Source organism: Anopheles marshallii, chromosome 3, assembly GCF_943734725.1.
Source record: "Anopheles marshallii chromosome 3, idAnoMarsDA_429_01, whole genome shotgun sequence".
NCBI lineage: Eukaryota > Metazoa > Arthropoda > Insecta > Diptera > Culicidae > Anopheles > Anopheles marshallii.
In genome coordinates, this window is record NC_071327.1 from 42,814,014 (window position 1) to 42,886,102 (window position 72,089).

At 39.4% G+C, this 72,089-nt stretch overlaps 3 protein-coding genes across 3 annotated transcripts; 2 read left to right on the top strand and 1 right to left on the bottom strand.

Annotated features, from left to right (window-relative positions):
• Positions 1-1,121: 1,121 nt before the first annotated feature.
• Positions 1,122-12,802, bottom strand: LOC128711931 (filaggrin). The gene is made up of 4 exons (XM_053806822.1): positions 12,713-12,802; positions 12,327-12,641; positions 4,801-12,258; positions 1,122-1,661 (listed from the first exon to the last, which is right to left on the bottom strand). Exons 1-4 carry the CDS (start codon positions 12,800-12,802, stop codon positions 1,122-1,124), a joined length of 8,403 nt encoding a protein of 2,800 aa, XP_053662797.1.
• A 16,613-nt stretch (positions 12,803-29,415) lies between these two features.
• LOC128714599 (charged multivesicular body protein 7) lies at positions 29,416-30,842 on the top strand. The gene is made up of 2 exons (XM_053809472.1): positions 29,416-29,904; positions 29,961-30,842. Exons 1-2 carry the CDS (start codon positions 29,416-29,418, stop codon positions 30,840-30,842), a joined length of 1,371 nt encoding a protein of 456 aa, XP_053665447.1.
• Positions 30,843-44,424: 13,582 nt separating this feature from the next.
• LOC128714197 (barH-like 2 homeobox protein) lies at positions 44,425-57,627 on the top strand. Its single transcript, XM_053809073.1, has 4 exons — positions 44,425-44,491; positions 52,528-52,837; positions 57,094-57,189; positions 57,315-57,627. Exons 1-4 carry the CDS (start codon positions 44,425-44,427, stop codon positions 57,625-57,627), a joined length of 786 nt encoding a protein of 261 aa, XP_053665048.1.
• Positions 57,628-72,089: the final 14,462 nt, after the last annotated feature.

A 72,089-nucleotide genomic window follows, 5' to 3' on the forward strand; every position in this document is an offset into this window, starting at 1 on the left:
ACCTCCTATATACCATATGCAACATACGATATTTGTGTATTTTTTATGTTGTGCATTTGTTATTACTCAATAGCTAATTACTATAAGTAACACTAAGCTGAGCTACTTCTATTCCTTAAGATGTCGCACTGTGATTTATTTTAAAGTTAAGAATAATTTCCTACGCCGCAGTAGCATACCAATATGGAAAACATAATCGACCAGTGGTGGTATATTTAACAGTGCTCGAAGATTTCACTCAAATACATCACTCCATCTATGGTTCACTTGCACTACCATATTTTTGTGCAGAGTTGTTAAATGCTGATTCAAAACAATTGAGTTATTTTGTGTTTCAATATTTCCAATTGTAAGCTGTCGATATTAACGACGTTTATCAAAAAGTGCTTTATATTTAAACTATACGTGTATTTGTTTTAAATTTGGCAATAAAATATTACGTTGCTGGGTCATCGGCGTGCGGCACTACTGCGGATACTATTTAATTCTGGAAATACAACATTTTTCAAAGCATTATCGACAATTCTAAATTAGAGATAACTATTCTAGTTAGTTCTTTGATACCACATTTGCAATTCTCGTTCAATGTCATATTCTGGATCCAAATTGCGTTACATCATAATCTTATAGTTACATAATCCCTTGCCAGTTCAAAATTGTTAACGAATGTTTCTTGTATGTTTAGGATTTTCCCAATTATTTACCATCAACCATGAAATTATGTTGCAACTCACTATTGCTAGTGTACCAATCAGCTGCACGACCCTATATATCAGTTTCCGTCAATGGTGATGTTATTTAGCGCATAGACTTAAGTAGTGAAAATCTAAATTAGGTATTTCCTAAAATTAAAACGTGTTTCAGATCTTCCTTTTGAGGAGTATAATATAAATAAAAAGTTTATGATTTGACAATCCTTTTAAAAACTATTATGCTAGTTTATTCGCGACTAATAACCCGTTTATTGGAAAAAATATTACAACCGAATCTGTTAGGTAAAATTTCAATCTGTGACCGATTATCTACAACTCTTCAATTTTTCAACAATCAACTGTTGTATAATTTTTGCATCTATAAAAAAGCTGAATAACATATTTTATCTAACTTATGCTTGTTATTTATCAACGATTTCCACCGTAAAAATGTTTGTTAGAATTATTTACACCTTGTGCAACGTTTGATGACCCTTCTACACTACCTATTTGGTGGCTTGCATTATTTCCGAAGTTCTGCTGACCATACCCGATAGAACGGTTACTCCTTTGCTGATGATGATGTATACCTACGCTTTGCGTATACCTTTGTATACCTTGTGCGTAACTTGTAGGTCTTTGAATTGGAGATGGATATCGCGTACCAGAAACTCCTGAAGCTTGAGCCCGTATCGAGTTAGTGCCTATGTTTCCGTTTCCTCCACTACTAACAACAACGAGACTTCCATTTCCAGTAGTGCTGCTCGTACATCCAACTAACTGATTGTTTCCTTGGTTTAAAGGTAACATATTGCGACTGTGATTTGATAAGTGTTGGTTTGTTTGCGAATTTTGGTGACCCCCGGCTGGCCCTCCTGTGGACAATAACGGTAGCTGTTGAGGCGGAGCAGACTGATGTAGGTTTGAAATAACGGGTTGATGTTGCATTAGTTGATTTTGGAGTTCCCACTAAATATGAATTAAAAAATTAAAGAAATATGTCAGGCGAAAGATCAGATTGATTGATTGACCTAACTTAAATCAGTCACATAGATAACCTAAATCAGATAACAACTGCGCGAGAGAGATAAATTCAAAGACGGGGACGTGAATGACAGACACAGCCATTATGTATTATATAATCTACAATAAACAAGAATTGACTGTCTTATCAATCCAAAGAAAATAACACAGACGGATCAAACCCCTAAACAAACAATAATCCTTGAATAAAAAAGGGAAACTTTGAGCGAAACGTAAGTAAATAGTAAATAGTAAACAAAGTACATAGCATAGTAAACTGAGGCCGAAAATAAAGATAAAAGTGTTGATGCGAACATTCATAGACATACGATGTAGCGTACAAAAATGACGGAAATTAAAAACATACATTGAATAGCATCAATGGCTATCCCTTCACTTTATTTACCCGTAGTTGGATAGTCAGTCCTGCGTACCGGTTTTGACAAGGTTCTGCCGTGTTAAGACCGGCACCGCTACGAATATACCTCCATCACTTGATATTACTTTTTGACGGCGCGCATTAAGCAATTAATACCACCGACAAAAAATAATTAAAGACAAAATTTAGCGGCATGAACTACAATTTATTTTTAAAGTAAACTCCTGAAAATTCAAGCCAGTTCTTAACTAAATAATCACATCATAACATTATTACTTAGAAAATTCGTCTAAAACTTTACTAACCAATCGGGATTAAGAATGCCGAATATATAGTAAAAAGAAGCAAACTGGATATAAAACATTAAAATAGCACACAAGATTGATACAAAGGACATTGATGCATCGATGGCTTCGGAATTCATGTTCCGTAAAAGAATCGGTTATCCGCTTTGCCCGCAAGTCTCGGGCAACAAAAAATCGTTCTTAACTGGGAGAAGCACAGCACGAGCTAACGATACTTGTGTATGGACGTGCAATGCACCGTGAAGAAGTAGAGAGCGATAATTGATTTTTCGTATTGGTTAAAAGCAATGTACACCTTTACTTGATTTACGTTAAACTTATAGGACTATGTCATGATTTTGATTATCTAGTTATTGATTTTTCAACATTGAAATAAGTTCAATTAAATTAAAATTAAATAAATAAATAGTACAATTTAGTACAATAGTACAATCGTAGAAACGATTACTAATATTTAGCACAACGGTCAACATGTAAACTAAATGGTGCTAGGTATAATTTGAAGCTTCAAAATTTGAAATGAACCGTACGAATTAGAAAATAGATTTTAGCTGACATAAATAACACTGTAATATCTCGGATATAATTTCATATAATATTCATATAATTTCAAAAAGTACAAAGCTCAGCAAATAAAACAATCTATTCCGGAATCAAAACAACCTTCTCAAAGTTGATTTTTATGCAACAAAATGAATCCAACTACAAATACTGCAATATACTTGATAGATTCTTTCAAGTCATCTTGGTTGGTTGCTGTTTTTTTGTCTCTACCCGATTTTATATTGCTGATTTCATCAATCCTGAAATGAGTGCTGACATTTTTTTTAAAATTGTATGCTACATGCCAAGAAATGGAAAACTTTACATTATATTTTCAATTACGCTAACTCAAGAAACTATCGTAAACAACGTTCAGTTTTATCGCATTGATTACTTTAGAAGTGAAGGACCAAAAGGAAAACAAATTTCTCAAATGTTTCTTACCGTTGATTTTTTAACAAACCATCATTGAATTAACAAAACTTAGATAATTTAAACTTTAACTAAGTTTTCAATTTGTCCATGCCTAATTTTGTCCGGTTGGATTCAAAACGCAGTTGCGTTTACATCCCAGTACAGAAACGTACATCCCAGAATAAAGTATTGACTTACAAAACTACTTAATTGGTACTCAGGCTAATATTTCATACTCAAAAAGAAAGATTTGAAAATCTTGAAAATGAAACAAAAATATAGATTCAATTTGTAATATTCTATTCATCCTATCAAAAGTAATGTTAATAATTAATCTAGGTTACCATTCCCTGCAATTGAATACAATTATGCTTTCTTCTCTTTATCGGCACAACAACCAAGAAGTCTAGGCCTGCCATTTCTGGTTTTCTGTGACTTTATTTACCCGTAGCTGGATAGTCAATTCTGCATACGGGACAATTATACTTTACTGACCATTATAATACCAATCAGAAAGATAGAATGCCGCAAATGTCGATCAAGTATTCGAAAAAGCGGATTTAAATTATTTTCCGTAGTAAGAATTGCTAATCCAAACAAATTTAAGCTGCTTAGCTAACTGCTCTATAATTCGTTTGCAAAACGAATACTTTTGAATTTCTTTTATCTTAATTTGTTTTACTGTCCTGAGTGTTCTTTAACCTATGAAATGAAATTTTAAAACAATTGCTGAGGATGAAAAAACAAAATGTATTGTAATGATGGTGATAGTGAAATCATGATGATTTAAAAAGCAAATAATCGTTTTGGTGAAATTCCCAGCTTACATTATCGCTGACAACCTTTTAAGCTAATCACTATGAAGTTCTTATGTTCCAAATTCTTTAGAGGTAAAACAATTGATCTCAAATTATATTCAATTATTGTTTTACTCTATTACTTTAAACGGAAATAAATCAGGATATCTTGTCATCTCAAATAACTCATGAAACGATTGATCTATTTAGTTTTGTTTCGGGAATATTGTATAGACCATTTTCTAATAGTAAAGAAGTGCATTTTACACACAGTTTATTGACGTACTCCTATACCATTTTTGAAGTTTTTTTTTAATCAAGAGCAAAAGGTAAAATAAACATACAAGCCTTAGACATATTAATTATGTTATAACTTTACCGTTTGACGTTGCGGGAGTCAAAACGAATATGTAGAATGTTACCAAAATTAACTATACCCCGAATAAACGTAAAAACAGGGACTGGGATGATAGATAATGCACAAAGACAACTAGAGAGAAGCAATTATAATAAGCTTCATCATCCGTCAACTAATGCTCAGGTTTTTCTTACTACCCTATTCTGTATACATGACCGTAACTGTATGTATAACGTTTTAATGCAGGCATAGCTACAGCCTACTTGTGATAGAATGAATAATAACTCACAGTATCTTGTTGTTGTTGCTGTTGTTGTTGCTGCTGCATATGGGATGATTGTGGCGATTGGTTCGATTTAATGTAAGCAGCAGCATTGGCCCCAGAGTGTTGCGAGCTATTATTCGGTGCTCCTCGATACTGCTGTTGGCTCATTGCTGGATTAGTTGCAGCCAAAAGTGGTGAATTTAAGAACTGCGAAGAATAGTTGGGCATCTGCTGCTGTGGTGGCGGAGGCTGGGGAGTGTTGGAAGGATTCTGCCCACCATGACTACCAAACATATTGGACGCTGCAACTGCAGCTGCTGGTATACCGTATGCATTTTGCGCGGCAGCGCCTGTGGCTCCAGCAGTGCCAAAAAATGCCGTTTGATTACCCCCAGAGTTCGAATAGTAATTCGTTGCCGAATTTTGCAGTGGAGGAGCTGGCGGGAACATATTTAGATATTGTTGACCGTAAGGTGGCTGGCTAACCGATCCACTACCGTTTGGTTTGGGTTGCCCGATAGCACCAATCTGTTGTGTGGAAGATTTTACCGACGAAGACATCAGCGAACTATTGTTTGATGATATTAGCATTGTGTTTGGATTGCCCATTTGAGTTGTTTGGTTGTACGGCGATTGAACCGAGCCCATGCGAAATTGCGACGATAAACTTTGATACATCTCTGGCGTAGGTCCTGCTTGCATGTTAGTCGGTGTGGTCATATACGCATTATATGGACCAGCGGTACCGGAAGTGCCATAGTGTCCCGGGAATTGTGAAAATTGTGAACGACCGCTTGGTTCAATTTGGAATGCATTGTATAATCCACCTTGTGAATTCATGGCAGCAGCTGCAGCGACGGCAGGTGAATTATATAGCACCGCTGGTGGTGACGGTATAGCAGACACACCATATTGAGCCGGAAAAAAAGGTTGTGGAGCAGAAGGTATGGATCCGCTTTGCATTTGTGGAGGAGGCGACAGGCCTATACTGCTTGATTGATGCATGCCTCCACCATTATTTTGTTGGGTGGGTTTTACCTTACAAACATTTACATTGTTTGCGGCAACTGCCGCTGCCAGCACATCTGCTACTGGGTGTTTGTTTAGACTCATAGACACGGCCACTGCTGCTTGGTGCTGCTGTACACCAACAGAACTAACATGTTGTTGCGATTGTTGTTGTGTCTGTTGTTGGTGTTGCAATGTTAGTGATTGTTGATGATGCGTTTGCTGCAATTGCTGTGGATGTTGTTGAACTGGATGTTGCTGCAACTGTTGTTGAAGTTGCGACTGCTTATGAGACGGATGTTGCTGCTGATGCTGATGCGGATGTTGTTGAGACTGAGAGAGTTGTTGGGGCAATTGTTGCGATAATTGTTGTGTTTGCTGTAGCGACTGCTGCTGCTGCTGCTGTGTCTTCATTTGTGGCTGGGTTTGCGTCTGCGATTGCGATTGGGTAGTTTGTGTTTGTGATTGTGATGAAGCTTGCGTTTGCGACTGTGAAAGAGATTGTGATTGTTGTGGTTGGTTTTGTGACTGCGTTTGCGGTTTATGTGACGGCTGCGATTGCTGATGTAGCTGCTGCAATTGCTGAAGATGTTGAGGCTGATCCTTATGATGTTGCTGCTGACGTTGCAGTTGCTGTGTATGTTGTTGTAGTACGTGCTGAGGTTGATGTTGCTGCAATTGTTTTTGCGACTGCTGAGCATGCTGTTGCGAAGACTGCTGGGATGATGACTCCTGGATGTTGTGTGGTTGTCGTTGATGCTGTAATTCTTGTTGATGATGTTGCTGCTGCAGTTGTTGCTGTTGTTGGTGTGTCTGTTGATGAGGCTTTGCTGATTGCTGTTGATGATGACTCAGACTATATCCTCCATTAGAACTGTCACTGCATTCATTGTTAAGAGTAATCGTGGAGTTAATGTCGCATCCACTGTTAGATCCTGCGGAGCCGGATACATTACACACACTGTTGGAATTATTGAAATGGTCCACTAAAGAATCTGATTCTGACCCAAAAGTAGCTCCATAAGACGAATGCGTTCCATGCGTCTGGTGAGTGTGGTGATTGGTACCACCAGAATGAGGATGTTGATACTGTGGCTGATGGGTTGGGTGATGTGGACCCCTTACGAAGCTAGATTTCAAATGAACATTGCTTCCACTGGCAACGTTTCCGACACCGCTAACTGAATGTTCATTTCCAACATTGACACGATTAGCACTACTTCCACTTCCGGTGTTCACCACCGTTCCGGTTTGTTCTGGTACAGTTGGCATTTCCCAAACCTTTTTTACACTTGCTATTTTCATGTTTAAATCGGCAGTTGAAGGAGAAATCATATTTTTCACAGACACTGCTACCCCACCATGGTTACTACTACCCCCTTCTGCTTCCATTGATTTTGATAAGCATAAACCGGCTGATACTGATGATTGTTTTTTAATGCCTTTGTCACCGTCAATTAAATGGCTAATATCAGTCTCAAAAGCATATGATTTAATATCCTTATAATCGTTTTCACTTTTTTGAAATGGAATTCCTTGAAGCGAACTTGGTATCATGTTGCATGGCTGTTGTTTTGGAACACCAGTAGAAAGTACAGTTCTTTGAGAACTACCCACGATGTTATGTTGCACTCCACCTTCGTTTGCTGTTGTAGCAGTTGTCGTAGTTATCTGACGATGAACTGTGGAGCTGGATGTAATCGATTGCTGTGAATTTATTAGTGCCCCTACAACACCTGCTGCTCCAGTAGCCATTTTGTCGTTAATAAAACCTGTGTTTACTTTTGATCCAAAATTTGTGCCACTATTGCCACTATGCTGACGTCTCAAATTAGCTGTAGTCATATCTCCGCTAACTCCTCCACAATCACCAACTACTGGGCTTGAAGAATTTCCACTCAACACAGCAACGGATACGCCAGATTTATAGTTAGTGTTTTCAAATATTATCGTATTCACTGGAGGAGTATTGCCATCTAGATTATGCTTATCATTATCAGTCTTGGCATTATTTACTGGTGAAAGCGTGGACAGCTTATCTGTTGCCGATTGCTGTTGCTGCAGAAGACACGATCTTTCTCCTTCGGCGGATACTACTGTTGAAGAACGTGTAACTAACGTTGCTGCAGTTTTATTTCCACTATTGGTTGCATTCATTACAGTTGGGACCATTTGATTAGTATTTGAACCTGAACCAGATGATATATCAGTTATAGTATCAGTGTTAGATGCCTTTGCTCCTTGACCTCGCGTTACAGACTGCTGCTTGCGCGTTACCAGATGGTTAATGGAACCTCCTCTAGTATTTCCAATATTAGTTACCGTAACATTGCATTGTAAAACAAAATTACCGTCTAATGAACTATTATTCCCACCATAAATAGTTCCTGGTAAGCTGGTTACGTTTTTAGACTGTTGTTGCGATGCGATAGAACCACTTTTGGTGGTGATCGGTGTTATGATGCTTTTCGTTTTTGTCTTCGTATCGTCTACGATTGTTCCAGATTTAATTGTGTCGCACTTATCACTAGCTTCCATGCGATTATCCGTAACACAGGACCTGGTACCCGTTTTTTGAGATATAAGATTATCCTCTCTTGAATGAGATTCATCGTTACGAACTTCTATTGCACCAGGGTTTCCTTCTCCCACTATCGCACATTTTTTTTCTTGATCGATAGATGAAATATCCTCCGTTGCCTTGCTACCATCAGTGAATGGAATCGATCTCGTACTTTTTTGAGCAGCACGATCTTCCCTTGTTGGGGATCCAGCGCAAGTACTACTATTCAAGCTATCGCCGACACGATGTTTTGTATTTCTATCATCACTATTACCTGTACTCGCACCGAATGGACTTTTTGAATTTGGAGGACCATACCCTTCAATTTTTTTACTTATACTGGCAGTGCCCTCCATTGATGATACGCAACCAGAGTAGGGCGCTTGCAGTGGTTTCTGACGATTATTCGTATTCGAAGAACTTGCTACGGTTACATTCGAACCAACATTTCCACCACCTCGACCACGTCGTGATGGTTCCCCACGCGGTACAAAACCTTCCTTTGAAGCCGCACCAGCCGCATCTGAGCTTACCAAACTCTGTACCCCGGTACTTCCAATCATTGAATGGTTGTAAATCTTTTGGTGCAAATGTTGCTTTGTTTGATCATCAAAACCTTCCTCAGAAAATTCAGACTCGCTCCAGTAATCTTGATTGTAGATACGATTTCCTCCACCGACTCTACTTCCACCACGAGATCTGTTCCAATTGCTTGTACCGCCTCTAAGAGAAGAACTGCCTGATGTACCATCTGTGCGATGGAATCCTCCGGTATAACTACCACCACGAGCTCCACCACGCGTATCATGTCTTCGATTATCTCGAGAGTGCTGTTGGTGCATCAATGGCAAGGCTTTCTTTTTACCACCTTGTTGCTGAGATGACGCACCTACCATAGCTGTGGACGCAATTTGTTTCTTATCATCTGTACCTGGCAATGGCCTTGACTGATGCGAATCCAAATGTGATGCATCTTTCGAGCTTTCATTAACACATGACTCCAAATTCTCGTTCATACTTGTTTCTACAACCCCGAACGTGGATGATTCTTCTGAGTGTAATACTTTGCTAGATTTTTCTGCAGCTATATCAACCTTATTACCGTCAGGATCCATTGTCACAATCGAACTATTTGCATTACAATCATGTGATGTTGTAGCACTCTCATTTGCTGCATGTTCATTGCTTTCAATCCCTTCATTCTTTATATTTGATTCACAATCGGCAATCTTCATTATCCGTTTACTGGATATTTTATCTTCTTTCATTACGTCAGATATTTGAGAAGCCACTTCGTTTACTCGAAGCAATATCTGTTTCGGTGGTTCGCAATCAGAACGTAACGGGCGCTCGCTACCGCTGAACGATGCAGGTGATGACGCTGACGAACCTTTCTCGACTTCCGTATCCCATGACGTTTCTCGACCATAATTTCTAGACATTGTAACAATGCTACCAGAATTGTACGTAGATGATGGATGATGAGAGTGATGAACAACATTGTGGTGATTTTCATCACTTGATACACTCATTTTACGATTAGATGATTCTGATAAGCTGCGAACCAGCTGTGGTGTTGTTACACGTCCACCAGAATTCTGCTTGGCTTGATTGTTAACAGAAGATTCTGGACTTCCTCCAAATACAACATTGAAACGATTGTTATCTTCTGCAAAATCCAGTTTTTCTTTTGTAGCAGCTTCTCGCGGATTATGTTCACGCATCTCATACTGCTGTCGTTGACGTTCATCACGATCTCTAACAGGAGCGCTTACTGTTGTCGTACCACTTCGACGTGAACTTGACATCGCGTTTGCGGCAACGCCGCGTCCGTATGTTTGTTGATTATGGATGAATCGTGGATCATATTGTTGTGCAAACGGTATAGTACTTTTAGTTTCAATGCCGGAATTCGTTACTGAAGGACCAGCGCTTCCAGACGAGTAACTGTTAGTATTTCGCGATAGAGTTTGATTACTAGTCGTATTATTATTCGTCGTTGATAAATTTGTACCGGATGTATTTCGCTCAAGTTTACGTTTCTGGAACCTCGGTGGCAAATTTGATTGAAAGGTTTTGGAAAATCCTGGCATGTCCCAATTAGCACCAGTACTTCCACTGAGGTTTCCTGCTTCGCGATCATGTCGTGCTCCTCCAAATGTTCCAAATTCGTGCCGTATTTCTTTCCCATTTGCACGTTCACCACTTTTTCCACGAATTTTTATAGATATTATACGTTCGCTAGAGTGTTCAACTGCACTTTCCATGGTCTTCTCTTCTTCCATTCTGTTACCCAGTAAAGCGCTGACGACATTGCCAGTAGAAGATATAGATGCGTTCATGCCGCCACAGTTATTTTTATCGGCATTACCGGTCCTTCCATCCAATGATTCGTCGTTCTTTTTCCGACTAAGTTTCTCTTCCAGTTCTTGCAGTTTTCTTGCAGCTGCCTGCTTACGTTCAATTTCACGTTTTTGATCTTCTTCTCGTCGCTGCTTTATGCGCTCTTTTGCTTCTGCTGCATCTAAGCCTCCTGCGACAATGTTCACATTGATAACACCTCCTTCTGCACCAATTCCGCGCATAACATTATTGCCGTTTGCTTGTATTGAGTTACCTTCTTGAACCTGGCTTCGGTCTCGATCTCTGTGAGCTTCACCAACATTATCTTGAGTACGATCAAGTTTATCCGTAGTATCAATTATTTTCTCATCGACTCCCGTAGTATGTTTTTCTAAAGCCCCCATGGTGGTATCCTTTTCTTTTACAGCAATCAACTCCGATTCGTCATCAGAAAATTCTAATTTCTGATTATAATCAAATTCGTAGTCCTTCGCCCATCCTTCATCCTTAGCGATTGCTTCTAATCTTTGTAATTCTTCATCGCGTATAATTGGTCGCACCACTACCTCTTGCTCAGCAAGAACACCTGAACCGTATGGTGAATGTAAATTACGATTATCATCGTGGAATCCACTAGGAGTACCAGCATCACCAGACACCACATTTCCAGTTCCGCTACTTCGCACATAACCAGCTGAACTGTTGTAACTACCAACATTTCCACCTGTCGTGCTACGATTAGCATATCGAGGCTGTTGATTTATACCTCCACGACGGTTTGCATGCTGATAATTATCATTATAAACGGCTCTTTCAGCGCTTTCTTCTCTAACAGTATTGCTGCTTGCACTGCTCACTCCACGAGCAACTCGTCCTCCTTTAGCTGGAGGCATTGAAGAAAAATAGTTTCCACTACCAATACGAGCATTTTGCTGAGAATGAACCGTCAAGCCTGATGGCTGCTTTAACGGAAATTGATTTGAAATTTTTGTTACAGTCGTCGTTACGTTCACGGCACCCAAGTTACTACTGCTGTTACCAGTACCCTCATTGTTACTATTTTTTTTGCTGCTGCCACCGTTACCATTGTTTTTACTCATCTTACTGTTGTCCAAGATGTTGATGTTGTTTGCGCCGAGTACAATATTAATGTTTTTGGAATCATTGATCATTCCTGATGTTGAAACTGATGACAAAGCGGCCAGTGAAGCAATTCCTCCTTCGCTTTCGTTTCCTGTCAAACCACTGTCGCTTCCTCGTTGCATAAACGGTGGTAAAAGAGCCCTGAACTGAGGGGGCAATGATGGTGATTGCGAAGTCGCTGTCGTGCCTTGACAATTGTTCGATCCGCCTAGGTTGTTCCCACCACCGCCATCGATGTCTTCTGTTGCGATATTGGAAATAGGTGCTCGACCACTGGTACCTTTTTGTTGAGTACGACAAACTGTGTCGTTTTGGTGCCGTAAACCCGACTGAGAACTTCCTGGGTACTGATCTTGGAATAGTTGAGATTTGCTGTTGATATTGCCACCATACGGACCAGTGCCGTCCAGGGAAGGGAACTCGTTCTGTATGATATAAAGTATGAATAAATGTATATCCATTTAAATATGACACTATATAACTTTTACTGTACCGTATTCCATGATGATTCAGAAGCTTTCAACTTATTTAGCGACGATGTTTGATGCTGAGTGTTGCTGTTAGAATTTGATGGGTTTGGAGAAACGGTGTTCTTTTCTGTTAAATCGTTGGAGCTCTTAATGTGATTTTGTCCTTCGGTATAATCGCTAGTCCAACTACCAGATTGTTCACCAGGATTACCAACTTCAGCCTTCAAAGATGGAAGATTTGCCGGTGGACGACGAGCCGTGGGCACCTTTCCCAAGCTTTGCATGCCATGCTTTCGTGGCGCAGCGCTTTTCTGGGATGATGGTTCTAAAGATTCACCCTAAAAACGAAATTATAGTATCAGTTTCAGCTAATATGAAAACCGTATTTTGATAAATAATGCAATCTTACTCGGCTGGTTATGTAGAGCTTATTGATATCTAAAGCTGCAAATTTGGGCTTGGCATTACGCTCCCCCCTAGTTCCTCCCAATGTGCTCATACTGCCAGAAAATCTTCATTAGCAAAAACAAACAGTGTTGTCACTATGTATAGTTGTTTGCTAATGTGTCTTCGATTTGTTTTATCTCTTTGAGTATTGCGGTTCGATCTTTGACAATACCTGAAAGAATAAATATAAGAAACAAACTTAAACTTAATAAAGGTTCAAAAGTCTCCTAAACATAATCTAAACCGTCACCCTAATATATATATTCGAATGGTTTTCTAACAGAAATTGTGCATTTCTTGGCAACCAAATTGGTAGAAAATTGTGATTTTTGTTATTTTGGCAACAGTGAACGGACCGCACCAGGTGTGGATGCAAAACCTCTCGTGAAGCATTAATAGTTTTCATTTATTTTTTTTTGCGGAAATATATTATGTCCGCAAGTTAATAGCTGCCGTTTTTTGATAAAACTAAAAACTGGGTCACTCTACATATTTACCATTATTCTATATTACTTTCTTCCACCTTTTGGGAAATCGCGCATTCCTTTTCGGACAAATACTACGTCCTTTGAGAACTGCTGGTCATCCAACCCATGTGACATGGATCGGAATTAATTAAAATCCGCGCCGTACTGAGCGATTAATGAGTACGACGGGTGCGGTAGAACATCCAATTTGCGGATATTGAAGTAATTTTTACGGTCTGCGCAACATTTGGCCGAGCGTTGTCATGCGGCCAAATTACTTTGTTGTGCCATGATGAGATTGTGGCCATTTTTCACACAGTGCTGGGCTAAACACATCAATTGTATTCGGCAGCGTTAACCGGTGATTGTTTCTCCCTGTTTGACTGTGATTTTTCTACAGTAAAGCTGTAAATTGCTAGTCGGCGAACGTGGGCCTTCCTTCACGTTGAACGTCCTCCACGAAGAAATCACTACTTCGAAAGCGTCGAAACCACTTCCGACTTGTATCGCTTATAGCAACAACTCCGTAAACATTAACAAGTTCGCGATGCGCTCTGGCTGCCGTTTTCTACGATTGAAACAGAAACAGCAACAATTCTCGCATGTGACACTTGCTTGGCTCAAAATCAGACATTTTCAAGAAATAAGAACTTTTACTCGCACGAAATAATCACTCATCTGTTTACATAGTTTTATTATGTTATTCCTAAATTTGATTTATGACGTTTTGAAAACGCAAGCCACCTCCACACGGGCCGTGGCCTTTGCGGTACTGCGGAAACGCGTATAACTTGTGTTGTTAATACTGAACTTCGGCTCGGCTCAGCTCGGTTTGGGACGGCTTTCATTTTCCACGCCTGCTGTTCCGCAGAGTTGTTCGTCTTGAACAAAACTGCGTCTCCGCGGGAACGCCTTCCGCGGAGCACCTGTTTGACAGCGCGGTGATTTGACAACCAAGCCCGTCGAGGTGGCATACAAGTTATACGCGTTTTTCGCAGGACCGCGGCGGTCGCGGGCCGTGTGGAGTGGACCTAAGGTCGCCTCCACACGGTCTTATAACTTTCATTGTCAATCCAGAATTTATATACCAGTTCCATACCAGTTCGCCGCCTGTTTGACAGTTAGGCGCGGATATTTGACAACCTGCCGCGGAAGATTTGAAAGCCGACCCAAACCGAGCTGAGCCGTGCCGAAGTTCAAAATTAACAACCAAAGTTATACGCGGCGGCCGCGGTCCGTGTGGAGGCAATCTAACATATAAACGATATGTCTAAGGCAATGGTCTAAAGCCAGCCGTAGACGTAACATATTTATCTGCCGAGATGTTTGACGTCTACAGTCTTCCATTGTTCTCTCGTCGTCGGCTCGTAACCCAAATATGTGGGATATCTGCTGGGATGTTGATGTCAGATCGGCAATCGCAAAAGTTATACCTGTAGTGTTAAGGAGTTGATGCATGTTCAATGAGAAGATATTTCGCGGATTTGAATTTTCGCCGTTATTATTCCGAAACTGATAATGATTTATTTTTTTACTATCATTTATAACTTATAACTTACTCTGAATATGAAAGCCAGGGATTCATATGAATCGCCTGTAGCCAAAAACCGAAGCGCGATAGCGATCCGTTGCTTAGGGGATATTGCTTTGCGCATTGTTATATCCTCTTTGACAATTTTCGGCTCGACCAATGATAAAACATAATTCGGTCCTTCTCCATCAATAGCCTGGAACAGCCGGTTCCACACAAGATCCCTTTCCAGAAAAAGGTCCGTCATCCAGCAGCGCCGTTCTGCATTCTGCTACTCTTCCTCCTCCTCCTCCTCTTCTATTAATAATTGCACTAATCTTGCAGCTTCTGCCGCTGCAGCAGTAACAGTTGCATTGAATGCCATTTTAATTTAATATTTTTTACGTAAACAGAACGGCATAACAAACACAAGCCACAACTTGAAGAATTGATCACAATCATAAACACAACAAACCCTCATTTGACAATCATAAACACAACAAACCCTCTCACCCCCAAACGAGAGCTATTTATCCAAGGTTATTACTGGTCGCCATTGCGGAAAGAACAAAAGAAATCTGTAAACGTCAAACATCTCGGCAGATAAATATGTCACGTCTACGGGTAGCATAACTTGGTTGCGGGCAACATGTTGCTGGTGAAATGTATGGGGTTTGACAGCTTCTGCAACATATGTTGCCGAAGAAATTCAATTCAATTTGTTTTTTTTTTCGTGTCATACCATCTGCAACATTTTTCTGTTCATGTTGGTATGACGTATGACGTTTGTCAGTGTTGAAATTGTATTGCATTTTTAAGGAGCATCCAGACTGTAGACCATAACATTTATACATAACATTTTGTTATGTTATACTTGTTATGCGCAACAAAAACAGAGTAGCGAAATGTTGAATTCGTACCATAACATATGCTCGAATTTGGCACATTCGAGTTGTTTTGCAATAGAAGCAAGTTTTAAACATTGGCGATTCAAATAAGCACTAAATTAAACTTCATGGTCTGGGTGTGGAAAAGATATATTTTAGCAATAAAATAGAAACTTGTTATGCTATGAGAGAGGTTTTGCGTCCACACTTGTTGCGGTCCGTTCATTGTTGCCAAATCATCATAAAACGCAATTTGCTGTCAATTTGGTTGCCAGAAACGCCGAATTTCTGCTCGAAGACTATTCGAGCTTATGTTATGTTCGAGCTTATCGGCCTCATGCTGAGAGCTCGAGCGAGGCGAGAGATCTCTCAGCCCCGCAATTTGACAGTTACACGCTTCAAACGCCAAATAAAATGCTTAAGCAAAATGGCGGGTAGCTGTTTCTTTATGTTTTGAATACAGTAGATTTCAGTAATCATCTTCAAAGTCACTTTGCATTGCAGTGCACCTGTTAGGGGTTTGTAACGCACAAGCAAATATATCAAAATTACAGACAAAGAAGGTAAATGATCATCCTTTGCTCCAAGAAATTTGTTAATGCGCCGCTTCCAACGATTAACATATAGAAGGTAACTCTGTCCGCCGAATCGTTACGGAGTCCATCAAATGAAACAAGTATGCAGAGTAGATCTTATTCAAACACAGTACGTGGAGCATCGGTAGCAGCACCTATCTCGATAGATACAACTGCCAATTGCCAGCATGAGCCAACTAGCAGGATACAGCTGTAGGCAGGTGCTCTTAATCGAACCGGATCGCATTCCCTACCATCTCATTGTTGGTAACATCACGACAAGTTCTTTATTTTTAATCGTGTGGGGAGATATGTACACACATCACCAGAACTCGGGTGATGTGTCGCTGAACGTGTTGAACAACGCTGAAGCAAAAAAAATCATCCTCCTTTGATTAACGAACAAACAATCAGCTGTTTATGGCAGTTCAAGCGTTGAACATATAGTTGTCAAATCTCTCGGCTCGCTCGAACTCTCAGCGTGAGGCCGAGCCATTATGGTTACAGTCTGAACGCTCCTGGAAGTATAATAGTGCCGTGAAAAATAGATTTAGCCACTAAATTTAAACAATTGTACGGAGTTCCTGCAAATTTTGGTTAAACAAGAGTTAAACAAGAGAAACATCATGCCAAACCACAAATTGAGAGGTGAGCGTGAGACCACCGGATTTGACCCCCAATCTCAAAAGTTGCCAGCAACTTTCATAGACCACCCCGCCGATTCGGCTGCCCCGAGATACGCGGTCCCACTTATATACGTATTCGGAGATACGCGGTTTTTGGATATTTGACAGCTGAGATAGTTTATAGAACGAAATCTAAGCAAAAAGGTGTAAAATTGATCTAAAATAGCTTTGTCATATGAAACATTTGATTTTAGTTTATTTTAACGTATTATTTCAAAAAGTATTCTGGTTCCGCGTACAGGCTGTCCCCGAGATACGCTATTATAGCGGACCACTATACCCACGAGAAAATCCGCGTATCTCGAATTTCCGCTTAAGTCGAATCCGGAAGTAAAATCGTTTTCAAAGTTAGATAGTTGACTTCCTTCTCTGCACTTAATTTTTTCAGCAAACCAGGTTATTTTTTGAAAGAATACATTTAAATAAATAAAAACAAACGTTTAATACGACAAAGGAAGGTATTTTCGATCATTTTTTTTACCTTTTTGCATACATTATGTGCTATAAACTAACTCAGCTGTCTAAACCGCGCACGGTCGAACGCCTTCGTCTGCCTATCCATTAACCCGGCCTTTCTGGCAGACGCTTCAACGACATCACTCCATCTCAGTTTGGGCCTACCACGCCTCCTTTGCCCATATGGACGACCTAAAAGATTCTACGGGCTGGGTCGTCCGGTGTCATTCTCATGACATGACCAGCCCACCGGCGCCTGGCGTATCTAATTCGCTGTAAGACAGTAAGTTCACCGTACAGCTCATAGAGCTCGTCATTGTTGCGGTCCTCCATTGTCTTTCCACATATACGTGGCCAAAAATTCTTCTGAGCATCTTCCTCTAGAACAGGGTTCTCCAAACTTCGGCCCTCGAGAGTCTTCAGTTGCTACTGTTACCATTTTAATGAAAATGTCTAATTTAGGAAAGTTGTAATGTTTTTAACTGTTAAAATATCAAATACTGTAATAGTTGATATCATTTAATACTATAAAATGTGAAAAAAAAATCATCTCGAGCGCAACATCTGTGTCATTTTTCTGTGTGTAGAGATTTAGGCCTGCCATTTCTGGTTTCTGTGACTTTTTTTATCCGTAGCTGGATAGTCAGTCCTACGGGTACGGGAAAATTTACAATTTTAGTGCTTCGAGGGCACAATTTAGTGAATGTCAAATCCGGCCAGGCTGTTTACGTACCTGGCGGATTCAAGAGTTGAGATATAATTTACACAATCAATGTACGAAATTTTAAACGAAGGTTGTCCATAATATCGATTTAACATTATGTTCAATGGTGATAAATAATTGTGATAAATTTGCTAATTAATTTTGTAGTTCAACGCTTGTATCCGCTGGTACACAAACAGTCTGGCCGGATTCACTAAATTGTGCACGCGATTCCATATCTAGTGTTAGCGATTCAGTAAACTATGTTACTTGTTTTATTTGTTACTTGTGTTAGTGTAAACTTGTTTTAGAATATCAATATTGGTGTCTATCTTATTTGTTTGTGCGAGTTGGATCCGTCATGTCCTATCTAATGTAAAACCCTGTAATGTGTAAGTGGCCCCACGCTATCATAGTTTCAACCAATGCGACCCGCGGGCTGAAAAGTTTGGAGACCCCTGCTCTAGAACGCTGCTAAGAGGATTGCGTCAGTTTTGGACAAAGTCCATGTCTCAGAGGCATATGTGAGTTCGGGAACTATATAGGTTTTATGTACTCCTTCTTCTTCTTATTATTATTAGGTGGATGGGTTGAATCCTCCCATGACGTTTGCTGTCATAATCAGAGACGTACCACCCTGTTTGTGAAAGAGTGTGTACATTTCTCTGTTTAGTTTTGATGTTATTGTTCCAGGTGAGTTTCTGTGAGTTTGTTGTTAGCTTCAGTCCCCGGTTTTATGTTAGTGTATATGTAATCTTCGTATTTCGTTCCATTTCCGTTGGATTTTGTTGTTGTTTTGTTTCTTTTGGGTAGGTTTCTATTCTGTTCCGCCGTTCGTCTCTTCTCTTTTTGTTTGTTGAGTGAGTTGTCGTGTCCATATTTATCTTCCATCACCGAGTTTGTGTTACAGTCTTTGGTTCTTTTTCAGCCAAAGTTTCTTCTATTTCATTTTCACTTCATTTTTTCGATTAATATGATTTTAGTCGAAGCGTCACGTATTGTCTTGTCATTTCAAGATAAGAATATCTTATTATACTGAAGGTATTAGGAGATTCTTTTTACTCTGCTTGTAGTAGGGTTAGGAATCTCCTTTATGTTCTATTGTTTAGTTATGGTTATTCTGATTTTAGGGTGTTATGTACTCCCAGCTTCGTTCATCGCGACAGGTTTTTTGAGTGGAGAAGTTTCGTTCAAACTGTAGTATTACCAGTTGGCATCCAGTACCCTAGTGCATATTTCAGCATCAATTGTTATTGTCGGTGCTACCTTTGACCCAAGATAGGTGAAATTTTGGACGGCTTCGAAAGAGCGCTCACCTATTTGTACTTCACCCCTGCGTAAATTAGGATGTGTTAGCAGAGCCGCTGGAGTTAAAAGTTAAAGTTTAAAGAGTAAAATACTTCCAACCTTGAACTAATATTGATCCCTACAAGAGCTGCAGATCCCTTGTACGACCAGGAAGTAACCTTATTCTTTCGGGAGGAGTAAGGGCTCGCGACTTCCGAGTAGTAATTTTAGAAGATAATCAAGACGAATCAGACGTTAAAAAGTTTGGTCAACTTTTAAATCTTAATTTCCAATCATTTAAGACAATCGTGCACAACACAGAGATCGTTCCCTGAGATTCGATCGACGATCACCAAAAAAATTAACTCTGTGAAATTTGAATATACGTCTATACTTCATGACCCAAGGATTGATACTCAATGTCAAGTATGTTTTGCTTTCAAATGTATCTGAGCTTATCTTTTTTACCTCGTTGTTCAAGGTTTCACATATTTGTCTGTTAAATACTCGTTTAAGCGGCGTTTTAAAAGGCGTTTTAGCTATTTGAAAATTAAGTTTATGCAGAAGTGGTTTTTTTCCCTAAAATTTTTTTCGATGTGGGTACCATCTTATAGAATTGATTTGTGTAGTTTCCCCCCTCAGTGATGGAGCATTTTCTCACGCGGCAGGGGCGGTAACTATATGAAGTAATTATTTACTATTGTTAATGAGCAGATTAGTATGTTTAAGGTAATTTTTAAATTTACTCGAAAATTGAACCAACAATAATTCGACGCGAATCCGCAACTAAATATGTTAGAGATTTACTCCAATACAAACGGGAACGCACGTAGCCGTCACATAACTCATTTTATTCAAAAATAACTCAGATTTTAAACTACCGTTTGAATGAGCTCCCCACGTGACAAAAACCGATGATTTTATATTGACCTCTCGTTTTTTCATCGTTTCCTCTCGCTCTTATTGAGTGATTTTGGCCGCTCGGGTGCCACGAAGAGTACTTTTGTTGATATGGTGGTGTAAAATTAGCGGTCCAAACGCTCTGAGCACAATTTCCGATCATCCACCGCAACGAGCCCAAAAAATGCAAGAATCGAATAAAGAACACACACATGCACACAGTCCTCGTTCAGTCGACAAACTTTGTTTGGAGATAGTGCAAGATTGACGAGTCGGATTTTGGAGTGAAATATTGTGAAAAACCAGTGGATATCGTTTCGACGGGTAAGTGAAAGCATTCAATAATGTTCAACACATATTTTTCGCTGGCAATTTAGATCTCATGTTTCGGTTTCATGTGTATCAGATGAAGATTAAAGAATCACACGCACTGTGACAGGAATACAATGGCATCATCAGCGGCATGGAACAGTGCGGCACGGACAGTAGCGTACAGTTATAATAAAGGTAATATAAATGTGTTTTATCGATCTTTTGTAAAAAAGGGGTTATTTTAGTGGATATGTATGAAATAACATGTATAAAGTGGCAAAAAACGTGTAAAACAAGGATGAAATGAAAAAAATTACGCGTAAAGAGTTGAGTGTACGTCACTGTAGAGTAAAATTGAAAGAAACTATGAAAGAAATCCAAATCAAAAATAATTAAAGTATAGTGTAAGCGCACGATCGGATTGCTTCGGTTCAGTGCGGAAGTTTCGCTCTACACACGACACCTGTAAGATCGATTGCAGCCCAAGTGACAAAAACCGATGATTTTATATTGACCTCTCGTTTTTTCATCGTTTCCTCTCGCTCTAATTGAGTGATTTTGGCCGCTCGGGTGCCGTGAAGAGTACTTTTGTTGATGTGTTGGTGTAAAATTAGCGATCCGAACGATCCGAACTCAATTTCCGATCATCCACCGCAACGAGCCCAAAAAATGCAAGAATCGAATGATGAACACACACATGCACACAGTCCTCGTTTAGTCGGCAAACTTTGTTTGGAGACAGTGCAAAATGGACGCGTTCAACGTAGTAGTGAAATATAGGTGCGGTGCATTTCGAAAGGTAAGTAAAATCATTGTAAAATGTTCATGGCATATTATTCGTAGCTAATTTAAGTCTTGTGTTACGATTTTCTGTGTTTCAGATGACGAGACACGGAACAATCACACGACCGGCGAAAGGATTAAGACAGCGTCACCAGCGGCATTGAACAGTGCGGGACGGATTGTCGCGTTCCGGCAGAAAAGTGGTAATTTAAGTGCGTTTTCCAGTTAACGTGAAATTTGTGAAACTGTGTTACACAAGTGAATAGAGTGCAATTTAGTGTGGAAAAATATAATTTGTAATAAAATTCTATATTAATTATTAATAAAATAAAAAAAAGTTGAAGCGTAGCTAGTGTAGTGTACGTCACTGTAGGATAAGATTGAAACGATGAAAGGCTGAGCACTCACGGGACATCCACGTCCTGCCCACGTCCACATCGAACTTCGTGCAAATCCGAACATAAACGCCTTTACCATACGCGCAAGCGAGACACAATAGTCGTCCGATCAGCCCGTATGTTCCGTACGCGTCATTCTAATAGGAACATACGTAAAATTCAGAGAGGATCTAGGATCTTACCCCCTAGTTCCTTTCATAAACATTTTCTTTGCGTTTTGAACTAAACTAATACGTTTATATGCTGACTTTAGACAAAAAAGAGTTGTAGAAATGGATAAACATTTTTATGTGAAACTAATGGTTGTTTTGGAAATGGATTATGATAATACGAAAATTTAAACCTTCTATTTCTGCCGGTAAATGTAAAAAAACAGTACTACCGAGCATTTTCGTGTGCTTATTTCGTCTAGTCTAAAATTTGTTCATGTAATTATATTTTTCATGTAGGTTTCAGATAAACCATTGCAAATAAAAAGTTAATAAAAAAAATAATATTGTTCCAAAATATCGGGAACCGCTTCGCAATATGTTGTGGTGTTTAAACATTTCATCACAAAAAAAAACCAATGCTTTTCTTCCTAGTTCTCACAACGGTTCGATCACAACCCATCTTTTTGCAATCCATCCTTTTTACTCTACAACAGCAAGGCTGCGTAAGCGGGTAAGAACAAGTCCACTGATCTGCTCTCGAGAGAATTATTTCCGAATCCTCTTTCACTTCGTGCTTTGTGGACGTCTTGTGGACGCGTCCACGGCAGGACCCAATTTTTTTGAATTTTTGTATGACTTCGTGGATTTTGGACGTCCAGTGGACGTACGTGTGTGCCCAGCCTAAAAACTTCGCCCTCAAGATCGATTGCAGATCGATTTCAGAGTGAAATTTGAGTTACTTTTGTCAGGTGGGAGATCGATTTCAGAGTGAAATTTGAGTTACTTTTGAGTGAATTTTGCCAGGTGGGTCTATTCAAGGGGAAGTGAGTGAAAATAGAGTGCCGCGACGTTCGAATCTCCGCGATCGATCTCTGTGCTGAGCACGAATGTCAAATGCGCGTATTTTACATCTTTGGGTGTTCAACATAAACTCGGGACAGAATACAATACTGACAAACTCACCCAGTAGAAACAAAACAACAACAAAATCCAATGGAAATGGAACGAAATGCGAAGAAACATATACACTAACATAAAACCGGTGACTGAAGCTAACAACAAACACAAAGAAACTCACCTGGAACAATAACATCAAAACTAAACAGAGAAATGGACACACAGTCCCCCTCTTTCACAAACAGGGTGGAACGCCTCTGATTATGACAGCAAACGTCATAGGAGGATTCAACCCATCCACCTAATAAGAAGAAAAATCTTTGGGTGAAGAATAATACACGAGAGCATCGCGCGTATTGTCCAAATCAAGGCTATTGAAGGAGACAAGGTTGAATATTAGCGATTTTCCGCAAAATTCTTCTTCCAATAATTTGACGTTTGTGGGTGTGGGGTCATACGTTTATAACTATAGTTAAAGCGGTTCAAGCGTAAAGGACGTGTATCATTTGAGAAGGGGAAATTTAATAATTATTTGTAGAATATATCACTCAATTTATTGCTAGGTAATTGATACCAGCTTATCTATTTAAAAAATAAGAATATTGCAGTATATGCTTGATTTATGTGTCCAGACGCATTGTGGTCAGCAAGATTTTTGGTGTGGTTCGCCGAATTTATGACTTGAAACCAAATTGTGGCGGTGCTAAATATGAACGAAAGGATGTTACTGTACCAAGTGCAGTATGGTTCTTTTCGTTTAAAAATCATCAATTAATCGGGAGGCATTCATTTCGTTATAACTGAATCTGCGCACGAGTTCATCCTTGGGAGTGCCATTTTCTTAAGATCGAGTGGAAAGGGACATTTCACGGACGATTGTGGCTAATCGATATCGATAGATAATGATTGTACAAAATGTTATGAAATGTAATCATCATCAAAAACTGTTTTACTTATGCCTTTTCACTCCTCAAATTATTTTGGATGTAAATGATACAGTTTTGCTTGGTAGCAACTTTGCACTCACCAATAGCGTTAACAAGATAAACCGTCCCCAACGGACATTCTCTTTTATACTTCATAAGTTACTATCATTAATTCCAATTCAAGCGCAAAATTTTGTGTAAATTTACAATAAGAAAAACATAGAAATGATTAATTTTAATCGAACAGAGAAACACCGTTGCAATTCAAATGGCCGGTGTATCTCTTCTGAGGGATTTTGCAGGCTGTCAAACGCACCCTCCCCTGTCAAATGCACCTTCTAGTTTTTCGTCTTCTTACTTGTCAAAATACTCTACATTCCACCACCTTGTCTCCTTCAATAGCCTTGGTCCAAATCCTTATAAAAAATGCCTGTTGACAAATACGCGCCTACGTCGCAGTGTCAAATCTCTCTCGTGTGAACACAATGTAATAATGCTTTAATTTGTTTTGATTTCATTAAATCTGACGCACCATATTTAAAGCATTGGGTTGCATTTTTGGTCTGACGTTTGCAATTGATAAAAATTCACGTTATCACGTTCAGCGCCGAATGCCATGCCTTATGGAAATCGTCTTGAACGATTTTGGCTCGGTGTGTAACATAGTAAATATTTTTCTTACCCATACCTTATGAAATTTTAGTTACAATCAATGCCTGATGATGTTGTCTAGCACTTAATCTTGTAATCTTTTTTTATGTTGTAAAGAAGAAAAAATCTGCTTTGGATGGCAGTAAGTGTAAGTCATAGACAGTTGTGTTTTCGATACACGCGTTGCTTCAAACATTCGGTACCTTGTATGTGCTTTAAAATGCTGTATATCATTCTTTATGCCAAACATACAACCCGTATTACACGATGGCTTTTTGGTTGGATATTTTCTGTCAAAATCCACACTTTGACGGTCACCTGTGCCACCTGGACCGTGTAATACAGTAAAACCAGGCCGAAAGTTTCTTTTCGGTCATTAATTTGTATCTAAAACGAAAAGCATGGTTTATTCATGAGCGGCCTGAGGACGCTGATGATTTTCCCACCAAACAGTGAATGTTTACACACTGTTTTGGCTTTGACAGAAAAAAGCCAACCGATGGCAAAAGTCATGACGAATGTCTTTTTTCGAGTTGGCTAAAATGTGAGTAACGCGATTTGACAGAAAAAACAGCTAAAAAGCCGAGGCCATTACGAATCTTTTCAAAATCATGCTTTCTTACTTAAAGTTGGATCGCTCTCATAACTATAAAAAAACGACTAATTTAATATGATTTCCTGCTACGACACAGTATACAGCATTCGAAGAGCCGTTCCAATAACTAGGTAACTGTAGTATTATATAGTTCTTTCTCACACCTTAATACGAATGCACCGTAACGTCGTATTGCTTTGGTTAGTAAATACATATATGCTAAACAATAAGTTTGAACTTCATATTTAATACGTTTTTCTAGCATTTTCTTGCTTGACAACATTTAATTCAATAATCTTTTTTTCTCATACTGTTTTTTTTCTCTTATTCGAGTACTTCTCTCTGTTCCATACATGTTCTCACCACACTCTTTGCAATGATAGAGATTTAATGTGGTACTTCTATTTAACAAAGTCGACTGTACTCATGAAAATGAACATAAACTTAATGTTGTTTAGGAATTCTCAAATGCTTTTGTCACCAGAATGTAATAAAAAATATATTTGATCAATTTCAAAATCGAGATCTTGAGCGACAAAAATGCGATCGGTTCGTTTTGACTTCAAGTGACAGCCAAGAATACAGGGTTAAAAAAACTTTTGTTTTGACTGGCAGCACACATTTTTGACGCGCCGAACTCGATTTCTTGTCACCAGCGGCGCACATTTTTGATTGCAAGCACCGGATTTTTGAACGGGAGCATTTAATTTCATCAGCCCGACTCTTGGCAGCTTTTCGGCGGCATGTTTAGAACCCCCCTTGTGAAAGATTGGGTTTAGTTTGAATCAGTTGTTTATATGAATATGATAGCTCAAGTTGGCAACATGAAAATAGCACAATTGGTGCTTTTCGGTTTACATTGCACCAATTGTTTTGCTAAGTTTTCAACTCGATAAAATAATTATTTAACATCGTTGAATTGACACAAACCGTGCTGTTTTAGCTGAAATGACTCATGAATGAATTTTAGAATTTACCGTCTATTGTGCCCTCTAGTTTGGAAAAATATTTGAAATATAAAAAGATATTTTCTTTACAAAATGTTAAGGAATGGTTGGTTTTTTGACACCCAGAATTAAAATGTAGATTTTTCGAAACACAGGCTTTCAAAATTTGTGACACTTATTGAAATATAAGGAAAAATGATAAATTATGTGATGAAAACCGTTTGGGACAGCACATCGTCTTTTGGTATTGGTATTTACACTTACCGTTACTCACCTGTAATACTACCCCGTAGTTTGACCAAAAATACTGAAATTCGTCGTTTTAGTTACTATGGAATCCTTCAATCGCGTCAAGCTAATTCAGCCGGCAGGAATACACACTATTAAAACACCAATTAATGTTACGTCGTTTCTCGAGTAGTACCAAGGTGGCAAAATGCACGCGCTTGCATACGTGTGTATCCAATAGTATTAGAGAAAACTGTTGGAAACGGAACAAAGAATAAACATTATTTGTAGAAAAGTACACGATGATGATGGTTGTATTACGAAGCAAAGAGAATGGTCCATAATATTTGTGACTCAGCCTTGATCCAAGAGAGATTTTGTTGATCGAATCTAAATCATTCCACTTTTCTCTCCTGTTTTTGATCTCTTCATTATTTGCTCGCTTGCTCGATTTGGTGAAAAAATGAACAACTTCGTAGATCTCACTACTACACACATAGTCTCACGCAAACGTTCTACCTCATCACATGGACGATGTGTTAGTTTGCTTTCGCAGAATGTACCTTTTAATATGAAAAAGGAAGGGAAATGCAGTGCTTCATTATCCACCCCACTTTAAAACTATACACAAAATATGAATTTAGCATAGCATATTTCACCAAACCGAGCAATTTCATTGCTGTACGCATTATCGCTGCTACTGTAAGGCCCAACTAGTTCCATTACGTTCCATTTTATTGGAATCTTTTTTTACCCGAAACTTTCACACACACACACATACACACACACCCGTCATGAAAACGCCGATGTTCATACTCTGAACATGCACATCCACAAGCACGCACACAACCGAGCACTGAGTCTGTCGCAAAGCATTAATGGACGTTCATTTTGCTACCGAACCACATTATGGACTTTTTTCTTTTTTCTTTAAGATTTCGATAGTGACGGAACTAATTCAGTGCACACAACGGGCGTTAATCCCAACAATTATGGAATGCAAATGGTGATCGAAAAAATGACCCGTAGCGAATCCAAGTTCGTAGAACATGTTAGAAAAGCAAATTTCAAGCCGACGAAAACCTATTGTTCGATTTTACTACGCCTGTCTCAATATCCGAACTCCTCCCAGCACTTAGTTCTGATCAAGACACGTAACATGTAAAAAGTTACTTTACCCAACGTAGTTATAAATCACATTCATCCGATTTAACGGAAGTTTACGAACTGAACTTAACTTTTTACGATAACAATTTTTCTATGAAACACGCTTTTTTATTCGCCTTTTCCTATTACAGCAGCACGGATCGCAAAAATTTCTAAAATGGCGTTTATGAAGCCTTGGCCCAACAAGGTTTATCTTTTGACATTTAAAAATCAAAATCTATAGATTCAGGGTGGCGGCTGGCACAAAAATGTCATGCGGCTGCCATACAGTAGAGCGTCGATTTTCGGTTATTATCTAAGCACGACCATAACAAAATTTGGGGCAAAAGATTTTTGTAACTTCCCCTATATGGTTTGAAGCTACCCTTGACAAAAATTTGACATGACACTATGGGCTGAGCGTAGTCATGAGGGAAACAAAATAAAAATAAAAGTGTTTTTAATTTTTTGTTTCCGTAGCAATGAGGGTTTTTAAGATGATTTAAGGAAAGTTTGGTGAGATACAATATAACGGCAAAAGATTTTTGTAGTCCCCTCCTATAAGGTTGAAGCTACCCTGGACAAAAATTTGACATGACACTAAGGACTGAGCGTAGTCATGTAGGAAAACAGGTAAAAGATTTTTGTAGTCCCCCACTATAGGGTTTGAAGCTACCCTGGACATATTTGTTGCACTATGGGCTCGAGTTGGTAATGGATACGTAAAAATTAAAATTTTATGAGGTATGTTTTAATTTTTGTTTCCGTGGCTGTAATAGTTAAAAACAATGGTGATTATGAAAAATATGCCAAAGTTAAAAAATCTTTAAAAAAATATAAAACTATCAGCGATTAACTTCTAATATATTTATGATTTCAGGATAGTTATCATATAGTTAACAACATAACAATTTTTTAAATATTTAACTTAATATCTTTAATGAAAAAAACTTTGTTGAACAATACATTTATTTAACTTTGCTAAATTTATTAGGAATATTCCCTTGCATAAATGTTTACACCATTTTTGGACAAATTATAATAAAAATTTCATGCTTCGCGGGAGTAATTGGTTTGGGTTTGTACAAATTTTGTCGATTGGCTCATCTGCTTGGTTCATCAGAGCTCATTTTTCGTTCATTTCGTGTCATTTGGGTCTGCTACGTAACTCATTCAAGTTGCATGCAATAAAACACTGTAAAGGAGCGTCCAGACTGTAACCATAACATATGCTCGAATGGTCTTCGAGCTTCTGCTCGGCGTTTCTGGCAACCAAATTGACAGCAATTTGCGTTTTATGATGATTTGGCAACACTGATCGGACCGCAACAAGTGTGGACGCAAAACCTCTTGCATAGCATAACAAATTTCTATTTTATTGCTAAAATATATCTTTTCCAAACCCAGACCATGAAAAAAAGTTTAATTCAGTTCTTATTTGAATCGCCAATGTTTAAAACTTGCTCTCATTGCAAAACAACTCGAATGTGCCAAATTCGAGCATATGTTATGGTACGGATTCCACATTTCGCTACTCTGTTTTTGTTGCGCATAACAAGTATAACATAACAAAATGTTGTTATGTATAACTGTTATGGTCTACAGTCTGGACGCTCCTTAAGAAAACAATTTTTGTTCTAAATTCTTGTTGATGTTGATGTTCTTAATTTACCGTTTCGAGCAGTTTTCACTCGTTTACATAGGGTGTGTTGCTGATTTTCCCTTCATTTACCGCTTAATTAAACGGTAAAGCAAGGGAAAATCTTTCGCAACGCATGCATCATGGTTGAATTAGATAAAAGTTTTATTTGACGCATTTTGAGACACCATCAAACTGCCTTCACAACACATGAACCAATGATACAGCTTGACGAAGCAAACTACTCGAATGGGTAAATTAACAGCGCGCTGTCTGACTGGGGACTACCAGTATTTTTTTGTCCGTCATTCAACTTTTGTCACTGTAAGTTAAATGACACAACAAACAAAACAAAATTGACCATACAAGCGTGTTTTGTTCAGTGAATCTATTTGGCTTGATTGTTTAAAACAAATCTCCACTTGGTATGTAAATATACAAAGCGCTACGTTAAGCTTGCTGGACTGATGATCTTTAATTGATATTCTAGGAATAAGAAATATAGGAAGTTATTCGAATAATGGAACACAAAGCTGAAACAAAAAAGGAAGTGGTGAAAAAATATACAGATACTTCTTACCTTCCTGAATGTTGGTCTGATGATAGACGAATGGGAATTTTATTAGCTGAATTTCGACCTAGACAACTAAATGCTGCAAGTTATGATGCAAAAATGAAATTTTGGAAGGACTTAATTCATGCATTTTGCAGCACATCTGGATGTAGTGTGGTATCAATTTCATTGTTAAAAGAACAGTTTCGCCGGAAGGGCACCGTTCCATACTGCTTGCACATTGTATTAGCGGACATGCTAGCAAAAGGTGAGCTGTGTAAGGAGAGCCAACTGAAAGCTCAGCAACGTACTGGTGCATTTGGATTTAACCTGTGGACAGCAAAGCAATTTGTAAAAGCTCCAATCTTGTGGGGATATGAAGTGGCGGTTGGCAGATTTACTGGTATGGTCAATATAAACGATAATGAAAATTTCATTGTTACGGCTGTTACTCACGTAAGTAAATTGTGATGTAGATAATTTCTGTTCTATATGTGAATGTTTTGTTTCAGCAACATTCAAAAATGATTGAAAACATCATCGCTGAACGGGAATTGACCAACAAATTGCTGCAATATGAGTATTTGGTTGATTTATTGAAAAAAACGTCATCTATAACTCGACATGGTGTAGAACCAGCTGTAGATTTACTTGAGAAATGTAACCGATTGACAAAACAAACAATAGTCTGTGGAGAAACTAGCACGTTACTTATCAAATTTGCTGGAGCTAATGCAATTGCCCAACCCATTACAAGCATAGAAAAATCTATCTACGAACTTGAGGAGAGTGAAAATCGATTAATGGAAGATATTAACATGGTTGAGCACAGCATAAGCCAGACGATGGATAAGGTTCGAGAATACATAAAGGATGGACGGAAGCAAATGGCTAAAACATATTTAAAAAAAAAAAATTATCTCGAAAAAAATATGCAAGGAAAAATTAACGCCCTGGAAAACCTTCAGGGTATTCTGCTTAAAATTCATAACTGCCAATCCGATAAAAATATAATAGAAGCATATAAATTAGGCACTAATGCTCTGAAGAACGCATATGAAGCCGCAGGAATTACAATCGATCAATTAGATGAAACAATGGACGAAATGAGATATGTTTTAGAACAACATGATGAAATGTCTGCATTGATCAACACAGTTTCGACCAGTGATGTTGATGAACTAGAGCTGGAGCAAGAGTTAGGAGACTTGATAGACATGAAACTTGCGGAGAGCAAAATCAATACAAAGGATTTTCCAACGCCCCCATCTACATCGACCATGGAAAACAACACAGTCAAAGTACCAGATTTTGATAAGGAAATCGAGAAACGACTAGCGGCACTCAGAGTTGATGGAACTGACGGTTATAAATTAACTGATCATGGACTATAACTAAATCGTTAAAATCCAAAAGTTAATTACTTTAAAAAAAAAATTACACGGTTAGGTCAAAATAAAAATCGTGTTGTAAGCTGCAGTTTCACACTCAATGTTACTTAAGACAAGCATTTTCCAACGGTTAAGTTTTCAATGAACTGTACCTAAAGCATGTTGATTTTTACATGGTTATAAATCTTGGTAATTCTGCTTAATACATACAGATATCTAACCCCTTGTCGAAGAAAAGATATTGGGAGAGTATCAGCGACAATTCCGAAACAAAAGATCAAACAGTGATGAGATTTTCACCCAGCGTCATAATCTTTAAATGAACACTAAGCAACAGCTCCCCTCACACTTTCTCTCTATTGATTTCGTTGGAACATGCGGTAACAGAATCAGGATAAAACGATACTGCGCAATAAGCTGTTTGGGTTCATACGCAATACCTGTAAAAGCTAACATGAGTGATAATGATCATAATGTGATTATGGTCAAATCTCAGGTGATAGAGAATTGAAAACATTCAAGTTAAAAATCATCAAAGTGCGCGCTTCTCTACTGTGGAGCTCAGAACCTTTAAGAACTATCGAGAAGAGATTCGGAAAAAAAAGAAATCAATTCAAATGGCAGCCTAAGGAAACCCAACGAAAGCATTTCGGCTATTCTGCATACAAAAGTTGAGATCTATACATGGGTCGTCACATCGCGACATTTCGCTATTTTTTTTTTTGTATAGAGTTTGACAAAGTAGCAGTCGCAATTGCGACAATCGCCAACTGTGTAGAGACAGTCTAAGGTTGAAGCGTCGCTTGTCAGTCCCATTTCTAGGATACTTTATGCACTTTTCCTACTTAACAGTTTTTCCGGGGCCCCTTGCACGGCGGGGCCCTAGGCGGCCGCCTGCTCCGCCCACCGTTAACTGAATTATATTTATATACTATCCAGATAAGAACGATAATGTAATATCCCAACAAGCAATCGGGGTGAATTTCGAGTGAATTTTGAGCTCTGGTCCGTCAGCGGCCCGATGGAAGTCATTATATGGCGAGATCCTGAGGGGTCTCATTCATGCACACAGTGGTCCTTCTCCAACAAAATTATTAAAATTTATTTTTTAATTTTTTTTAATATTAAATTATTTTTATTTTTCAATAATAAATATTAGTTTACAATTTTTCTTATTTTAAGGTTACTTTTACAATCATTACATAGTATAATTAATTTTAATAGAGATGTTGTTAATAATTATTAATAAATAAACTTAATAACAATGTCAATTGTAAAAATTATTTGCTTCTGTCGATAGTTTGCAATTTGAAATTACGTTCTTTAAATGATACTTAGTAAGATTAGTGGATAAATGCAAATATTGTATGTAACATTTACACAATATATGTAATATTGTATGTACAATATTTCTATTATTATATAACCTAAATTTTCGCACAAAAGGTTTGGAAGCCGTGTTGAATGGTAGCTTCAAAGATCCTCGATGATCGGAATATTAACTAGAGCACCGAGTAGTTGATTCCGTCAATATGATGGATGACGGCATGAAAATTGTCCCAACACTCGTAATCGCTGCGCACTCGGTCGTACCACAAGTGGATCGGTTGGCTTTCCATATAGGCTGTCGTACTAGTACTTTCAATGCAATTGGTGTCACACAAAATAACCTACAATAAACGAAAAATAAAATGGAGTGAAGAAAGTGCTTGTACAATCTCGAATAGCATAAATCAGAAGAGGTAAATGGTTACTTTTAATTACATTACCTGTTTTGGGTAGTGTTCGCTGTAATTGAAATTAATAGTAAATATTAATATGGTGGGTTGATGGGTTTTTTAACAACGCACGACTCTACCAGTGCTAATATTGTTATCTCGCCTACCTGGTCATATCAGGCTGCTTTTTTCAACCTGTAGCGGATGTTACAGCAAGCGTATAGGAAGCGTACAAAGTTTCGCATCCAGCAAACAGATCTTTCCATATCCTGTCTCGTCCATTTTCACACCCCTTTCTCTATTAATTCTTTCCGGCTATTCTACGCTTATTCGTTATTCCTGTCCTGTACCAATCGGGCACCCAGCAGCAAGGCCGAAGCTGGCAAACAATAATACGGAAACCACAGAAACTTTACTAGACAGCTAACACAGAATTTCCACAAGGACTGTCTACACAGCAACGCGATCCTCGCTGCGCTTAGTCAACGGGTACAAATCCTAATCCTCCTACGCCTACACTCTCTATGCTACTTCCGTTAACGCTTAAGCTACCCGAGACCAACGCGTTAGTCCGGTATATATACGAGCAAAATTCAGCCAACAACAAAATCTATCTTCAAACTCCAGCGTTACGCCTCGTGTCCGTGAGAAAAGGATTATTCAAAAAAGTTGTAGCAACAGAGCTTCATGCTTGGTTTAAAACATTTCCTTAAAGTGTTTTGTAGCTATTGGATGTGTACGCTGCTAAAAAGTGATCGTGAATATCATTTTTATTATGTTGTATAGTGCTCCTGTAAGTAGAAGTGAGAGAAGCATTATATGCTATTTTACATGATCTTGCTGGATTTATAAATCACCTGTTTTATAAACTGTAGTTCAAGCTGCATCATGTCCGCTCCAAAGAAAGATGACCGAATGAAGGAGCCAGCTTCATTAGGAGATTCTTTTTCATTACTTCCTCCTCCGATGTCATCGAATGCAAATGTAACGCGAATGCTGGAATATAAGGTACGATATTAGAAATATGAAACATGACGGATTAAATTAACTACATCTAAAATTTTCTTCATACCAGCAATTCATATCTGCCAATGTCACTGTCTGTGTTGATCCTCCGACCCCTGTGCCAACGGTGGTACATTTGCCATTGCAATCTAATGCTAATCTGCTACAGCACGTTGGTGTGAAACGTGTACACGCTGGGAGCTAAACCATCCAACAAGGATTGATTCAGGATAAGTCAGCGCCAACCAAAGGATTGAATGGAATGCCACAGCAGCAACGGAAGCCGACAAGTGAGCGTGGAGTGACCAATAGTTTGGCACATCAAGACCCTGCCACGGATGTTTCATTTCACTCCGACGATGCGAGCAGTAGTGCAACATCACCGGTGCGTAAATCGCTCAAGATAAACAATCACTTTCAGCCAGAGTTGCAGCAAGTTCCTTTAGCGAATCGTTCTACACCATCTACTGCATTGTTGTTAAGCTCATGTGATACCGCGAGTAGGATGCCAGTGCCGCTACGAAAGCCGTCTAGTGAGCCGAGTGCAAACAATTTGACGAGCCCGCTTGAGTCCCTCACCCTAACAGAGGGAGAAAAGATTATATTGAAAGAAGTGTTGATAATCAAGCGTCAGATACACGCAACTTGAAAATCAATAAGCAGTAAAATTGTATACATATTATGAACAGATCAACCAAGGATCTTTTGTGTTCACTTACTAACGATTGAAAAATATAGTATTCACTTACCAAAGCATATGGTGCGTCGTCATTGGGCAAGCCACAGTCTTGAACCAGCAAGCAAGTTCCCAGTCTTGAATCATATTGTGCCACGTAGTGTCGATTTTACGGTTGTGGCCTTGGTCGGTTACCAGAAGAATCTGCAATACTTTATTTTGGCGACCATACTGGAACCTAAAAAGAGAACAATAGTTAACAATAGAGTAAACATGTTATTAATTCTAATGCCACGTAATCTTACATGGATGTGAATGCTATTAACACAATCATTACCTTCGTCAAAGCACGTACCGTAACCTTAACCCGTATGGTAAGTGTTATGGAGCTAGCTGATCCCGACATGATCCAACCTGGATCATTCCCCACGGCTCTCACGGATGAGTTCCTGCATCCTTTGGGATGCTGTACGGTTCGGGATCGGGACACTCTCGCTCGGGCGGCCCTACATAGCACTAATAAAGTGATATTGTTAAGAGTATTTGCGTGCACACTTGTCATTATTTTACCCCCATTTACACAGTTACAACAGTGGCGACGAGGACTTGTTTTAATCGTTTATTGTCCGAATAAACTATAAGTTCGTGTTTTTAATGTGTTAAAGTGTAACAGTGTATCGCAAGAAAAAAAAAAAAAACTCTTCACGTTGAAGCGGCGCAAGATGAACAACGGAGATGCAGCGATGGAAGTGCCAACGGAAGAAAACCAGCGACGAGCATCATTTGGTCGATCCGATCACCGTGGCATGACGGTCCAGCAGCCCGGCGCAATTCCTGCCGTGTACGATCCGCCAGCCCACGCTCAAACGGGTCCGCGCGGATATGTAAGTCAGCCATCACAGTTAGCACCGACGCTAACACCGACGCCGTCATCATCGCAAGCAGCATCGCCATTTATGCATAATGGTCAGATGGGTCAACAACCTCCGGACAACGCCGTTTTGCTGCAAACCTTGCATTTGATGCAACAGCAACTGCAGCAGCAGCAACAACTAATTTCGCAAATGTTGCAACAGCAGCAAGTAGTGCCACAGCCCATGTCACATCCTACAGGACACCAGCCCGCCTCCCCCAGCAACCCAGAACTTATACTAGATGCTTTGGCCAACAGCATAACAGAGTTCCGGTACGAAGCTGAATCAGGAATGACGTTCGAAGCCTGGTACACACGCTACGAGGATCTGTTTGCGAAAGACGCTTCGCGGCTGGACGATGAGGCTAAGGTGAGGTTATTGGTGCGTAAGCTAGGAACGCCGGAGCACGCACGGTTTATCAGCTTTATTTTACCCCGCTCACCACGCGATTTATCTTTCGAAGAAACAGTAAATAAGCTTAAATCACTCTTCGGATGCAGAGAATCTCTCCTAAGTAAGCGCTATAAGTGCTTGCAAATTGCAAAGAAACGCGCAGAGGATTTTGTCGCATTCTCCTGCCGCGTAAATAGAGCATGCGTCGAGTTTCAATTTGCGAGCATGAACGAGGAAACATTTAAGTGCTTGATGTTGGTGTGCGGCCTAAAAGACGAAGCGGATAATGATTTACGAACGAGACTCCTTGCACGGATAGAGGAACGGAACGATGTCACACTGGAGCAGCTATCGACAGAGTGTCAGCGCATCACTAGAGTAAAAGGGGATAGCGCAATGATAGCCGGAGAGAAGAACGAGCATGTTCTCGCAGTTTATAACAAAGAGAAGAGAACGCAGGACAAATCAGCTCAACAAACGCACAAACAACGTTTCACGCATAAAAATCGTCCGTATCGTCCGAAGGAAGCTGAGAGCCCGTCAACAAGCAAATCGTCGAAGCCCTGTTGGTTGTGTGGAGACATGCATTGGGTGCGTGAGTGCACCTACGGTTCGCATAAATGTCTCGACTGTGGAAGATATGGTCATCGAGAGGGGCACTGCAACGCAGCGAGCAGAAACAAGCGGTTCAATTTTCGGCGGCGTAATTGCAGCACGCGTGTGGTAACGGTCAACGTACGGAGCATACGGGAGCGTCGCAGATTCGTGTCTATCGCTCTCAACGGAACAGCTGTGCGATTGCAACTAGACACCGCTTCGGACATCAGCGTTATCGACCGACGCACATGGAGAAAAATAGGCAGCCCACCATTAGCACCGTCATCGGTTTCAGCTAAAACCGCATCGGGAGCATCCCTAGCGTTGGATGGCGAATTCAGCTGTGCTGTTAGTGTTGGTAACCGAACCAAGCAGGCAACACTAAGCGTTTGCGGAACATCTAACCTTCTACTACTGGGTGCTGATTTAATCGAGGCTTTCTCACTATGGTCGGAACCCATGGACGCTTTCTGCAACCATGTAGCAGCAGCAGGACAGCAATCGTTCCAGCAGCTATTTCCGAAGGTGTTTTCGGGAACAGGACTTTGTACAAAGGCAAGTGTAAAATTTTCCTTACGTCATAATGTTCGTCCTGTTTTTAGACCCAGCCGTCCAGTAGCCTACGCGATGGAGGAAATCGTTAGCCGCGAACTCGATCGTCTTGAGGAGATGAACGTCATCACCCCAATCACTACTGCAGAATGGGCAGCTCCTATAGTCGTCGTGCGCAAAGCCAGCGGTATGGTGCGGATTTGCGGTGACTACTCAACGGGGCTAAACGACGCGTTACACCCGCACAACTATCCGCTACCCGTACCAGAGGATATATTTGCTAGGCTAGCAAATTGCAAGGTTTTTAGCAAGATAGACCTTTCTGATGCATTCCTGCAAGTGCAGATTGATGCAGAATACCGCCAGTTCCTGACTATAAATACGCATCGTGGGCTCTATACGTACAACCGACTACCGCCCGGCATCAAAATTGCACCTGGAGTGTTCCAGCAATTGATGGACGGGATGCTATCCGGCATCCGAGGTGTTTCGGTCTACCTGGACGACATCATTGTTGGAGGTTCGTCTGATAGCGAGCACGATGCAGCCGTAATTGAAGTATTAAAGCGTATCCAGAACTACGGATTTACATTGCGAGCGGAAAAATGTTCTTTCAGAGTAAACCAAATTAAGTATTTGGGTCACATCATCGACAACCACGGATTACGGCCTGACTCGCAAAAGATTGAAACCATCCGCAAGCTTCCTGAGCCGACAAACATAATGGAAGTCAGATCGTTTTTAGGGGCTATCAATTACTACGGCCGTTTTGTACCTAATATGAGAAATCTACGATATCCCTTAGACGACCTATTAAAGGCCGGAGCCGAATTTCGCTGGACGTCAGAATGCAGAAAAGCTTTTGAGAGCTTTAAATCAATATTATCATCAGATCTACTGTTAACCCACTACGATCCTCGGCAGGAGATCATCGTATCTGCCGACGCGTCTTCAGTAGGCCTCGGGGCGACGATTAGTCATAAGTATCCCGACGGCGCAATTCGGGTTGTCCAGCATGCTTCGCGCTCCCTAACAATGGCAGAAAAGGCATATAGTCAGATCGACCGCGAAGGCCTGGCCATTATATTTGCCATAAAGAAATTTCACAAAATGATATTTGGTAGGAAGTTTACGTTACAAATGGATCACAGGCCTCTCCTACGAATATTCGGATCGAAAAAAGGAATCCCCAACTATACCGCCAATCGGTTGCAACGGTTTGCTCTGACCCTACTGGCATACGATTTTGACATCGAATACGTGCGAACAGACCAGTTTGGGAACGCTGACCTTCTTTCCCGCCTAATACACACTCATGAAAAACCCGACGAGGATTCAGTGATCGCGTGTATTACACTGGAGGCGGAAGTGAAATCGTTGGTCACAAGTGCTATTGAACATGTTCCAGTCAACTTTAATGATATTTCCAGAGAAACCGCAACCGACAAAGTCTTGAAGAAGGTTATGCATTACGTGCAGAACGGATGGCCAAATAACGCAACTTACGAAGGAGAACTATCGCGTTTCCATGATCGCAAAGATTCGCTGACAACAATCGACGGGTGTCTCCTTTTTAGAGAGAGGGTGGTAGTACCTAAAGTACTGCAGAACAGATGTCTGAAGCAGGTTCATCTTGGCCATCCTGGAATCAACCGAATGAAAGCTACCGCCAGAAGCTATTTCTATTGGCCATCAATGGATAGCGACATAGTCGACTGGGTAACATCGTGCAACGCGTGCCAGATAGCAGCTAAATCGCCTCAAAACATCAAGTCTACCAAGTGGCCGGACGCACCAAGTCCGTGGCACCGCATTCACGTCGACTACGCGGGACCACTCAACGGAGAATGGTACCTTCTTATCATCGACTCGTTTTCTAAGTGGCCAGAAATTATTCCAACAACCAGTACATCAACGGTAGCTACGATAAGTATTCTACGAAACGTATTTGCCCGTTTTGGCAACCCTATAACACTCGTATCTGATAACGGTCCACAATTCACCAGCACTGATTTTGAAGCTTTTTGTAGGCAAAACGGGATTCAGCACATCAAGACAGCGCCGTATCACCCGCAGTCCAACGGGCAGGCTGAAAGGTTTGTCGACACCTTCAAGCGCACTGTGAAAAAGATATCGAGTGATGGTCTCACGTTTCGAGAATCCTTGGACACCTTCCTGCAAAGCTACAGGTCCACACCGAACGCACAGCTTAATGGGTTGAAGTCTCCAGCGGAGATTATGCTGGGCAGGCGTCCCAGGACGCTGCTGGAGATGCTATTGCCGCCACAACACCTTTCCACACCGAACTGTAGCGAACGAATTCGTGAGCTGAAATTAGGCGATTCCGTTTTCGCGAAGCAGTACCGCCAGAACGATTGGAAGTGGATGGCGTCTACTGTTGTTGAGCGGCTAGGAAAAACCATGTACCTAGTTAGAAACGCTGAAGGGAAAACTTTCCGTCGACATATAAATCAATTGCGTCAACGCACTAGCGGCGGTGCGCAAATGAACGCTGAGCCGGTTAACCCACCGCTACCATTAGATCTGCTGCTTGATGCTTGGCAGCTGCAACCGTCACCACCACCTGCATTATTGGACGTTCCGTCAGTTATTGACACACCGTATTCAGCGCCCAAACCTGTGCCGTCCTGTGCTTTAAGTAATATTGATAATACAAGCAGCCGCCCAAGGCTAGTAGATCATCACAGAAAGTTTAGATTCCGGCGAACGGAGCAATCAAATGATTCGGTACAACAACCACGGCGCTCTTCTCGCAATAGAAGACCGCCTAGTCGGTTCGACGTGTACCGAACGTTTTAAGGAGGGAGATGTTATGGAGCTAGCTGATCCCGACATGATCCAACCTGGATCATTCCCCACGGCTCTCACGGATGAGTTCCTGCATCCTTTGGGATGCTGTACGGTTCGGGATCGGGACACTCTCGCTCGGGCGGCCCTACATAGCACTAATAAAGTGATATTGTTAAGAGTATTTGCGTGCACACTTGTCATTATTTTACCCCCATTTACACAGTTACAACAGTAAGAAAAGATGGCTTCGGTGTCCATTATATGTTTTTCTATGCCATATCCGATCACATGATTCACAGTGCCGAAACTTGCTTGTTCCAGCCATTTAATTGGACTGAGCCTGAATCATTCTTCACATAATTTAACTCCATAAAACCATAAACCATCGATCTTCACTGCTGCAGTTGCAGCATGGTAGCATGGCATGGCATCAGAACTGAGCTGCTTTCGTTGTAGGTGGTTTCGTTACACCTAAAAGAACAATCACAAGAAAAGAAAACAATGTTTAGCCGTTAGATGTAATAATTAGTCAATTGAACTACAATTTCACCTTAGCAATCAAAAGAGGGACATCCGGAAACATACATTGTTTTGGTTGATCGTCGCTGGACGCTGATACTGTTCCGGATAGTAGATACTGCTCCATATATTAACCGGACAGTACAAGGAGGATAATTCGTAACGTAGGCAGCCACATAGTCATACTTACGTAAATTCTTCGGCCGGCAAGGCTAAAATGCGCAAAACACGGGACAAATCGACTAACAGGATCCATACATACCTGCAGTTAAAACTAAATACAAGGCACTAATCCGATTGGAAACAGATTCTTGCAATGCACACTAGATAGATAATCACACTATAATTCTTTCCACTAAAATAAACAGCATAAATTACACTTTTTACCAAAAATATCACAACGAAACGATACGATGCTGAAGCGTCGCAAAAACCAAAACAAACAACATGGTTGACAGCTTAGACGGTCAGCGATGACGAAGAAGGAGAATGAAAAAAACGATGAGAGCTAGGGCAAACGTTCATCCCGGGCGCAGTTTTGCCCAACACCTTCACTCGTCGCATGCTGTTCCACAGTCCGCATACCACCTCCCCATGCAGCGCCCAGACCTTATCGGGCTGAGAACCCAAAAGTTCACTCGGAATGACTTCGAATGCCGGTTGGGATCCTGGAGGGTTATGTCCGCAACCGGTATTATTGCGACGGGTTTTCGAAATGTAAATCGAATTATGTCCATTAGGCATGACAGTGAGCTGCGCAACTGTCATGCGAAATAAAGCTCATTCGTTGTTGGATCACATCTTCCGCCTTCCGTTCCTCCGATTTTCCATTCTTTTGTTCTTCCGATCTTCCGTTTTTACGATCTTCCGTCGTAAATCAACCACTATGATTTCTGATAAACCAAACTCCCCATCCGAACTGTAGTGAAATAGTGCTCATTACAATAAGGACACGCGCGCACACCGACCAATCACACATCTCTAATTGCGCCATTGCTTTCTTGTTCATCTCCTGTCTTGGTACCGTTTACCTGCCGAGCTGATCCTTCACCACACGTTGACAGCTTGACTGTCAACGACGAGCAACTTTTCTAATGAGCTCGGCCAGGTTGGATCACATCTCCCGTTCTTTAATAGAGCCTATACGCGTCGAGCCTACGCGGAAGCCTTCTTCCGAAGCCTAAGCGGAAGCCTAGAAGACCGGTGTGGCGAATGAATCGGTGGTTGATTGGCAAACCCGGATGTAAATGGCTCTTGCCGGATGATAGTGCGAAGTTGTAATGTGTCCGGTGAATGCGGTAAAGGCACTTCATCAATTGAAGCCTTCCGTTGGTCTGCGGGAGCATTCACGTTTCTCAGACTCTCTTCTAAAAGGTCCGACGGCAATTGATCCTTAGGTGGATAGCTGTCGATATATGAGCCATCAAGTACACGCTTGCGAAGCTTTTTCACGTGGCGTCGATATGTCTGTCGAGTATGCGTCGTGATCGCTGAAAGCTTCGCTGGTGAATTGAGCCCAGTTATCGCTGACTAGCTTCAGTGGCATACCGAAACAAACATATTTCATAGAATTGAAACGGTAGCCATTACCATTGTGGTTGACGTCTTAACGATTTTGGGCCACTTGGAGAGTGCGTCAACGGCGATCAGGAAGTAGTGCCCCTCTATTGGCCCGGCGTATTCTATATGCACTCGCTCGCATGGTTTCGACGGATTCGGTCAAGCTCGGCGATGGTAGGTGATTTAGCAGCTGCCATATACAGGGTGCACAGCTGGTTATCCGGTCAACAATATCCAAATCTAAAGAAGGTCAATAAATGTAGCTGCGTGCTATCGCCTTCATACGCTGGATTTCCGGATGTCCTGTATGGAGTTGTTCTAGGCATCTAAGTCGCAGCTTTTCGGGGATGATCACTCTTTCTTTAAAAAGAATACAGCTTCCTACCGTTGAAAGAGCGTCTTTTCGGTTGTAAAACGCCGACAGCACCCGAATGACTTGTGGCGACCAGAGCATCGCAAATAGCCAAGACACAAAATAGCGCCACCTAGGCAAAAAAGAGGGTACTAAACAAATTGCTAGTTGGGAAGTTTTGCCTGGACACGACGAATACAATGAGTTCTTTGTTCCTAGGTAAACCCAAACTAGCAACCGGTAAAAGCTAGAACAATAAGATCCTTGTTTGTAGGAAAGGAACGAAAAACAGACAGGATCAAACACGAAAGGAGACAGGAAAGTTCGAGACATGGCCAGCACAGTATAAAAGCGGTGGCATGTCCGAACGAAAAGTTAGTTATCGCTCCGGTCGCCGACGAGAAAGACCTTCTGCGAGTTATCGCTCCGATCTCCGACGAGGAAGACCTTCTGCGAGTTATCGCTCCGATCTCCGACGAGGAAGACCTTCTGCGAGTTATCGCTCCGATCTCCGACGAGGAAGTTCTTCTGCTAGTTATCGCTTCGATCTCCGACGAGGAAGACCTTCTGCGAGTTATCGCTCCGATATTCGACGAGGAAGACCTTCTGCGAGTTATCGCTCCCATCTCCGACGAGGAAGTTCTTCTGCTAGTTATCGCTTCGATCTCCGACGAGGAAGACCTTCTGCGAGTAATCGCTCCGATCTCCGACGAGGAAGACCTTCTGCGAGTTATCGCTCCGATATTCGACAAGAAAATCCTTCTGCTAGTAATCGTGTAGTAGGGAAGCAAAGTTGTCTGGGACCTAACTCCCAGCAGTTGGAAGGAAAAATAAAAATAGGACCCAACTTCGGTTGGACAGCTCCTAAAGACTCATTGCGCCGCCAGCCCTCGAAAGCGTATTTGCGCATTTTCCGCAGTAGGAGGTCAGTCTGTGTGTGTTGTTCAACGACGTTCAATTAAGAGGAAATGAGGCGATGATGTATTCGATGTCGGGCCTTGCGTGGTTTCTAATCAGCCTAGATAGAATGTCAGCATTCCCAAAATCTCCGGTAGGAATCAAATCAGGCATCGACTCTCTAAAGATTCACGAATCCTCAGACCCAAGGGCCACATTTAAATGACAATGCCCTTGGGTGAATTACCCAACATTAATTCTACCGGCATGCGCTTTTTTCGTCGCAAAACGCTCAGCTGATCGATACCGTTATGTATGACGGAGACAGAACGTACGTTCGAGGAATAGACACTCAACAAACACACCTATACATACAAACCAGATGCACTCGCGCTCGAAATGTGTAAGCGAAGAGCGATGGGGCGGTCTACGGTATGAAGCAATTGCATAGAGCGGTTTCCATTCCGTGTGGGTGCGAGGAAGAGGGAAATAGCAGTTAGAGCGAGCACTCTCAATTTTTGTATGCAGAATAGTCGAAATGCTTTTCTTTGGTCGTTTTTTGCTAGGCATTTTTCCGTTTTCCCTTTTCTACCGTTCTGTCGTCTACTAAGCTCCACCCTCTTTTCGAAACGCTGCGTCTGCATTGTGATAGAAAAAAGAAATATGAACATAAATCTGCCAAGATTAATCCAACGTAATATTACATCTGCAGAATATCCAGCGATTTGGATAAATTTGGCTAATTCCAACATTTTATTATCAGATAAATTTATGACTGATAATTCCGAATTATCGAAATTCATTTCTACTAAAATTGGAATGAATGGAGAATTTTTATACATAGTTTGGAATAAATATTATCTTCTGTGATGAAGTTTGTCTTATTCTTAAACATGAACGAAATCTTTATAGTTTGGTGGATATTAATTATTTTATAATGTATTTCAAATCATAACGAGATTTTAAAACATCAAACCCCGTGTCGTAAATATTGAACCGTGGACAGTAAAAAATTAACGATGCCGACTTTTTATTTGCTTCGGCTTTAGCTTCATCTCAATATGATGATAATAGCCCGTTTAAAAATGACGTACACATACTTAAACACATTAATGTACAATGCTTTGACTAAATCTTTCAACGACCATCAGACCTTCTTCGTGTATATCAATTTGCAACTAACTCACCATAACATTATGAACGGATATTACAACTCGTGTAGCGTGCACATGCGCTATGGCAATAACTTTCTCTGTGTAGCATAATATGAGTAAACGAAACGTATAACGAACCCATGCTGCTCACTTCCAGCGCAAAAACATGCGATTTGTGTCATTTTTGCATTAGTTCACCTTAAACATTCGACATAAACACGTGAAATGCTGTATCGTGAGTTTGCTAGGAGTGCATTAAAAACAAAGCTATTTAAAAAGTGATGGTCAAATGGCCGTTTGGATAGACGTATAGTGTGCTGCAAAGCTATATGAGTTAAGTTACTGGCTTAAAAAAAACACGCTGATTACTGACACTTTGCAGTGGTGAACAACTCTGTGTGCCATCTAATATCAATTGTGAATTTGGGAAACACATTATGGAATCCAGCAAGTCATTTTTCATACGGGATCTACTAGGTGATTTAATTAGCAGTCGCCATTCTGGTACGTTCTCAAGCATCTATTTAACCGTGTCATGTAACAGTAAATAAATAAAACAGGTATTGTAGAATTTAGATTGCATGAATAATTTTTCATCTGTTCACCGTTTCCAAAACATCATCGAATACACCACAATAATCTTTGAAATAGTAAAGAATAGTGACTAAATAAGAAGAGATGAAAGGAGATCCCATAACTGGCTAACGTTAAATAGGAGGAACCGGGTGAGAGAGGGACAGGGGGTGTGTACTTATACTCCTGTTTGACAATTGATGATCATTTGTAGGCCCCGCTGTTTTCTTTGGAGTCTCCCAGCATCGCTTTTCGGGCCCTTTACTATAACAAACCTCATATTCTTTCCTTTTAAATCCAGAAGTAGGTTTTATGATTCATTGTGTTTAAATTCCTTTCTTCTGCATACAATAATCTAATATGCGTCAGTGGCTCAGACTGCCACGCAAACTACTATAATTGATAGGCTTGAAAAACCACAAAAAATAACACGTGTTTGCATTAGTGATGTGTACTCTGAAGTGGATCAATTGATCCACTTCGACGGACGGGCTGAATCCCCGGATTTTTTTTTCTGTTATTCGCACCATGAAAAACCAATTTGCTACTTTAGTTCACATGTATTAGGGTCCTTTGTGTATTAGTTCACAGCATAATAAGAACATTTGGAACGTAATAGACTATATACAAAAACAGAAACATTTGAACGAACAAGTTCTAAAGATAAAGGGAAACCTATAGCTGTGATGGAATGTCCACAGCGAGAGGATGTTTTCTGAACCATGCCAAATGTGGTACAAACTAGTTCGACTGGACCCTTAACAATTTCAATTGTACCAATACTTTTTTTTTTTTTTTATTCAATAAGAACGGCCAGGCCGTATAATTGTACCAATACTATCGTGGTGTAAAGTCTACAATGAAGGTGTCGTTAATCGTTAAATCGGATATCCAGCTTGTGAAATATCTTCAACTTCACCATATGGATCATATTCCGCGTCTAATAGTTCTAAAGCACCAATCAGTACACAACCGAAAAAGCACGCACTGCTGTTCCTGGCAAACTCACAACTCTGATCTATCATTCGACAACAATTGCACGGTGCGATCTTGATTGTTAAATAAGATATTGTAGTTCTCGCATTTGCACGATCTTTACTATCTCGTTCCATTTTCTTCCTCCACCATTGTTCGCAATGCTGAACGCGCGCGTTCGATTGCTCCTTTCTACTCGCCCGTCGACTCTCGGCGTTCCTACGGCAACCAATTAATGCGCAATTCTATATTCTTTACAACAATTTAGAAATGATCCCGACGTAAACGCTGTCCCTCTGTCGGTTATTATTCGTGGTGGTAATCCAAATATGCTGGTTAATTATTCTATCATTTCTATTAGAGATTGAATTTTAGTAGTTCTTGTCGCCTTCTTGAACACAAACTTCGTAACTCCGCATTCTAGCATCAAAATGTGCTCATAGTCTTTCATGGTGACCAATACTTTCTCTACTCCGAAATGACCTTTCTCGGCATGATATGCTTTCAATATGGTTCTCTAACACATAATTTTGATGATCCTGCCTATCTTCATCGCAATTTGGTTCTCTATTTAATGTGCCAACTATTCCCTACGAACTTTCGTCTTGCCTTTGCATTCCACTTCTAGCATCATAGTACGATCTATCACTGTTACTTACTTTCTTTGTATTGCTTCTTCCTCGAGCGCTCTACTAAGTACATCCACGTGGTTCATTTGCGACCCACTGCTATGTTCTACGTTCCGGTTTATAATCATACTGCATTAGCTACAAAAATATCTAGCTTTTCGCGCATATTTATTCATTTCGAATACGTGATCACGAAGGGATGTCCAATCAATTAATGCCAAAACCGCTCTACGCTGGCAACAATTGCTAATATTTTGAGCTAGTAACTGTGGTACATCGCTTCCGTAAGCGACGTTTTCCGACTGAAGTAGCTCACTGGATGCCATCCTTCCTCATTTTTTCATGATTATTCCCGTTACTCCCAATTTTGATGCATCAGTATGCATCTCGGTTTCTGACTGCGGAAAATACAACATAAGTATTGGATTAGGATGGCTCAACCCACCTATAATCTCTTCAAACACGCCTCTTATGTTCCTCACGCCATTAAATTTTCTTGTTCTTCTTCAACAAATTCAGCAAACTTACCGCAATTATACTGAAATTACTAACCACTAACGCACTAACCTTCTAAAGAATCCAGCTAGTCCGATGAATCGTTTCACTTCATGCGTCGTTTGTGGAATTGGGAACTTCTATACCCTATCCCTGGTTTTATCTTCACCTGGATGAAATCCATTTAACGATACTTTGAAACCAAAAATGCTACCTGTTTCTAGAAGAAATGGCTCTTTTCCAAATTAACAGTAAACCCCTCGATTTGTAATGCTACTAACAGTATCGTGCTGGATCAAACTGCGGACAGCTACAAATTCCGTAAATTCGTTACGTTCTAGCTGAATATTTTCATACCCCAACTATTACCACATTGCTTATTAATTTTGCATGATTGTCATAATGTACTAGACTTAGATTCTAATTTTAGATTCTGATTTTGGAAAAAAATAAATGTTTTCCGTCTGTCGCTACTGCTCAGTTCACCACTGAAGTCTTCCTGAACAGTTTTGTTTCGAATCGATCGAAATCGATTCCAGTGTAAATTAATCTTTAATGCCCTTTACCTTGCATCAGAGTTTCTTAAGATAATTATCAATGACAAAAATGTGATGGTAAGCCATTGGTAATTTTACACTCTGAGCTCCACAAAAACAACTTTTTGTTTTTGTCAGTATTTCGAATCGCGATTTTCGACCTTTTTTATTCCGGACAACGGAAGTAAATGGTAATTACATACAAACTAACCGAAGAAAAACACAATAGTAGGCGAAGGAATATCACCATGAGAGGGTTTGCTTTGTTTGGAAGATTGAACTTCTTTCAAGGAGCAAGAATGTGACCAAAATCGCGAACAGGTATGTCTCTTTATGTCTATTTGAACGGTGATAAGTTAAAAACGAGATAATTTTACTTTTGGCATATAACATGTATGATTTGTGAACCCTATTGACGATGTTTCGATGCTGTCAGAAATTTAAATCAGAACGTGCATTATATGCAATATGACCTTAAAAGTGTACGTACGTTGAATCAGAATAACGTTGCAATTTCGTGATTTTTCAAACGTTTCGAGATATTTTATTGGAAAATCTCGTTTGTTTCTTAAATTAGAAGATTTCGCTGAGTTAAACCGGAATATGTTAAGGTGCGACCAAATTACTTTGTATTTACTACATACCGGGTTTAACAAGCCACTTTGCCATTTGAATGGCATACTTCGCCGGTCTTGAAATGCATTTCGTATCCTATGAAGTATTTCCTCCCGCTCAAAATGTAAATCCGTCGGCTCGATATGATTTTCGCAACGATTTCTTCAGTTTTTTCACTGGGATTACAGGCTGCAAACGCTTCCGAACGGAATGTGTTCATTTTTGTTTGTGTGTGTATATGCACATGTGTCAAACCGAATCCGAATGACATATAAACAAACTTTGAGGATAGCACTTTTTAGTAAAATAGTGATATATTTCGAATAATATACATTAAAAAAATAATTTGTTGCAACTTGCGTGAAAATGTAGTTAAAATTGATATTGAAAATATGGTACAAATCACTACAAGGTACAGCCCGAAACCCCAGAACCCCCCGAAAAGCTAAAGCAATCGTCGCGAAAATCATATCGAGCCAGCGGATTTACATTTTGAGCGGAAGGAAATATTTCAAAGGATACGAAATTCATTTCATGACCATGACCATGACCAAGCCATTCAAAAGGCAAAGTGGCTTGTTAAATCCTTCCTTGTTAAATATTATTTGCAAAAGATGCCTCAAGTGTCTGTCATTTGATTTAAAACGGTATTTGGTGGTATTTGGTTCCGCGATGGTGAACTCGTGCATTACCGATCTTGAATGATCATCCCCATTTTATTTTCTCTCACCACGCACCGTTACTCCTTCCTGCCCCAGCACTTTCTCACCGATGTTTATCTCAGTGTCCTGTACCCAGTTTGGCGCTACTTAAAGTTCAATATGCAGTGTAATTTCATCTGCTAATACTTTTTTGACAACCTTTTCTTTTACTTCAACCTCTTTTATTCCGAAACCTCTTAATATGTTATATTATACCTCAAAATTTTGTATTTTGTATACCGCAAAAATTACACTTTGCGTCCGCATACACCGTGTTTTTGGGGTCAAACGTGATTACGCACTCACGCGTTCTCTCAGGAATACGACCCCTTAGCATATCGTTTTTTGCTAAATTTCTGCTCTCTCTCTCGTTTCACGTTCATCACATTAATGTATATATAGTCAATACACGAGTTACGCAGTTCTCGGTATACGCGGATTCAGAGATAGCTGGATTTAAAAATTTGTCATTTCATGGAATTTTGTATGCAGGATTCAATTGTTAAATTGCAAACTTCATAAAATACGTTGCATTTCGTTATAATTAAATTACTTACTACTTAAACCTACTACCCCTACTACTTACTTAAAAAATACTACTTTACTAGTTTATTTTTTTCAGTAAAAAATAAAAATAAAATTAAATTAATTAAATAATTAAATAAAAAATAAAATGAAAAAGTTAATATCTAAAAATTTTATAAAAAACAGATTAAAATCAAGCAATAAAGAATGCACCCATTTCCGTAGAAAAAGGCTTTGACGATCGACGATAAAGTTATCGATAATAATGTTAGCTCCACTGATCGGGTGTTATATAAATAAGCGGATGAGAGTTAAAGATCTTAACAATATAGTATTTTGCACAACAGCTTCAAGAATAAATTAAATTGCTCTTGGATAAAAACAAACAACCACCCAAACGAAACAAAAAATTACAAAATTCACTCGTTTCAAACACACTATAATAATTTGAGTGGCACGACAAAAAAACGTAAGTTGAACGATTTGGAGCGCGACCGGCTCGTTTCCGGCTCACTATCGCTCATTACTTCACTTTGTAATTTGAGTTTAAACTGTATTTCACTGAATCCTTTCCGAATTCCTCGCTTCCGATCACTTGCTACTGCTTTCTATGCAATCCTGTCTACAGTATAAGAAATGAGCGCATGTGGTGTATTGATAGCGCCGGTCTTCACACGACAGGATCCTGGAAAAATCCCATCCGGATCGTTCCTCCGTAGCTAGGTCTGACTGACAGTTTAGTGAAAAAACCCAATATTACAGCAATATTTATCTACAAGCACACGTGTGAAACACACTTGTTTTTTTCTGTGTAAATCATGTTTTCAGTCCCGAAACATTTATAATCAGTAAATATGGTTTTGTATGATTATGGTGGTAAGCACGGAGGATAATAGAGTCGTTTACATCTAATAAATGTCTAATCGAATAGAATCTAATAAATAAAACTATCATTATCATTTATTTTAAATTTTTCACATTCACAAGAAGACTACACGCTACAACAATCGAGTACATATCGTATCGTCCAATCATACCTATTCAGTATGGTCCATATAATTGAAATATAAAAATATTGGTTGTCCTAGAAGATTGAGACATGTTTTGAAGTTTCGCTCTACGCAGATAACGCATCGCAATGCATTCAAATTCAATGTTTAAATCAGATTTTTGTTTAACAAAGTTTTGCACCGACTAGTAAAATTCAGAATTTCTCCGAAACTGGTTGACTTACAATTTTCACCAGATATGGTTCATGCGGGGTTACTGTAATACTATTATAGTAAGATTGGATTTACGTTGTGCTCTGTAGAATGGATAAATAAAATTATAAGAGGGGCAAATGCATTAATGAGGACATATAAATATAATAATAAATATAAATATATCCTTCGACAATAAAATGTAGGCCATTAAGTTTTAAGGTATATCCATTTCATTCAACTTCAATACCGTACGTCCGTATCTTACGTTAACTCCACTGATTAGATTCTCAACAACACATGGTTAAAGTTTCTGTTGTACTTAAACTCACCTTTTCTTCATATCTGCTTAAGTTTTGAGTTTCTTGGGATGCTTCCGTAGTGCTTGGTTAAAAATAGCCCAGTATATTACGATTGGCCTTAGTTAGGGGGGTTCATGTTGAACGTTGTGAAAGTGAGCAACTTGATTTCGTATCAGTCCAGGTTTCGCATCACTGTAATTCTAATATAGTAAGGGTGATTTTCCATTGTACTCTGTTGTATGGAAGTTTTTAACATATATTTATGGTGTGCATAATTAACACCAAACAAATAGCTATTTTTTGTTAGTTATATCCACTTCCGATTGGTTGCTCTAAAATTCAAACATCCGAAACAAGTGTCTGGTTTTCGAGCAAAAAGAGAGTACTATGAAACTAGCATAAATAACATAACATAACATAAGATATGGCCCGGAAATTTTAAGTTATCCACCACTTGAAGATGCTTGAGTACACGTGTCGCGTTTGATTGCAGCATGGAACATATGCTATCCAATCATTGTTTTTTTTGCACATCTTCTAGTCCTTGTCAAGATTGTACCCACTTATGTACAAAATCAGACAATCACTTTAGGAACACTGAATAAGTGGCACTCCTGTTGTGATCGGAAATTGGGAAAATCGGTTCGATATGCTGTAAGCGTATCAGGAAATCTTTAAATGTGAAGCATTCATAATGGTTAGAGCTTAGGAAAATCAGAATGCTAGATTGTATACAAAAGTGCTCGTACAGAATATAATCTTACTAATTCAAACAGAACACTCAGTTTTAGATTTAAATTTGAGAATATCCGTAAATACGGATGGACTGGTTCGGATGAAACCAAGGGTAGGAATCGATTCCGATATATCCGGTCGATCGGTGAAATTTGTCGCATAGTCCATTATTAACATAAATTATTAATTTGATGTGGTCAATCTTTAATGTGAACTTTAGTTTAAAAACTGCTTGAATGAATAATATGATTTTTTTCACAATAATAATAATACAATAATATAAACACATAAGTACATTTGATGGAAAGTATATACAAACGTAGTTGTTGTAGTATGCATGATGCACATCATCGTGAGTTATAGATGTTTGTTTATTATTCAACACATTATAGAGTTTATTCTGTAACAACCGATTTGGATCAAATTACGGACACTTAAATCCGTATTACACGAAAGTTTTTTGGCAGTTTTTTTCCCGTCAAATCGTGTTAAACAGATTTTAGACAACCTGCAAAAAGAGATTCGACATCACCAGTTCTTCAGTCAAAGTCAAAATTGTGTATACAGTAAAATATACTGTTTGGTCCACACCAATCATCGTGAATCATCGTTGTCCTTTGACCGATCATTACAACAGTGATGTTTCGTTCAATTATATGTGAATAAACCATACTTTTTGTTTTAGAAATAAATTAATGACAGAAAAAAAACCTTCGATCTGGCTTCACGGTCTACGGTCCAGGTGGATCATTGCGTGAAAGTTCGGATTTTTAAGTTATGTCTGTCTGTACTGTCTGTCTGTGCTTCTAAACAGTTTCCATCAAATTTAATTGTGAAATATTTCAGTAAATACATAAAGCAAATGTACATGGTATGTAATGGTACAAATCTGATCTGACCAAAACAGTCTAAAGGCCAAAGAAGAATTCTAAGTAGTATTCCAAGGAGAATTTCATGGATCTGATAATTTTTGTCATGCGATTGTTCGCATGCCATTTACCATTAGCTGGTTTACCGGGAACACCTGGAATGTCTTCCCAGGATAGACCAATCAGATCGCAGTCCGATAATTCGCGTTTAGTATTATTAGTCGGTGATACGAACAATAAAGGTCTGGCATGGTATGTTGAATCATCGATCAACTATTGAAAATCTACTGCGGAAAGACTTTTTCCTTACATATGATGATAAGCATGTTGTAGATCTTGGATGCTATATTTATGGTGATGTTGTTTACCCTTGTATTTTACAGAACAATCATTTACAACCAGGCTCATATCTGACGATGAAGAAAATAGTGATATAGATATAGAAGACAGATCATCAGACTCGGAAACTATTGGTCATTATAATTCCTACATCACTAACGAGAATGGTACTGCCGAAAATATTCATCGTACATTACTCGCCACGATTGAACGAGAATCCAAAGCCAGCTGTATGTTAAGTTCAACGCAGGATGTACACACATCAGGAATAATCATAAAAAGTGGACGAAAACCACGGAGACGAAGAACTGCTTTTACACATGCCCAATTAGCTTACTTGGAGCGTAAATTTAGGTAATTATTGCAAATCAGCTAAAACATATTTAACATGGACTATACAAATGTAGCCCATACAAATACCGGGTTAAAAACACGATAATAAGAATTGTGCTTATTTTCTTTCGCAAAATGGTTTTATGTCATGCGTAAACTTATATTAAATCTACTATCCTAGGAGACTTTTGATAATTTGAATATATTTTCTTAATTCTAGAATAAAAATGATACATACATGCATACAAACGGTCGTACATTAGTGTAGTTTTTGTAGTTTTTTTATTTACGAGTATTTCTTAAAAATGTTATTTCTTACTGCGTTATGATGTTTTCACTTATATGATATTGTATCATAATTAAATCATAGGACGCCTCAAAGAGAAATTAACCATACATGCTTTTTGTACTTTCACTTCGAGTTGCGAAGGATATTGAACGTAATTTTGGTTCCTTAACAGCATTTTAACACAATTGTAAGCATAAATAATACAAGTATGCATCAATTTAAGGTACTCGTTATATATATTATGTATGTATATTAAAAGTGGCTATTCTTTAAAACTATTATATCCATTAAAGAATGTTTAAATAATGTTGTTATTTGGGGTAAAATTTATATTTTGAGAATCTAAAGCACTGCTTACTTATTAAACTTTATTTACTTTTGAATTTGATTGCAGTCTGTAATTTATGATTACTATCGTTTCCTATTTCATGCAATACATGCATGTATCTTTAAAATGCTGCAAATAATGCAATAATATTTTTGGATACAAACTTCGTAATTAATTATTCGACAACTTGTATTACAAGGGATTTCACAAATTTACAAACTATTGTTAACTGCATGTGCAAGTTAGAAAAATGTTAATTTAACCTTTATAATATGTGGCATATTTCTCTCAACATGTTAAAAATTCTCTTTGCAAGATCAAGACATATATTATACGGTATTAAACAACCTTTGTGAAATTCTGACAATAATCAAATCGCAGCTTTAGTTAAGGAAATGTTATCATTCAAACTTGTTTTGTTGCATTTGTAAAATTTTACGGGCTTGGAAACATTTTTTCACTTTGATAATTTATTTTCCTCGAACTACGCGGTTTCCAGAGCTTATTTTTTGGCTACCTTGATGTATGTTTATCTCCTTTGTTGTAATAAAAAAACTACGAGAATTGATACCTCTACAAAAGATTTTTTGTCCAATCTGTGGCCTTTGGGCAATGAGGTCGAAAGTAAAACATCTCTTAAACGACTACCAGTGGTGTCAATGGAGATTTATACCGATGCCTTGCAAATGAAATGCAAGTACATCCAGAAGTATACGTTTTAATATAGTATATTGAAAAAATAGTGAGCTAGACGTGTAATCCTCGCATTCTGTACTGCGTGAAATGTGTGGAAGGCAAAGTGGTAGCACAATTTTTAAATATGCTAAACCAATTGTTCACAATTGTTTTTGCATACGTAATACGTATTGTTGAACATTGACACATTCAGGAAATGATATATATTTTCTATATTCTATTTGTAGGTGAACTAAATGGTCATGAAGTGGTGGGCAGGAAAATATTGCAAATATAGCTCCTCCCCAAAAACAACTTCAGCTAAGAAAAACGCGAAACTGAGAAAAGACGAAAGAATTCCATCGGAATTCTAAGTCTCTTTAAGAAATACCAACGATAACCTCTGCGCATGAACTCTACCGTTTCAACAATTCGATTTGTTGAAATTTCAAGGCAGGTTGTTGTGACTGTATGGTGAGTTTGTGCCCGAACCTGAATATTATGGATCCAATGCGCTCCTGCAAACATATTTAGGCAACTAACTTGTTCTAATCTTGGGCAAACTATAGTGTTTGTTTTGTAACTAACGGAAAATTACTACGATCGTAGAATCACAAAAGCTTAAGGCCATTTGCGCATATTGGTTTGTACAAACCAAACCACCTCACCTCATATCCTCATCACTTCATATTTTCCATACAAATAAAAAAGTCTATTCGGCAATGGAAATTTCAAACAACAAAGTCATTCGTCAAATATCTGGCATCGCGGTATAAATATTTGCATATGGTGGTTAATTGGTATTCTACCTTGCCGGTTATCAAACAACAAATGTTACATCAAGTTTGCGTTCAAATCCCTCCTGTACTCCTGCGTGTACTGTACACGCAAGACAGACCATTTTACCACGGATACCAAATCAAATTTAGTTAGCTGCCAACTATTTCGAACAAAACTTATAACTAAACAGATGGTGGTTGGTCGATCTCAGGGAAAAGTGTTTTTGCATAAATGGCGAGTGACATGTGAAGCTTAGAATAACCCAGGCTCAGAAGACCAATAAAAGAAATCAAGTTGCTCCGACAACAATCGGCTTGTCCCGTCTATTATTTCCAGGGTATGGTATCATCAATTCAATATAATATTCAATATAAATTAACAATGATATAAAGACTATCCTGGAAAATCGTGGAATTGCGAAAATGCGTGGATAACTGCTTCCTTTAAAAGCTGGTTACCTTTTTGGTTTCAGAATCTACTTTAATGAGGCAGCCTCTGTGGATTCGCGTATTATATTTGTTTTACTTGTTTTCATTGGTCCTTGATTTGGTCGTCCTTGAAGTACGACTCACATGGGATTGTGTACCATTCTTTTTGTCTAAGAAACCGATATCGCTACCGCTATACCACACCGATAACAATCATTGTGATTTCGTGTGTGTTGAAAACAGTCTTGCATTTTTCGTGCAAAACCCTATTTCTAGGAGAATATTTCAAATAGTGAGCGATGTGTACTGTTATTTTCGAATATTAGTATTATTTATTATTTATTTGATGACGACGGCATACGCCGCATTATCGACGCCGCTTTCGATGATATTTGTATAATTTTTTACAAGGCATTTTCTCCTTGTACTTTGCTTTATCCTGGGCATACTCGTTTGTTATTTTCGAATAATTTACTGTTTATATCAAATTCTCCTCGTAATAAGGAGTAGCCGTAGTGTGTTTTATATTGGTGGAATTCCATTCAGTGATGCAGCACGCAAGAGCCGAATTTAGATATACAAGCTGTCCTCGAGATACACTATTCTTCTCATACACAGATTCGGAGGCATGCGGTTTTTTGTAAATTTGATTGTTGAGTTAGGTTATAGCGTAAAATACACGAAAAATATTAAAAAAAAACTGATTGGAAATGTCTTCCTTTGACACATAAAACTTTTCTGTTAAATTTTGTTAATGTTTTTTTTTTTTTTCAAAATTGGCCAGATTTGCTGAACAAATAAAATCCAGAGAAGGAAGTCAACTCTGTATTGCCGACATACATGGCTCTTACCCGCATTATAGTGGCCCGCTATAATTCTATAATCTAGGGTACTACAGCCTGCATGTAGATAATTGCTGAACGTTAACAAACATCTGCAAAGAACATAAGGCACTAAACGACAACGTATTAACGTTGTAAATAAGTGTGTATGCATAATTTTGCAACAGACTACAATTTCGTGCTAAGATAAAGAGTGTCGCACATCAACTTATATCACGGAGAAAACGCGGTGTAAAATTACCTAGTGGACCGATTCTTATTAAACATTCAGTTATTGATATAGATAAAAACATTCAGATATTCAAATATTGGCCATTGACCATTTTGCTATCCCTCGCACCTTGCGCTTTCCTCCGTTCATTATATGGTTACAGTTCCTTTTGTATTTACACTCACATTTTCTTCACATCTGTTTAAGATTTGAGTTCCCAGGGGTGCCTCCGTATCAACTGATTCATAATAGTCTAGTATTTTACAATGGGCCTTAACTCCGGTGCGTTTGGGGGCATATCCATCGGTACAAAAGATGGCAACTTGGTTTCATATCACTTTAGGAAAAAATGAATAGTGGCACAAAACTAAATCAAGTCAGAAATTCGCAGGGCGCTCGTTTTGCTTCTACAGAAGAAACAGAGCATCTGGAACTGAGGCGATTTTCCACGTGTTTACACAAAATCTTTTCATGACGTGGTTTTGACACGGTAACTTCTTTTTTTTCGACAATCAGGCTACATTGTTAGACAAAAGACAAAAAAAACTATTATTTTTCTGATGCTATTTTATGTGGTACACCCTTTATGAAAAGCCAACAAATTCACCGGTAGGCTTTTGTTAATGAATGAAAATTGAAATGGTCGATGAATGTCTTTGCAGTTAATACTAAATCTTATATAAAATTTGTTACGAAAAATCTTTTTTATCTCTTAAAAACACAGGTGCCAAAAATATTTATCGGTAGCAGACCGAAGTGATGTCGCTGATGCATTGAATCTTTCAGAGACGCAAGTTAAAACGTGGTATCAAAACCGTCGGTATGTGTTAACGATTAGAAACTAACGAAAAAACAGACACATAACACTGCATTGCAAAATATTAGTAATTTACGCTACTCGCTTCTGTATGTTTTCGTCTTTTCCGAATTTTCAATCATTATTAGGACAAAATGGAAACGGCAAAATCAACTTCGCATGGAGCAGTTACGGCATCAGGCTACGCTAGAAAAGAATTTAATAAACGTTTCTACAACACCCGGCGGCAATGTTCCAACAAGACATCTTCATCAGCAAGCTGATTCACCAACTAGTTCATTACCAGTTACTAGATCCAGTAATCAATGTTGCCAAACATCGCCTGCCCTGGTTGTATCGACACCATTCGTTTCATCCAATCCGTGTAGCTTTCTGACTTCTGCTGCTGCGGCAATTTTTCGGAATGTTGGACAACCATGGACATCCAGTTCGATGCTGTAGACCGCCCAAATTGTTGATGGAAGCGACAATCGAAGTGTATATTGTACATATATATCCATAATAATTGCAGTGCGCTGTTCAATAAATGAAATCGCCAATTACTTGCCATAATTGGGACAATTTAAAAACATGCATACCGATCACAGACCGCAGACCACAGACAACAATTTGCGAACAAAGAAATTATCAATACACGCTCGTTTACGCCTTCTCTACACACTTATCTGACCCTCTGTTTCCTTTTTAAGGCTTGAATTATACCTTCCATTATCCAAGTGGTACGATGGCACAAATTCAAACACTAATGATCAATCAAAAAACAACGCCCATGGAATTATATTTGCGGGGGATTATCAAACCTGGTGTCAATCAGCGTACGCACGATGTGAAACATGTTCCTATCCCTTCATTGCGTAGCGACAAATTGCTCTTGATTACATGCCGACGGCAATGATTCCCATCCAACGGCTTGTTTTGTTCGGGCGGAAGGATTGGCGTTCTAAGTGTTTTTCTATAGCATTATTATAATAGCTACGGGAGATCGTTACGGATTTTGTGTTGATTTTTCATCCACGTTCTAGGTTTCTTTAGGTTGAGATATGCACGCAGTAACCCCTGCGATGCTCTTCACTTGCCTTTGCCCATCCGCATCTCGTTTGCAATGAATATCTCATCTGGTGATACTTATCAATTATAAGGGCAAATCTGTTTTTCCCGCACAATAGCTTCGAATTACGGCCAACAAAAAGCAGGGTCGGAATTAAAAAAAAAAGAAAAAAAAAATAGCAAGGGCGCATAAAATAAAACAAATTAATCAATCTTCACAACATAAACTGTGGTTTATGTAAAATCACATTTTCAAGTTTTTTGAATTTCTTTAAATATTCTTAGAATATTTTTTTTTATTACGTATGGGTTAAAAGCCATTTGTAAACGTTAATTGGTTTACTTAGAGAATTTGTCCCTGTGTGAATCATTAACAACTGACTCACTGTTCGGCAATTGGGTATTTCATGTCTTTACATATTTGACGAGTTACATAACTCTTGGTAACTTGGTGCGGCAAACAATCATTTGCATAGTAAAATGGTCGTATAACGCATATAATATTTCATACTCAAAAATACTCTCTTTTTTTAAATTGTGTTTATTGAACAAATGTGTGCAGTGAGTATTGAATGGTAATGGTAGATGATAAATTATGAGTGTTTTTAGTGTCAGGAGCACTTCAACGCTTAATTTTGATCGTTTATATTGTGTTTTGTAAAGAAAAAAGTTCGGGAGTAATCGATTAAAAAACGCAAGTATCTTAAATTTCAAACATGTATCTTATATAATTATGCGGTTCACCAAAGGTTACAATATAAAAAATAATTTTAATTGATTGTTAGTGGCACTTCGCAGGACCACTTCCTACCAGTACAAAAACTAAGTGTGAAATTAATCGCCTAATTCTATGTTCCCTGTTCTTTTATACCTTTCGGGAACTGATTGCTACTTGCTGATTGCTGGCTTCTGACGAACGGATGAGAGACAAGTGATAAAGAATGCACTCGTTTCCGTATGGAAGAAATTTCAACATATGCATGTACATGATACAGGGTTTAACAATCCAGAACACAACTGTCCATTTGATTATAACAAGCGACTCTTCGACTTGACACCACGGTCTACCACTTGTACACACGACAGACGGCGTAAGGTACTCTGTCCAAATGATTTAGACAATATTCAAATTCTTTTGAACAACTGTCATTTTCACCATTTCGGCTACGTGTTTATCATGTACACGCACATGTGTACCCGATTTTCCAGATTGCTTAATTTATGACATAGAGGCGAATAATCATGTGGACAGTTGTTTTCTGGACTGTTAAACCCTGTAATGTCGTCTAGCTCCACTGATCGGATGTTATGTAGACGAACGGATGTGAGTCAAGGAATGTTGATACGATCCCACGTGCAACGTAATTATATTGATTGGAGTTGATTGAAAATTGTTTGACAAACATTTACACATAGTTGTGAATAAAATACGTGAGAAATAAAAAACAGAATGCCAAACTACAACACAGTCTGCGTCTGCAGTCAATTACTATCGCATACTAAAATCTGTATGATGCGATCTGACGCGGATTGGTACATGTAGTTTGAACAGGGTCAGGCTCAGATCAAAACAATGTTACAATTGTGATTTTATTAAAGTTTAAAGAGTAAAGTACACCAACTTACTTACTTATCCGGCTCTACAACAGCTTCCCGGTCCTGGCCTGTACAGTCTTTTCCCGAGTTATCACGAAAATCGCGTAACTGATATTTTTACGTTTATTTCGACAATTAGAGTAAATTTTTACCAAAATTAATGTTTCTAACATCAAAATGTAACGTATTTTTGGGACAATTTGAAATTTGACAAATACAGGTAGTCCCCGAGATACGCGGTTCCTCTTACTCCTTACTCCACATCCACCTAGCCCACTGTGCTGGGAGACTGGTGAAACTATGCTGTCACTTTTAATGAAGTTTCTAGTTTCCGATGTGCGCTAGGTGGAAACGGATTCGTTTCAGTCTTCTTCTACTTTGTTGCACATTCTCCATCTTCACCATTTATTAAACGTCAAAGCGAGTTGCTTGTCGACCAAACGCATGATTACTTTGCAAACTTACATTTAGAGATGGGCAAAACGGTTCTTTTTGATGAACTCGAACGACCTTTTTTCAAAAAGAACGAATCGTGAATCGTGATTCTTTCGTTCATTTTCGTACTAGTATTTAAGAATTTTATTATATATAATATTTTATTGCGTATGTTTTTGATTTTATGTATTTGATACCATTTGATATTGAATTTAAGCAAAATAGCGTAGATTTTCCTTTTTCATTTACTTAACAAACTTATTATTTAAGAAATGGTCAGTTCATTGGCTAAGGAATTGACTCGATACGGCCAGGCTGTTTTAACGAAATAAAAAAAAAAAAACTCTTAATTTAATAGCAAGCTAGACAATATTTTTCGGTATCGTTTGTTTTTTTATTTTAGTTGAAACAATAATTCTCCGTTCCAGCAGTGTTCATGTGGCACACACACGTATGATTACACACTTCTAAAACGATTCAGTCACAGAACCGAAGATTTTACCGCGCCGCACTCTATACTCTGATTACAATTTGATCTTGCCTAAATTTGATTACCGCCTAAAGGCTTCGAGTAACAGTTTTGGAGTTAATTTATAATAATAATCTATGTATTTTACACATTATTGTCGAGCAATACCAAAGTATTCTAAAGTAGTAGTAGTAGTAGTAGTAGTAGTAGTAGTAGTAGTAGTAGTAGTAGTAGTAGTAGTAGTAGTAGTAGTAGTAGTGTTTATTGGTTACATTAATATTCCGTGTTATGGATACACGGTTTTTGTTTTTGCCACGGCATAACGGGTTCGATATTGTTACTCTCCTCATTGTTGTGTACATTATTATTAATTAGTGTGGCTGGTTTTTACAAAAATATACCTTGAACTATTTGTGATTTTTTATTAAACATTGTAAGGGAAAAAGGATACAAAAAACCCTTAATTATTTTTCTGTTTTCTATTTATAACTAAAGAATGAAAAGAAAAAGAAAAGAAAAGAAAAAAACCTAACCTAAGAAATAACTATAGAACTATTTACACTTAAATACTATGCTAACAAGTCTAGTGCACTAGTTGTTGTAAGATCGCTTGCTAAGCAGTTATTATAGTATTTTAGGCTTATACTGGAAATAAATTCTTCTAACTTGCCCATATTGGTTTTAACATAAAGTAGCCTTGTACTATACCATATTGGTTTGTTTAGAATTATTTTTAGAATTTTGTTTTGCGTTATTTGTAGTTTGTTTTTATTAGTTTTGGAGCAATTTTGGAAAATCTGTGCGCCGTATGTGAGCATTGGCCTGAAACAAGCAGTGTATAGGAGAAGCTTATTTTTTAAATTTAGTTTGGATTTCCGGTTTAGGAAAGGTTACAGAGATTTTAGTATATTGCCAGATTTGATGCATGATTTTTCTATGTGGATTTTTCTATACGTCAGTCTTTTATCTAATGTTAGACCAAGATATTTCGCTTAGTCTTTCCAGGGGATTGTGGAGGAATTTATATTTAAATTTTGTTGAAGTAGTCTGCGTGTTGATGTGTGCCTCGTAAAAAAATATGGCCTCTGATTAGACAACGTTTATTTTCAACTTCCACTTTCTACAATATGTGCTATATGATTTCAAGGCGTTATTTAGTGATCTGTTTATGGTTTTGGGGAATTTGGATGATGATGATATAGCAAAATCGTCTGTATATAGATATTGTTCGCAGTGTAGCATGGTAGGGATATCTGATGTATAAAAGATAAATAGCAGTGGGGATACCGTGCTCCCTTGTTGAACACCAGCGACGGGTACATAGCTTTTTGATTTTACTTGACGAATGCAAACTCTATTTTGTCTATTTTCGAAGAAAGATTTTGTTAGTTTGATCAAATATGAAGGAAATTTGCCAGATATAAGTTTGTTTAGTAATCCTTCATGCCATATGGTATCAAAAGCCTTTTCTCCATCAAGCATAACTAACCCTGTTGATTTTTTTGTTTTTCTATTTACTAGAATATTTTTTGTTAATCTGTGAAACTGATGGGTTGTAGAGAGTGCTGGCTGAAACCCAAATTGATATTTGGAAATTATGTTCTTATTATCTGTATGAGAGCGAATGCGTATTTCTATCAGCTTTTCAAAAATTTTACCCAGGCAACTAAGTAAATTTATAGGCCTAAAACTCTCCGGGTTCGTCAAATCTTTGCCTTGTTTAGGGATTGCAACAATTTTGGATGTTTTCCAAATATTAGGGAAATACCCAAGTTTAAAGCAACTATTGAAAACTATAGTTAAGAAAACTAATGCTTTGTTGGGAAGCCTTTTTAGTGATTTGTTATTGATGCCATCGTATCCAACTGCTTTCTTGAGTTTTAATTTTTTTTACTATTTTTCCGATTTCTTTTGGCTTAACCAGATATAATTCACTCAAGTCTGGTGATTGATGATCCGAGAAATTTTTTTTGTTTATCGATGTTATATTACATTCTACTGGACTTTTTGCCAGATATGTGATTTTGAGAGCACCTTCAAATTGTTGCTTTAGAATTTCGCATTTTTCTGAATTCACAATTATAGTTTGATCATTTACTTTTAACCGAGGGATAGTATTTGTTTTGTTCTTAATTAGGCGAACAAATTTCCATAGCTAGTTTCTATCTTGGATGTTCATATTGATGTCCACAAGTGCATTACTCCACGATTGGTTTCTTATGTAATCTAGGTGATAATTAATATGAGACCCGAGGGTGTAATATGTCTTTTTATATTCCGCGCAAAGCCTATGCCTTTGCCATTTACGTCTATACTTGTTCCGGAGTTTTATTAAATCTAGTACATATTTCGGGATTACTAGGTTAAATTGTTCAGGAGTAACGGTTTGAACGGCTAAATTGTGGCCTGTGGTCAAGACTTCATTGAAATGTGAAATCATTGAATCTATTTCATCAGTACAAAGTACAGTACTATGATTTGTGTCAGATATATTTAAGTTATTATTAATGTATTTCTTGAATAGTGACCAATTTGCTGTTGCATAATTGTATATTTTGTTGGGGGGTCTTAAGATGGGTTTGGAGTTTATAGTTTTAAATAGAACTGGTCAGAGGCTAAATCTGTTAGCGTAATTGGAGCAGTAATTTTATTTAAATTATTAGATATAATTAAGTCCAATGTTGACAGATTTCGACTTGAATCAGCAGAGTAGAAAGTGGGTGTACTTGGGTGATGTATAGTAAAGATACCTCTTTGTATATGATCAAAAAGGATCTTTCCAGCTGAGTTTGTACTAGCGCATTTCCAAACTCTATTTCGAGCATTGAAATCACCACAGATAATAGTGCTAGTTTTATATCTAGTTAAGCTTGTCATATCTGAAACAAAATGTTTCATATTTTTGTTGGAACCTGGATGATAGCAGTAGAGATGTGCACGCTGAGTACCCTACAGCAATGAGAGAAAAAACGAGTGCGATTTACAGGCCAAGGGACTGAGGAGGCCAAGAAATCTTGGGGAAACAACGTGCGACGCCGTGTAAAGACGAGGGGCCGTTGAATGAATGAACCGTTGAATTGTAACAAAACGTAACGCTGGAATGAACCCCCCTCAACTAATTACGTAATATTTTGTTAACCCCTCCCCCCCTAATAACCAGTTAATTTTTTTTATTTTACAAAAAAAAACTACGACATTTTAACTTCCATTTTTATTTTGAACATAATAATGAAAAAAAACACCAAGCTACAGATTTTTAAACGTTTTACTTTTAGATTACAAGTTTTGCCAAACTGGCTGCATATGTTGGTCAATGCTGACGATTGGGATAGCATAATCGTTTACAACGTGTCCCAAATCTTCAACATCTGAACCCAACCATATATCCTCCTGATCCTTGATCGTAATCACCTTCTTTTTACTTTTATTTACGTCGTGTTTGGACACTGACGACGATTCTAACAACCGATCTTTTGTGGAATGAATTTGATTATGTTGGTTTAGCATAACATGTGAAGCAAAATATATTTCTCAAATTTTACAAACTCTGCTTTGTAACGCCTTTTGTAATGAAGGGCAATATAGGTCATATGTTATGGCAGCTCATGTTGATGATGGAAGAGATTTAGGTAGGATTTTTGCAGTGTTAATCGAGCAATTAAGGAAGAGTGAAATAAACGATCCACTCGTTTTGGACAAACTTGGGTACACGACTTTAATCTAATCTGCAGTTTGAATGATGCGAATCGGAGCAGACATAAAATGCGTTGGCATTATATCGAAATAGCTGCTTCTGGATGTGCTGCAACATTTGCGAAGTGCGTACATGTGCTGAACACCATTCTGCATCACAGCTAAGTATGGAATCAAACGATAACTCGGAGGAAGTTTCTTTTTCTCTAATTCCAAATAGTTCGAAGTCTTTCATCAAGATGGGTTCCGTAATGATCATGAGGTAGAACAAGGCCTGACAATTCTCGAGACAATGGCGCCATTCTTCTTTCCACGCGATTAAACGCGCTTCGACCATGTGCATTAGTAGCAAAAAAAAAAACGTCCAACTCGTATTTCCGAAAATAATGGATTGCCACGTCGATTACCTTCCTGTATCGAGGATTTTCGTCAGGTCCTCCGTTTACAATCACTACGTGGATTGGCTTTACGTTTCCTTAGTATTGCATGATATTGTCGTACTCAGGGAGTTCTACTAGTCTTTCATTTGATTTGAGATTGAATATCGCCATTTTTTCATTTTTTATATATTTTTATACATCCTTTTTTTCATATCCGACGATAGCACAACAATTGATGCTAGCACAATTGGTACACTTACCCTATCGCTAACAAACACTCTGTAAAAAATCGTATTACTGACATAAACCGCTAGACAACAACAAGAACAAATAGGCTTGTTTACTGACGCCATGAATAACTTATCAAAACAACTACAAATACAAACAATAATGATACAAAATGAAGAATCTGAGACTAAATCTAAGGAGAAATTTATACTTAATGTATACTGTATAAAGGTGCGAATACAAATCACACAACTAAAATAGGCCCAACCAGTGAGGTCGAAACTATGCAGCAGTGGCAATGATGAATGACGAAAAATAGAATCATCAATAATTTAGCCATCTGAACAACTTATTCTATGTTACGTAACATAAAGTTGAACCCCCCCTTCCCCCTATGTAACAAACCGTAACGTTTGAAGGAACCCCCTCCCCCCCCCTAACACCGTTACGTAATAATTGAATGAACACTTATTTACACGCTCGAATCCTTTCCGTCTCGCATTGTCCTTCATCGCAGCGATCCTGCTCACGCGTTAAGTTAGCGCGGTTGCTGCGCGCTGAGCTAGAGGGGTCGTGGGATGAGAGTTAGAAAATGTTCCCATCTCGTCCTTATCCGCGCAAGGACGCATGCTGTATCAATCTTTGTCTAGCGTTCACACCACCATACCGAGGTCAGCTCAGTCTGCAGAACGCTAAGTCCGGGACGGACGTGTCGTGGGTGTTAGAACATTTTGATCTGTGCGTGTGTACCAACAATGCGCGGAAGTTTGCAAGTGATGCGCATTTGTTTTGTGCTACGTCTGCTAGCAGATGTTGTTTTTTGTGAAGTGGAGGAGATTGTGTGCCTGTGTTTTACCATGCCGTAAATGTGTGGTGTTTGTTTTCTTCCTACACTCCGTGCTTGCTTCGGCAAGCGCATTGATATTGGAGCTAGGAAAAAAACTTTCGGTACATGTTGTGGACAATGCGTCCTTCTTTTTATGCAACTAAACATAGTTGGTGTTTTGTGTTTGGAGTGGAATAGTGTTTATGCGCATTGTGAATCATCTCGTGCATTGATTTTATTGTCAGATAGTGTGAAAATGGACGCGCGCCTGTTTCAGCCAGTGTAGGATCGTGTTGTTTTCGTCCTTCCTTGTGTGCCTGCGTTAACGCAGACACGAACGTTCGTCCGCATCGATGGCGTGTGTGGTGTTTGTGTACAGTGCAGCGTGCGCAGTTAAACGCACACTCAATCACCCTTGCTCCGCCCACACGGACAAATTGAAATAAAAAATAAAGCTCACGGGAGCGAAAACCACGCGCGAGAGCGCGCCTTGCATTTTGAATGGGGAACGGGAGAGGGCGACCGTTCATCGAAACTTAACCATCGAATGAGCCCGTTATTCGATCTGGCGTTCGATGTGGCATCTCACTAATATTGTTACAAAAAAAAGCTCAAATTTTGCCGGACGGGCATAATCGCTTCGCTCGTGGAAACCGCCGATAGCTGACGCACACATTCAACGGCCCCTCGTCTTTACACGGCGTCGCACGTTGTTTCCCCAAGATTTCTTGGCCTCCTCAGCCCCTTGGCCTGTAAATCGCACTCGTTTTTTCTCTCATTGTTTGTAGGGAATGCTATGCTCATCGCTTCTGAATGGTGTTGGGAGAGTTGAGGTCTTCCGTTAAATGTTATCCATAAACGGTCGGAAGGAAAAATTTTACCCAAAACGTCCGATCGCTGCAGCTGGGAGATTCCTTGCATCTCAAATGCAAATTGCTTCGGCAGACACCGGCGCATTTCAAGATGTTTTTGTCTACGCGATTCTTAACTATGTTTGCGATTGCTTTCACCTCCGGGAGTAACGAAGAGTTCAATTTACCCTGTACTCAGTCATCAAGGAATCAGTCCTGTTGACCGATCCTGTGGCCTCTACTTTTTAAAGCATATGTATCGTATGTGTTTTTTAATCCGTTTCAAAGCGTGCAGGTTCGACCGAGGTACTCCGAAGGGAGGGGTGCAACTATTGGTGAATTCTTTTAACTAATTTATTCACACATACAAACAAACACTCTAACTATATGTAACAGCCGGTTCCGGATGGTCTGTCACTACCCGCATGCGTCGCACTGTTCTTCAACACAGGTAGAGCTGTAGCCAGCTGGTCTGGTTATCCGGCGGATGCTGTACTACTGTAGTCCTACCCGTGGGCACCGATTCAAGCTAGCAAACAGAATGAGAACGAAGGTGTAGCCTTGAAAAGGGCTGTTCTTGTCTGTTGAGGCAATGAATTGGGCTGTAGGCGCTGGCTCTTGAAGACTGGTCTGAATGGCAACTCGAATGGATCGCTGATGTGCACTTGATGAACTGAAGTTGCTTTCTGTTTGTTGTTGTTTATTGTTTTTTATAGAGACTTTGAACTGGGCAGCTTCATTCGCCTCTTTACTGTAGGTGATGGTGGTCTAGATGGCTATGCATGGTTATATTTCTTTGCACAGGTTACTGATGCGGAGAAATTTGATGAGTTTGCGTTGGAAGTTGCTTTCCCATCTTCTGGTGAAAAAATGTTGTCCTTTTATACTGTTAATTTGTAATTTTCTGTGGTCAAAATGGATCACGCTCTGGTAGCACTTTCGCGTCTTCTTCTTATTCCATTTGTATGGTTAGTTTTCTGAATATTTTACAGTATGCATTAACTATTACATTTAAACAGATCGAACTTGAAATACGTAAAAGTCAGCAAGTGAGAACAAACCTGTTAACACAACACTGGAACTTACATTTGATTTGTTTGACTGTTTGTACCTGTGTAAAGACGTAAAATGCTTCAACCATCTTCTGGCCATGCCATCACCAATGGCAGCACCAGCGACACCAATGTGGAGTTGAGAGAAAATAATCGGTTTAATGCTGGTCACAGATATCAGTGGTGATCTATTGCATGATCTATCCTTATTGGGACTGAAGGCTGAAGCTGAAGGCTTATGGCCTGTACGGTCAGACTCGTAGGGATGCATATCCTTCCCGTTCCCGAGTTAAGTCTCTTGTGATGTCCAGTTCCTTACGCGAATCTGCTACTTGATCTGTATCAATTCCAAGGAGTCACGCGCAGTGTCCTACGCAATATTTCCAGCGCTATACATTTCACTGTTGTGTGCCAGAAAGAAGCCCACTATTCGAGAAGTGTCAGCATTTTGTACTGGGCAATGAAGGACCAAGAGGAAACAAAAACGTACGGACGGATAAGGGCTGATACGAACAGTTTCGCACTATGCGTGAAAAGCTTAAGTGCATTAAGTGAGCAAAATTACACTCTATAGCGGATCATGGTGTTTGGAAATTAGTTGAAATTAGGTATTGGTATTATTGATGTTCAGAGCCCCTTGCTCCTCGAGACCTCCAGGACCGATTAGTTTGCGTAGTGCGTGATCCGTTTCTGACTGCACTGCATAGTTTCAAATATTTTTTGTTAGCGATGCATTGGTGCAGGCTAATCCACGATCAAAAAGTTGGGTTAAAACAAGGCAAATCGTGTGGAGCTAATGCATTATCACATGGGGTCACACACTAATTCATAGTCACAAAACGCTCAGCTGGACGATTCGCCTATGTGTGACGGAGAAGAAAGACATGTGCAAGGAAGACACATTCATTAAACCCACCTATACTTGCAAGACCGATGTGCACTACGTGTACAAGTGTGCGAGAATGACGGAGGAGAAGTGCAAAGCGTGAGAGAATTCTCTCAAATCGGCCGACCCATCGATGAGTGTTACCATTCCGTGCGGGTGCAAGCAGGAGAGCGGAGATAGCGGTTAGAGCACTTCTGAGTTCTGTATGGCGCTAGGTCTAAATGTTCCCTTTGGGCGACGGAACGAACTCATGGCTCAAGGTACTGAAACAGCGTCCAGTAGTGGCAGCAGTATGTACCAGCAGAAAAGGATAGAAGAATGGTTAATCAACGCCGAAACAACAGCTGAAAACCAAGAAGCAGTGGATGCAGTTCCACTGAAAAGAGAGCCGTTAACCGCACTGTAGGGATCGAGATCCGCGTGATAGAAATGATTCAAAAAATATAAAAGTAACCGCTGATTTGAAGTTCAAAGAGCGAAAAGTAACGGATCGTGGCAGAGATCTACACCTCGAACATAGCGAAAACGGAAGCGAATGACATAGGTAAAGAGAACTGTCATGCAAAAGTCTAGGCAAGAAAAAATCGACAAAGCTACGGGAGGAAGAGGAAGCGTCAGTCTTGTGGTTGATCGCGAGAAGCGTAGACGTTGGACGGAATTATTTGTATCTTGAAACGTTTGTATTAAACAGAATAAATTAAAATATGAGTGAAGATCACGATAAGCACCACAACCATCACACAAACCGACAAAGGCACAATGGGCAGCACGACAGTCAAACCGCATGGGCATCGTTCATTTCCAATTTCAACCGCACTACCAAAATGTGTGGATACAACAATGACGAGAACTTGACACGATTGAACAAATGCTTGGAAGGAAAAGCTCGAGAAACAGTCGAATGTCTTCTTATGCTTACCCGGAAAATGTTCCCATGATAATCGACACCTTACGACTAAAATTCGGACAACATGTACGTATTATTCACGAGCTAACCCGTACAATTTTCTCTCTTCCATGCATTCAAGAAGGAAAATTCGAAGAAGTTGTAGACCTAGCAGTAAAGGTGAGAAACTACTGTGCTACTGTGGAAGTATGTAATCTTAAAGGTTACCAGTATAACGAAACGTTGCTCCACAAGATAGCTAATAAACTCCCTCCTACGCTACAACTACGATGGGCGGAGTTCTCGCTGGAACAAGACGAGGTAACGTTACAGACATTTAGTAGCTGGATAGGACATATCGCGAAAGCGGCCTCCACCATTACACCATTATCAGCCAATAACGTGCGTCCTAGCAATGAACGAAAGGGTCTGAAAGGGTCATTTGTGAACATCCATGCTGAAAAGTCACCTCAAGCATCAACAGCAGTTAAGGCAACTAATACATGTGTGGTTTGCAAAGAGTCATGTGTATCCGTTGACCGATGCAAGCGTTTTGCTGAGTTGAGTGGTGAAGGCAGATGCGCGGTGGTAAAGGAAAAACAGCTCTGTCGGAAATGCCTGCGTCAGCACAAAGGTTTCTGCAAGAAACTAGCGCCATGCGGTGTTGAAGGATGCATCTTTAAACACCACCCACTTCTACACCGGTCGAAACCGCAAATCCAGAATACGGAAGAACGTCAATGCAGCATTCATCATAATAATGAAAGCGATATTCTTTTTAGGGTAATTCCCGTCCGAGTGTACGGACGAAACGTATCTGTCGACACTTACACCTTTATGGACGACGGATCCGAAATCGAGCTGCAGTTAGAAGGTCCTCACAAATCATTATGTCTAAAATGGACGAACCACATACGTCATCACGAAGAAGTCTCCAAAACCGTAAGCATTAAACTATCTGGAACAGGCAATGAAATACACTCCTTACAGACTATTCAAACAGTGAAAGGGCAACTTCCTAAGCAGACTTTAGATATGAATAGTTTAATCAAGAAGTATCTTTACCTGGCCCATACACCACCTCAATCGTATTGTGATGCCGTACCACGCATCCTAATAGGTTTGCCGGTTCATCAGGTTCGTATCGCCAAGGAGGATCAGCAATGTCAGCGATTCCTGTGAAGGCCAGATATATCTCCGAAAGCGCCCGCCGAATACGTTATGTGTGTCATGACATTCGGAGCAGCCTGCTCCCCTTGTACGACACAGTTTATCAAAAACCTGAATGCTAGGCGTTTCGAGAATCAGTACCCAGATGCCACGATGGTTATACTAGAGCAACACTATGTTGATAACATGATAACCAGCGTCGAAAGCGAAGAAGAGGCGATAATACTGGCAAAAGAGGTAAAATACATTCACAGCGAAAGCGGATTCGAAATTCGAAACTGGTTGTCCATTTCGAAGACCGTCTTAAATGAACTGAACGACGATATAAACACAAAAAAAAACATGAATGTTGGCCTACTGCTTCCAACAGAAAAGGTACTCGGAATGTATTGGTATACCCAATCAGACAGCTTTACCTATAAATTGTCGCCGAGATATGATCAAGAAATTCTGAACGGTGAACGAGCTCCAACGAAAAGAGAAGTTCTACGCATGCTGATGATGGTGTATGATCCGTTAGGACTCATTTCGCATGTACTTCTTTCTTTCTTTTAGTTTGTCGGAGGAGAGAATCTTCATAGAGAACCAAGGGCACCATACCCAGGGCACCGCCCGATTCGCCGAAGCGCCTACGGACTCAAAACTCCTCAGGTCTCAGAACCTATGCCGGTTGGTCCATTAAGACATTACGTCAGCAATAGGCCTGCTTGGGTACATTTGTATACTTACACGAAGATGACAAAACCCCCACACATGGCGCCGCATGGTGACACTGGTGAGGTGTCAGGCGTTTGAGATGATCACGGTATCAGCAAGGACAGTTACGCAAGGCAACCATCAGTGCATCAACCTACTCCCCTCGTGTTTGGTATGGTAAGGTCCGCGTATAGACTAGAGGTTGGGGGCTGTCGAGCCCCATGGCCTCAAAGTCACGCTTCAACATACCTACCACACGAGTCTATGCTGCAGTGGCGGGATTGCCAACATGGCGTTCCCCTACAGCGGGCGCATACCACGGTGCCTCTCGCACCGGAAGTATACTTGCCACAGAATACACCAGCCAACTACCACTTGTTGACTTCAAGACGTGCCCATCCGTGATGTGACAACGTCGGCGTTCGAATGCCGGGGGGTGTATTTGTGACCACAACCGTTGCCATCCAACTACTGTGCGAATGGCTAACTGTGAGGACTTTAGGCGGTGGTGAGAAACGACTGTAGCTATCCTATAGAGTATTGGGCCAGCAGTGCTGAGAGTTTGCAGGACTCGTCACTCTCTACAGCGTTTCCGCCATTCGTCTCACCGTTGTTAGCTTTGGTCATTGACACCTATGACCTCCTTCGAAGTATTCACGATAGTAGTTTTCACGCGTTCGCCTCATGG

Bases quoted from the DNA above. Each gene is read 5' to 3' on its own strand.
- LOC128714197 (XM_053809073.1), top strand. From the start codon at position 44,425: ATGGAATCCAGCAAGTCATTTTTCATACGGGATCTACTAGGTGATTTA. The intron at 44,492-52,527 runs GTACGTTCTCAA...TGTATTTTACAG, and splicing joins AATTAGCAGTCGCCATTCTG to AACAATCATTTACAACCAGG. The intron at 57,190-57,314 runs GTATGTGTTAAC...AATCATTATTAG, and splicing joins ACGTGGTATCAAAACCGTCG to GACAAAATGGAAACGGCAAA.
- LOC128711931 (XM_053806822.1), bottom strand. From the start codon at position 12,802: ATGAGCACATTGGGAGGAACTAGGGGGGAGCGTAATGCCAAGCCCAAA. The intron at 12,642-12,712 runs GTAAGATTGCAT...TTTCGTTTTTAG, and splicing joins AGCTCTACATAACCAGCCGA to GGTGAATCTTTAGAACCATC. The intron at 1,662-4,800 runs GTGAGTTATTAT...ATTCATATTTAG, and splicing joins AGCAACAACAACAAGATACT to TGGGAACTCCAAAATCAACT.
- LOC128714599 (XM_053809472.1), top strand. From the start codon at position 29,416: ATGGAACACAAAGCTGAAACAAAAAAGGAAGTGGTGAAAAAATATACA. The intron at 29,905-29,960 runs GTAAGTAAATTG...GTTTTGTTTCAG, and splicing joins TTGTTACGGCTGTTACTCAC to CAACATTCAAAAATGATTGA.